The sequence below is a fragment of the Cherax quadricarinatus genome, chromosome 61, assembly GCF_038502225.1.
Source record: "Cherax quadricarinatus isolate ZL_2023a chromosome 61, ASM3850222v1, whole genome shotgun sequence".
NCBI lineage: Eukaryota > Metazoa > Arthropoda > Malacostraca > Decapoda > Parastacidae > Cherax > Cherax quadricarinatus.
The window spans coordinates 2,463,278-2,530,777 of NC_091352.1; the positions used below are offsets into that span (position 1 = coordinate 2,463,278).

Sequence of the window (67,500 nt, forward strand, 5' to 3'; positions counted from 1 at the left end):
GTGGTAGTCGTGGTGGTAGTAGTTGTGGTGGTAGTAGTTGTGGTGGTGGTAGTCGTGGTGGTAGTAGTTGTGGTGGTGGTAGTCGTGGTGGTAGTAGTTGTGATGGTGGTAGTTGTGGTAGTGGTAGTTGTGGTGGTAGTAGTTGTGATGGTGGTAGTTGTGGTGGTGGTAGTCGTGGTGGTAGTAGTTGTGGTGGTGGTAGTCGTGGTGGTAGTAGTTGTGGTGGTAGTATTTGTGGTGCTGCAGGTATTACTACACTGTTTTATATGATAATTACACTGTGGTAACTGTAGCATATATTAGATTATTCTATATAACACATGGTGGGAACAACAGCTACACAGCAGACACACTAACTTCTGTGGGAAATTGTGTGTTTAATGTATACAATGTGGTGCTGTTGTGGCTCCAGCACCTCTGTGCTCACACAACCATTGCATGCATGCTACGGTCTGTAACATGCATTATAAACATCCTGAGTAAAGTTTATTCTTACCCTGTACTCCATCGCACAGGATGTGTTACATGAAGTACTGGAACGTGTCGGCCTGAGCTGGAAGATTCTTGTTGGCAGACATTGTCAAGTATTCCACTCTATGTTCGGCTGGAACTGCGACTGTAGAGGTTTCCTTCCAGCACAGCTGAAGTTACTATTACCTGGGGAATAACTTCGGGATAGACATGAGACACAGAAACATTATGAGACTTTTGCTAATTAGCGGCGTCTCGTTCCTCCAGAACTTAGTCAAGTTAACAGACGATGGAGGAACTGGAAGCGGATACATATGAGAATCAGTGACGTGAAGACGAGTTTCTGTGATTCCAATTCTGGTGGAGGAAGTAATGTGCCAGAGATTTACTTAAAAAAGCCGAGGTTGTGGAAGACAGTGTCAGGGGTGGCAATCAGGTCAGATTTTCAGCACATTCTTCTGGGTAGATAAATGGTTCGGAGAACCCACAAGTTGATAAATTAGACACGTGCAACACTTGGGTATCTTTATTGAGGAAACGTTTCGCCACACAGTGACTTCATTAGTCCATACAAAGCAGAATGGTAGAAAACAAGAGGAGTTTGACGTAATCAGTCCCTCAGCCTTGAGTCGACATAATCCATCAATCTTTTCAAGATTGATGGACTGATTGATGGATTGTTTATCCCTTTCGTAATCAAATTATTCCCTTCACTGTTGAGGACTGTCACGGTGGATGATTTGAGTTTCATAAATGTTCTGTGTCTGTGTGTTTCACACAAGTATAGGTGTTCTTCATCCGTGTTCTGTGTGTCAGACATGGAACACTGGTGCTCCACGTACAGTGGGCGGGGCTGTCAAAATAGGTGAGCTTAGAGCCAGCAGAATTTCCTCTCTGTAAAGTTGGTCAGTAAACGATAACTAGTCGAAGTTGATGTTAGGCTGAATAAGATCAAGGAAAACACTGGGAGGAAAGTGCAAGGTCAAGATTATCAGTGACCTTTCTTCGTAGGGGAGAGAGAGAGAGAGAGAGAGAGAGAGAGAGAGAGAGAGCTGATGTAGTTAACAGCTCATAGCTTATAATTAAAGTTAAGAATCTCTAGCCTAACCCTGTAAAACCTTGTGTAAAAAAGAGAAAGAGAGAAAGAGAAAGAGAGAGAGAATGTGAGTGTGTAAGAGAAAGGCCTAAGGGTGGGAAACTATGTTATTTGTGCTGGTAGCCTCCACAATACTTGTGCTCCCTGCCAGATAGACTTGCCCAGCTGTCAGTCTATAAGATAACAAACACTGATAACGATAAAGTCTGTATCTCGCCCTGACCAGACCAGTGACTCACCTACACATCCGTTCACTGCTGATAAAATACGTTAATATACCAAGCCACTTAGTTAATTACGATTATTTTAACATGTTTACAACTCACAGCTTGAAAGGGGAACCTTAGACGATGTTTCGGTCCACCCTGGACCATTTTTTTCTGGACGGGCCATGATAATGGTCCAAGACGGACCAAAATATCATCTCAACTGTTACATTATTTTCACTTCTCGGAGTATACATTCCCGGGGAAGAGCTTAACCCGTAAGGGTAATGAGGAGTGCGTGAGGTCTGATTCGAGGAAAAGGGGGATCGGGGAAGCTCTAGTTCCTTGGAACAAACACCCTAACAAACACCTCTTCATAACTCAGCTAATCTTCCTCTTAAAAATCGTTGTCATATTCACGACGTCATATTCTTTGTCATCATATTCACGACGTCATATTCTTTGCCATCATATTCACGATGTGTCACTGTCCTCGTTACAGTCATTTTCTTGATCTTAATTATTTAGGCCTAGTCATTTCCATTACTTGTTTATATGCTCATTTCAACCCTCATTCCCCCCCCCCCCGAGTCATTTTCTCGGCCTGCCTCATTCATTTTCACCATTATCCTATTTAAGCCGCAGCCACAGCATCATCACCACATTATCTACCACTTTCTTCCCATTAAAACGTTCAGCTTTCATCACTGGCATCATCACGTTCAGTTTCCATGGTTACCTCTCAGTTATGACAACAACAGGTGACATAGATATTGTTGCCAGTCATGTTCTGAAGAGAGAGAAAGAGAGAATTCACTTTCACTTACAGTCAGGCTCATTTTCACTATCATATTCAGCAGTCATGATTGGTTATCTTTGCTAGTGATGGTGACTAGTGACACTATCACTCACGTGATAACTGTTGTCATGACCCAGGTGATATCAGGTGATATGGAGAGAGAGAGAGGGAGAGAGAGAGAGAGAGAGAGAGAGAGAGAGAAAGAGAGAGAGAGAGAGAGAGAACCCGTCATAATCAAGACATTGACAAACACAACCAATACACCGCACATTATAACCACTCGCTACAAACATCCTGTTTGACTCGCTGTTCTCTGTCCTAGACGACACAGTTGCTTCCTTCCCCACCATCTTCTCCCTGTTGACACCATTTGCAATGTGTAGAGTCTGTGTACACTGCTCAACAGGAGGCGGTCACAACAGGCAGGCTATGTAAGCAGAACGGAAAGGAAGCAAGTCTACCCGGGTAGTCTTATAAACCGGATGTGAGAAGAGATAATAGCCTATTAATTTCATTATCTCCGCTATCACTAAGCTTCATTGAATCATGTAATGTTCTGAGCGTCCCTCACCTGCCCCAGAAGACAGGTATTATACCACAAGGCGGGCAGCCACTCGCTGCTGGCTCCTGCTTCACCTTATATTGATGTTTTTCAATACTTAATAAAATATACTCGCCTTAATTAATTTATTATAAATGTAAATGTTGAGGTACCAACGCTCGTAAAATATATGTAAAAAACCATAGTCTTCCTTCTGTAAAACCTGTCATTATTATTATTATTATTATTATTATTATTATTATTATTATTATTATTATTATTATTATTATTATTATTATTATTATTATTATTATTATTCGCAAGGGAACGCCGAATCCGTAGGGGTCATACAACACATGGGGGATGGTGAGGTAATAAGAACATAAGAAAGGAGGAACACTGCAACAGACCTACTGGCCCATGCGAGGCAGGTCCATGTCTCCTGCCGACTTAAGTCAATGCCCCAACTTAGTTAGGTTAGGTCACATTCACTTAAGGAGCACATCCACAACTCTATTACCAAACCAGTGCTTTCCTATATCCTTCCTGAATCTGAACTTTTCCAACTCAAAACCATTGCTGCGAGTCCTGTCTTGGCTAGATATTTTTTTAGTATGCTATTTACATCCCCTTTATTTATTACTGTCTTCCATTTATAAACCTCAATCATATCCCCGCTAATTCTACGCCTTTCTAGAGAGTGCAGATTCAGGGCTTCAGTCTATCCTCATAGGGAAGATTTCTGATACATGGGATCAACTTTGTCATTCTCCTCTGTACGTTTTCCAGAGCATTTATATCCATTCTGTAATACGGTGACCAGAACTGAGCAGCATAATCTAAATGAGGCCTAACCAAGGATATATAGAGCTGAAGAACAACCTGAGGACTCCTATTATTTATGCTTCTTGATATAAAGCAAAGGATTCTATTCGCTTTATTGCGAACACTTATGCACTGTTGTCTTGGTTTTAGATTACTGCTAACCAGAACTCCCAAATCCTTTGCACAATCCATAATATTAAGATCTACATTATTTAGTTTATATGTGGCACTGTTATTGTCCTGTCCAACATTCAGAACTTTGCATTTGTCTATATTAAACTGCATCTGCCACTTCTCCGACCACTGCATCAGTCTATTCAAATCTTCCTGGAGTGATCTAATGTCCTCGTCAGAAAGAATTCGACGGCCTATTTTGGTGTCATCGGCAAACTTGCCGATGTCGCTCTTTATGCCCTCATCTATGTCGTTTATGTAGATTGTGAACAGCAGGGGGCCCAACACTGACCCCTGTGGAACACCACTTGTGACGCTTCCCCACTCTGATTTCTCCACATTTATGCAAACTCTCTGCTGCCTATCTGTCAACCATGCCTCTATCCAGGAAAAAATTTCTCCTCCTATTCCATGTGGTTTAAGTTTCCTCAATAGTCTCTGATGTGGAACTCTATCAAAAGCCTTACTGAAGTCCATATATACAATATCATATTCATTACTATGATCTACCTCCTCAAATACCTTAGTGAAGAAAGTCAGTAATCAGGAAGAGAAAGAGCAGCTTCAATTCCTCGGATCAAGAGCCCTTCACCAGGGTCAAGTCACCTACCCTTTCTCAATGACACAAGTGTTGAGGCGAGAGATGGGCATCATTATGGCCGCTACTTCTGGTGGAATAATGTCACTTCACCCACATCTTCCTGCCTAGTGTAGGCCAGTGCCTGCCTAGTGTAGGTAAGTACCTACCTAGTGTAGGCCAGTACCTGCCTAGTGTAGGCCAGTATCTACCTAGTGTAGGCCAGTACCTGCCTAGTGTAGGCCAGTACCTACCTAGTGTAGGCCAGTACCTGCCTAGTGTAGGCCAGTACCTGCCTAGTGTAAGCCATTACCTATCTAGTGTAGGCCAGTACCTGCCTAGTGTAGGCCAGTACCTACGTAGTGTAGGTCAGTACCTGCCTAGTGTAGGCCAGTACCTGCCTAGTGTAGGCCAGTACGTGCCTAGTGTAGGCCAGTACCTACCTAGTGTAGGCCAGTACCTACCTAATGTAGGCCAGTACCTGCCTAGTATAGGCCAGTACCTGCCTAGTGTATGCCAGTACTTGCCTAGTATAGGCCAGTAGGCCTGCTGCAGTGTTCGTCCTTTCTTAATGATGTCTTAGTCCAGACTGAGACACAATTCTTTAGTTTGTCTTTACATTGCATCCTATGTGATGGAGTGTCGTAGCGAAACAGCTGTTCTTCCCACAGTGTAATGATCACATACAATAGTCTTACACTATGGGCCTTTCCACGGTGTGACTGTAGTTTACAACAGTCTCACACTCTGCATGATGATCTGAATCACGTGCGCTTCCAATTGCTTAAATGAGTACACCCTTTGTGCGGCTACCCTATCTTGTACAGTAGTTACATTATGGGAACACCCGCAGTGTGTGACTAACGTATTCGATACAGTAGTTACACTGTGTGAACTCCGGCAGGTACTTCATGATAGTTACACTGTGGGAACTCCGGCAGGTACTTCATGATAGTTACACTGTGGGAACTCCGGCAGGTACTGCATGATAGTTACACTGTGTGAACTCCGGCAGGTACTGCATGATAGTTACACTGTGGGAACTCCGGCAGGTACTGCATGATAGTTACACTGTGGGAACTCCGGCAGGTACTTCATGATAGTTACACTGTGGGAACTCCGGCAGGTACTGCATGATAGTTACACTGTGTGAACTCCGGCAGGTACTGCATGATAGTTACACTGTGGGAACTCCGGCAGGTACTTCATGATAGTTACACTGTGGGAACTCCGGCAGGTACTGCATGATAGTTACACTGTGGGAACTCCGGCAGGTACTGCATGATAGTTACACTGTGTGAACTCCGGCAGGTACTGCATGATAGTTACACTGTGGGAACTCCTGCAGGTACTGCATGATAGTTACACTGTGGGAAGACCACAGTGTCCGGCTACACTACAGAGCTTCCACGTGTATTAAATAATCCACAGGACGTCAGCTCTAATAATTTTCCACGAATATTCCACTGATATTTGTCCATCTTAATCTTAATAATTTCCACACCCTTTACCATGGTTCAGGACGAGCTAAAACACAGGAAAATGTGTCTGATGAGTCAGTCAACACTCGTTGCTTCAGTACTGATAAAATCAAGGAAAAAAAATCTTATCTCAGAACACAAACTCGAAAAAAACAGGAATTTTTGCCAGTTTTTTTTCTCTTGCTGTATCAAGAAATGTTTAATTTGGTCCTGGAGGACATGAGATTTTGGAAAAGTGGCATTTAAAAGTGGAAAATTTCCAATTGAAATACTCTGGGTTTTACCAGGTAAAGCTTTATGTTAACTTAGGTTAAAATAAGTTATTCAGTTTCTGGCAAGACAGCTATTGAACGAGTGATGGTGAATGTGTTTCTCTTTATACGGGTCATCCCACCTCGGTGAGAGACGGCCAATGTATTAAAAAAAAAAACGTATTTTGTCTTTCTCAAAGATCAGTTCCTACTAATTAAATATAATATTATTATGCCAGACACTGAGGTGATAAGTCGCGTCTCAACAACACTCATCTCGCGTCATTTCCTGTATATGAATTGCCTTAAAAGTTCCCATTTCCTTATGCAATGTTGCAGGAATTCGGAAATGTTAGGTAGAAATATTGTATTTATCGTTGTTAGGTAAGACACATATGCAACAGTTAGGTATCTTTATTTCGAAATGTTTCGCCTACACAGTAGGCTTCTTCAGTCAAGTACAGAAAAGTTGATAGAAGCAGAAGAGACTTGAAGACGATGTAATCAGTCCATCACCCTTAAAGTTTTGAGGTGGTCAGTCCCTCAGTCTGGAGTCGATGTGTTCAGTCCATCAATCTTGTAGAATGTACGAATTATACATTCTACAAGATTGATGGACTGAACACATCGACTCCAGGCTGAGGGACTGATTACCTCAAACTCCTCCTCTCCTTACGCCTTCCTCTTTGTATTGGACTGGTGAAGCCACTGTGTGGCGAAACGTTTCCTGAATAAAGATTCCCATATGCTGCATAAGTGTCTCAATCTTCAATATTGTATTTATCGCTGGACTCCGGTTCAACCATGTAGTGTCACTGCTGTAACTGTTAGTTACTACTACTGCTACCACCATCACTACTACCACAACCACTATCACAAATACCGCCACAACCACTTCTACTACTACTACTACTACTACCACTACAGCAACCACTACGACAACTACTACAACTATACACATGTGTGAGCCTCGTGGCTGACAGTTGCAGAGGAAATAACTTCACGTCTCGGTACGTCGACATTCTCCCTGGAATTAATCACCTCATACAGCTCAAACTGGTATTTATGTTAGTGTATGACCCGTACGGGTTTAAGAACATAAGAATGTAGGAACACTGCAGAAGGCCTACTGGCCCATACGAGGCAGGTCCTTATCAAAACGACATCTGTGGAAAAAGACACTTATGTACAGTTCAGGACATTTATTAAAGGAAACGTTTCGCCACGAGTGGCTTCTTCAGTCCTAATACAGAGAAAACTAAGAAAACATTTATATATATAGTGGCAGGAGTCAGGTGAGGTGACGCGTGGGGGGAGGTGGTAGTAGTCGTAGTAGTAGTAGTAATGGAACTAAGGAGGTGAGGCAAGAGAGGGACCTGCTGGCATCAAGTAACACCAGTTCCCAGGATGGGTAATATCCTCTTGCTTAGTAATTTTGAAATACTGTAACTACCGGATTTTTGCTTTATAGTGTTACTGACAGAAATTAGTGCAGCTTCAATGCATTTTCTCCGTCTTAAGTCGTCTTCTTTAATAACTAGTTTAGCTTCATTGAATTTCATGAGGTGTCCAACATCGTCTCTATGTTGAACACATGCGTTTTTGCGGTCATCATTTCTGCAAGCATTTTTGTGTTCTGCTATTCTAATGTCCAGAGTTCTGGCTGTTTCCCCTACATATACTTTGTCATACCCCCCACATGGTATAGTGTAGATTCCTGCACTTGTGCCAGAATCATGCTTGGGTTTTTGTATCAGGTTCCTAATAGTAGTTGACGAGCTGGTAGATATTTTAGCCAGTTTTCTGTCAAACATTTTTGAAACATTAGTGGCAACGTTGCTGACCGGTAAAACGATGTACCTTGGAGGCTTTTCTTCAATTTGATAGGTGTTGGTCTTGCTGAGGATACGTGTTGCACGTTTCCTGCAGTCACGTATGAAGTGTAGGGGAAAGTGTAGTGAACTAAAAGAGTTGGTGATGTATGTACATTCTTCTTCGAGGAACTGCGGACTGGAAATTCTGTAGGCTCTCAGAAAGAAGCCAATAACTACCCCTCTTTTAGTTCTTGTGTCATGGTGAGAGAAGAAATGTAGAAGATCATTCTTGTAGGTAGGCTTCCGGTAGACTTTAAAAGAAAGTTTATTTTCCCCTGTGCATAAGAGAACGTCGAGAAAAGGTAACTGGTTGTCCTTCTCCTCCTCTAGAGTAAATTTAATAGTAGGTTCCAGAGTGTTGATGGTGTTGAGGATGCCCTGTACGTCAAGATTTTTGGGTACAATGACCAAAATATCATCTACGTACCGCATCCAAGTAACTGAACGAGGGATGTTACTGAGGATCCTTCTTGATTCCAGGTCCTCCATATATAAATTGGCAAGAACTGCACTAAGGGGGGATCCCATGGCTAGTCCGAAGAGTTGTTTGTACTTCTTGTCCTCGAACCTAAAACAGTTATAACGAACACAAAGTTCGACAAGGCTCACAAAATCTTGGCGGGGTACAGGTAACTCTGTATCATCTTTAATCACCCTGCGAAGAAGATCAATGGCTTGATCAACTGGGACATTGGTGAATAAGGCAGTCACGTCAAAACTTGCAAGCTTCTTATCACTCATGTCGAGATCCCTGATACGGTTAAGGAGGTCACCCGAATGCTTTAGATGAGCCTGACTGATTGTACCCAGGAGCTTTGACAAATATTTCGCCAAAACTCCTGCTAGACTGTGAGGGGCAAAAATCCGGTAGTTACAGTATTTCAAAATTACTAAGCAAGAGGATATTACCCATCCTGGGAACTGGTGTTACTTGATGCCAGCAGGTCCCTCTCTTGCCTCACCTCCTTAGTTCCATTACTACTACTACTACTACTACTACTACTACTACTACTACTACTACCACCTCTACCCACGCATCACCTCACCTGACTCCTGCCACTATATATACGTGCGTTTTCTTAGTTTTCTCTGTATTAGGACTGAAGAAGCCACTCGTGGCGAAACGTTTCCTTTAATAAATGTCCTGAACTGTACATAAGTGTCTTTTTCCACATCTTGTCGGTATCACCATACCATTTCCTCAAAACGACATCTACCTAAAGCTACTCAAGAAATAACTCCCGTACCCCATGACACCAATCAAACCCAGCCCCTCCCACTCATATATTTGTCCAGTCTTTTCTTAAAGCTACCCAAGGTCCTAGCCTCTATCACCCCACTGGGAAGACTGTTCCACGCATCTACAACTCTGTTAGAAAACCAGTATTTACCTATGTCCTTTCTAAATCTAAATTTATCCAACTTAAATCCATTATTCCTGGTTCTTACCTGGTTCGACACCCTCAGTACTTTATTAATGTCTCCCTTGTTTATGCCCGTCATCCACTTATACACTTCAATGATATCTCCCCTCATTCTACGCCTCTCCAGAGAGTGGAGATTTAAGGCTTTAAGTCTATCTTCATACGGGAGGTTCCTTACACAGTAAATCATTTTAGTCATTCTTCTCTGTATGTTCTCTAATGAGTCTATGTCCATCCTGTAGTAAGGGGACCAAAACTGAGCAGCATAATCTAAATGAGGCCTCACTAGTGATGTATAGAGCTGTAAAATAACTTTTGGACTTCTCACAACCACTCCGTGTGTCTTTCAATATGATAATAATAATGATAATCTGTAGTGTAACCCTTATGCCTTAGAAAATGAGTAAATATTTACATATATATGCTCTTCCCACGAGCCCCCCTGGGATGGGGAAGATGGCAGACCAGAGGACTAGCTTCTCCCTATGAGCCCCGTGAGGGTAGAGAATGGGGCTAGGCCTGGGGATAGTTGGTCCCAGAAGATGAGGAGGTACTTGTACCTCCTCCCACAGCAGATATAGGTCTCAGACACTCCCAGGACAGGGAGCCAAGGCCGGGTCACAATCTGGAAAAGACCCGGACTGGGAGAGTGCCAGGGAATCAAGAAGAAGAAGAATTACATGACAGAATTTAATATATTTCAACAAAAACGACTGACTGGAATTTTCCTGAGGTTACTAACCTGAGATAAGAAACGAGCAAGAGGAAGACTGTTGTGTGCCAAGTGTGAGCAGTCTTGTAGAATGTGGAGCACCGTCAGAGCTGCGAGGGATCCCACACTCCGCCATCTGGCCTACCTCCTCCCAATCATAGTCTGGAAAACACGGAGAATTTGTTCTTGTCACATCCTTGAATTTGCAGACTAAGAACTTTTATACTTGATATTCTACCTTGGATCATTTCCGGGTCCAATGCTAGCTATGATATGCTAGCCTCTCGCCCTTCAGCATATCCTGGGGAGGGTGAGATCCTAGTTATGGTAAACTAGCATCTCATCCCCCAGGATCAGTTGGTTAACTCCAAGGTACCTGTTAACACCAAGGTACCTGTTTTCTGCTAGGTGAAAGGGGACAACAAGTGTACGGAGACTTACTCATACGTTTGTAGATGAATGGTTCAGAGAACCGACATGTTGATAAATTAGACACATGTGCAACTCTTGGGTATCTTTATTGAGGAAACGTTTCGCCACACAGTGGCTTCATCAGTCCATACAAAGGAGAATCTTGAAGAACAGGAGGAGAATGAGGTAATCAGTCCCTCAACCTTGAGTCGATGTGGTCAGTCCATCAATCTTGAATAGAAAAAAAAGACACTTCTGTATATTTATTACCAGAAATGTTTGACCATGAGTACCTTACTGAGATAACTTGTTATCCTGTGATCACGTGCTTATGAATGTTATCTTTACGTTATCACGAGCACCTTAGAACTGATTACTTCTTCCCCTCACCTACTCTCTCTCTCTCTCTCTTCTTGCCCTCTTTACGTCATTTATTTCTAGTAATTTCTTTCAGTCGTATTTGTTTGTGAAAACAAATAAATACTTCTTTTTATACCATCACTCTGAAGTATTTACCTCTCTAGTAGACATTTCTAACCTCACACAAGTCTGTCTAATGTAAGTAGTTAGTTCTCTCCTAAGCTAGATTCACTGAGGTTGAATACAACATCTATCCGTGCTGGTTCATCATTTGCTCGCATCCTTGTTGTTTATTTTACGTTTTGCCTGGGGAAATTCTCCCAGGTAGTCTCTAACCATATTTTTTTATATTTCTAGATGCCAAATTTCCCATTATATGTTTCTGATGAAATCCAGGCTACCCTAAACTTTTGCACTGGTCCTCTGCGCATTCTCTTCCTGTATCTTAGAAATGTGTGTGTGTGTGTGTGTGTGTGTGTGTGTGTGTGTGTGTGTGTGTGTGTGTGTGTGTGTGTGTGTGTGTGTGTGTGTGTGTGTGTGTGTGTGTGTGTGTATGTGTGTGTGTGTATGTGTGTGCGAGAGGAGAAATAGTGAGCTATACTTGGCTGTGTGTGCGAGTGTACACTTCGGGGAGGAAGCCGGTGGGACTGCTACACCAAGCCAGGAATACTCTGCTCCATCCTCTGCTTACATCCACTACCACCACACTACCACCACCACACTACCACTACCACCACACTACCACCACCACACTACCACTACCACCACACTACCACCACCACACTACCACTACCACCACACTACCACCACCACACTACCACTACCACTACCACCACACTACCGCACTTCCACCACCCCACTATACTACTACCACACTATTAACCCACTACCCCCACACTACATCAATCAAGCCGAGAGAAAAAAAAACACTAGCTAAGAACTGGAAGAAAAGTAACAAGAAACTAGCAAAAATTAGGCAAGAATTATGAAAAAAACCAAGGTGAATGTTAGATAGGAACTAACATATATAATTAGTTACCTATGTGAGCTTACGAGGGATGAGTTGTCTCTTTGGATTCTGTTAGTTAAGTATTATTCCCCCTGCTATACCTCGTACAACTCTGCGTACCCAGTATATTTGTACTCAGGGACGGACTTACTGTGAAACTAATGAATCTTAAGCTACAGGGCCCCTAATTCCGGAGGGGCCCAGACTCTATAATACATCCAACAAGATAAGCCGACTCTTGGATGTCACTACCGCCCGGCTCCGGCTGGGTTACAAGTATCTTTGGCAGGTTAAATCACCACCACCAGATGTAGACCAAACGAAATGTAAACTTTGTCTGATGGACTATTGTCACACCCTGCGTCATTATGTACTGGAGTGCGTCACACCCTGCGTCATTATGTACTGGAGTGCGTCACACCCTGCGTCATTATGTACTGGAGTGCGATAAAATTAATGAATTTAGAGACAACTCACTCAGAAATGTTCAAGATATGTCTGGGTATTTTATCCACAGTGGTGATGCAGTTCAGAGTCTCACACAGTGGCATACTACAAACTATTCTGGAAATATACCCTGACTTTGCTCGCTGTAAATAAAGCATTGTCACTTTTGTGTGTGTGTGCTCAGGTGACGTTATCGTCACCATTAAGAAAGCACACCCCCACACACCCACAACACACACACCCCCACACACCCACAACACACACACCCCCACACACCCACAACACACACACCCCCACACACCCACAACACACACACCCCCACACGCCCACAACACACACACACACACAAACACACCCACGACACACACACCCCCACACGCCCACAACACACACACACACACACCCACACACCCACAACACACACACCCCCACACACCCACAACACACACACCCCCACACGCCCACAACACACACACACACACCCACACACCCACGACACACACCCCCACACGCCCACAACACACACACACACACACCCACACACCCACAACACACACACACCCACACACCCACAACACACACGCACACCCACACACCCACGACACACACACCCCCACACACCCACAACACACACACACACACACACACACACACACACACACACACACACACACACACACACACACACACACACACATACACACACACACACACACACACATATGAAGCAAGAAAACAAGGGGAAAAAAAGCAATTGAAAGCATCATGAAAGTTATAGGAGAAGACGACATGGCCCAGCTGGAAAATTTTCGGAGAATAGGGGGGTTTGTAAAAAAAAGAACCCGACCAGTGAAAGTGACCTTCAAGGCAGAATCGACTCGGAACAGGATACTGCAGGAGAAAGCACGATTAAGGGACATGCCAGCATACAGGAAGGTGTATCTCGACCGCGACAGAACACAAGAAGAAAGGCAGCAACTAAGAAAGATGGTACAAAGGCGAAAGGAGGAAAGAGAGGGGATGGAGAAGACAGACAGGAGATCCCAGACACAGGAAGAAGATCATATACAACCTCCCTCACAGCTTCCTATAGAAGCCTCCCAACCAGGTCAACCCCAGTGCGCCAAACACTCTAAACCAAAACACCCATGCCACATCCAATGCCCCCACCCACTACATTACAAACTCCACCCCCACAGCAACCACCCATAGTTCCTTATCAGGTCTCCCACTTCCCCAACCCCAATACACCTCCCAGACCACAGTCTTAGAAAAGAAGTTGAAGGTGTGGTATACAAATGCAGATGGAATAACAAATAAGTATGAGGAGTGGCACGAAAGAATCAAGGAGACATCCCCAGAGATAATAGCACTCACAGAAACAAAACTCACCAGAATAATAAAAGATTCAATCTTTCCACCCGGATATCAAATCCTCAGGTAAGACAGAGGGAGGAGAGGGGGAGGAGGAGTTGCACTGCTCATTAAAAACCAGTGGGGTTTTGAGAAAATGGAAGGAATGGATGGCACGGGTGAAAGGGAATACTTAGTAGGAACAATCCAGTCTGAGGGACATAAGGTGATAATTGCAGTAATGTACAACCCACCACAGAACTGCAGGAGACCAAGAGAAGAATACGATGAGAGCAACAGAGCCATGGTCGACACACTAGCCGAGGTGACCAGGAGAGCACACATGGGGGGAGCAAAGTTGCTAGTTATGGGTGATTTCAATCACAAGGAGATTGACTGGGAAAACCTGGAGCCCCATGGGGGTCCCGAAACATGGAGAGCCAAGATGATGGATGTAGTACTGGAAAACCTCATGCATCAACATGTTAGAGACACTACCAGAGAGAGAGGAGAAGATGAACCAGCAAGACTGGACCTTGTATTCACCTTGAGTAGTTCAGACATCGAGGATATCTTGTATGAAAGACCCCTGGGAGCTAGTGATCATGTGGTTCTGTGCTTCGACTACATAGTTGAGCTCCAAGTGGAGAGAGTAGCAGGAATAGGGTGGGAAAAACCAAACTACAAAAGGGGGAACTACTCAGGCATGAGGAACTTCCTTCAAAACATTCAGTGGGAGAGGGAACTGACAGGAAAACTATGTGGCAACAAAATGCAAGGAGGCAGAGGAGAAGTTTGTTCCCAAGGGAAACAGAAATAATGGGAAGAACAGAACGAGTCCTTGGTTCACCCAAAGGTGTAGGGAGGCAAAAACTAGGTGTACTAGAGAATGGAAAAGGTACAGAAGACAGAGAACTCAGGAAAATAAAGAGATTAGCCGAAGAGCCAGAAACGAATATGCACAGATAAGAAGGGAGGCTCAGAGGCAATATGAAAATGACAGCATCGAAAGTCAAGACTGACCCGAAGCTGTTGTACAGCCACATCAGGAGGAAAACAACAGTCAAGGACCAGGTCATCAGACTGAGGATGGGTGATGGGGAATTCACAAGAAACGACCGAGAGGTATGTCAGGAGCTCAACACGATATTTAAAGAAGTATTTACAGTGGAAACCAGTAGGACTCCAGGAAATCAGAACAGGGGGGTACACCAGCAAGTGCTGGATGAGGTACATATAACCAAGGAGGAAGTGAAGAAGCTGCTATGCGAACTTGACACCTCAAAGGCGGTGGGACCAGACAACATCTCTCCATGGGTCCTTAAAGAGTGAGCCGAGATATTGTGTGTGCCATTAACAAAGATCTTCAACACATCATTTGAAACTGGGCAACTCCCTGAGGTATGGAAGATGGCAAATGTAGTCCCAAGTTTTAAAAAGGGAGACAGACATGAGGCACTAATCTACAGACTTGTATCACTAACGTGTATTGTATGCAAGGTCATGGAGAAGATCATCAGGAGGAGAGTGGTGGAGCACCTGGAAAGAAACAAGTGTATAATTGACAACCAGCACGGTTTCAGGGAAGGAAAATCCTGTGTCACAAACCTACTAGAGTTTTATGACAAGGTGACAGAAGTAAGACAAGAGAGAGAGGGGTGGATCGACTGCATTTTTTTGGACTGCAAGAAGGCCTTCGACACAGTTCCTCACAAGAGGTTACTGCAAAAGCTAGAGGATCAGGCATACATAACAGGAAAGGCACTGCAATGGATCAGAGAATACCTGACAGGGAGGCAACAGCGAGTCATGGTACGTGACGAGGTGTCAGAGTGGGTGCTTGTGACAAGCGGGGTTCCACAGGGGTCAGTCCTAGGACCTGTGCTGTTCTTGGTATATGTGAACGACATAACGGAAGGGATAGACTCAGAAGTGTCCTTGTTTGCAGATGATGTGAAGTTAATGAGAAGAATCAAATCGGATGAGGATCAGGCAGGACTACAAAGAGACCTGGACAGGCTACAAGCCTGGTCCAGCAACTGGCTCCTTGAGTTTAACACTGCCAAATGCAAGGTCATGAAGATTGGGGAAGGGCAAAGAAGACCGCAGACACAATACAGTTTAGATGGCCAAAGACTGCAAACCTCACTCAAGGAAAAAGATCTGGGGGTGAGTATAACACCGAGCATATCTCCTGAGGCGCACATCAATCAGATAACTGCTGCAGCATACGGGCGCCTGGCAAACCTACGGATAGCGTTCCGATACCTCAGTAAGGATTCGTTCAAGACTCTGTATACCATTTACGTCAGGTCCATACTGGAGTATGCAGCACCAGTTTGGAATCCTCACCTAGTCAAGCACGTCAAGAAATTAGAGAAAGTGCAAAGGTTTGCAACAGGGCTAGTCCCAGAGCTACGGGGATTGTCCTACGAAGAAAGGTTGAGGGAAATCGGCCTGACGACACTGGAGGACAGGAGGATCAGGGGAGACATGATAACGACATATAAAATACTGCGCGGAATAAACAAGGTGGACAAAGACGGGATGTTCCAGAGATGGGACACAGGCACAAGAGGTCACAATTGGAAGTTGAAGACTCAGATGAATCAAAGGGATGTTAGGAAGTATTTCTTCAATCATAGAGTAGTCAGACCGTGGAACAGCCTAGAAAGTGACGTAGTGGAGGCGGGAACCATACATAGTTTTAAGGAGAGGTATGATAAAGCTCATGGGGCAGGGAGAGAGAGGACCTAGTAGAAATCAGCGAAGAGGCGGGGCCAGAAGCTATGAATCGACCCCTGCAACCACAAATAGGTGAGTACAAATAGGTGAGTACGCACACAACCACTTCAAGCACGTCAAGAACTTAGAGAAAGTACAAAGGTTTGCAACAAGACTAGTTCAAGAGCTAAGGGAAATGTCCTACGAAGAAAAGTTAAGGGAAATCGGCCTGACGACACTGGAGGACAGGAGGGCTAGGGAGACATGAAAACGACATACAAAATACTGAGTGGAATACACAGTGGACAGAGACAGGATGCTCTAGAGGTGGGACACAGACACAAGAGGTCACAATTGGAAGTCGAAGACTCAGATGAGTCAAAGGGATGTTAGGAAGTATTTCTTCAGCCACAGAGTAGTCAGGAAGTGGAATAGTTTGGCAAGTGATGTAGTGGAGGCAGGAACCATACACAGTTTTAAGACGAGGTACGATATAGCTCATGGAGCAGGGAGAGAGAGAACCCAGAAGCGGTCAGTGAAGAGGCGGGGCCAGGAGCTGAGTCTCGACCCCTGCAACCACAAATAGGTAAGTACACACACACACACACTGTCCAAAAATGCTTCTAAATTTATAGTCAACTATGACCTGAATTTCCCTGGGGCTCCTGTGCCTTCAGGCTGACAGGCAGACAGACAGACAGATGTCTTTCTGTCTGTCTGAAGGTTGAGGTTAGAATCCACTGCCATTCTCATTGTTGATCCAAGAGCTCATATTGACGTGGAAAGCCTACATATAAATTCCAGCTCACCCTCTCCCTGCTCCATGAGCTTTATCATACCTCATCTTAAAGTTATGTATATTGATCCTGCCTCCACTACACCACTCTCCAGATTGTTCCACTTCCGGACAACTCTATGACTGAAGAGATACTTCCTAACATCCCTGTGAGTCGTCTGAGTCTTCAACTTCCAGTTGTGACCCCTTGTTGCTGTGTCCCCTCTCTGAAATATTTTGTGTTAATGTTCTCGTGTTCTTCATGTGTTCTTTCGATGTTATGATGTTTTTGCCCTGTCACCTGTGTTATTCTGGTCTCCTTTATTCACAGCTGACGTTCTTGTCCTCATAAATATTGGAGGTTGAACTCCAGCAACCATTTCTTTAAAAGGTCTTGCATCATGTCCACAGAGAAAGAGAGAGAGAGAGAGAGAGAGAGAGAGAGAGAGAGAGAGAGAGAGAGAGAGAGAGAGAGAGAGAGAGAGAGAGAGAGAGAGAGAGAGAGAGAGAGAAAGAGAGAGATGTATTAAAGCTGGGTTTTCCCATACTCTGGCACAGTGCCACCCTCTCTCTCTCTTCCCTCACTCTAGCTCTCTCTCTGGAACACCTACACCCACATAAACCAGGTTTATTCTGGCATATACCTGACAACACTATACTATTTGGTCACCATATCTGCTTCGTATATACAGTGTTTGTTGAATTAATTAATGCTGATATCTGCTCCTCACTTTCTGTCAATATGACATCCAGTGTTGCTTCACTCCCTGTTATGTTGCGTCAATCCCTGTTATGTTGCGTCACTCCCTGTTATGCTGCGTCACTCCCTGTTATGCTGCGTCACTCCCTGTTATGTTGCGTCACTCCCTGTTATGTTGCGTCACTCCCTGTTATGTTGCGTCACCCCCTGTTATGTTGCGTCACTCCCTGTTATGCTGCGTCACTCCCTGTTATGCTGCGTCACCCCCTGTTATGTTGCGTCACCCCCTGTTATGTTGCGTCACTCCCTGTTATGCTGCGTCACCCCCTGTTATGTTGCGTCACTCCCTGTTATGTTGCGTCACTCCCTGTTATGTTGCGTCACTCCCTGTTATGCTGCGTCACTCCCTGTTATGTTGCGTCACTCCCTGTTATGTTGCGTCACTCCCTGTTATGTTGCGTCACTCCCTGTTATGCTGCGTCAATCCCTGTTATGTCGCGTCACTCCCTGTTATGCTGCGTCACTCCCTGTTATGTTGCGTCACTCCCTGTTATGTTGCGTCACTCCCTGTTATGCTGCGTCACTCCCTGTTATGTTGCGTCACTCCTTGTTATGTTGCGTCACTCCCTGTTATGTTGCGTCGCTCCCTGTTATGCTGCGTCACTCCCTGTTATGTTGCGTCACTCCCTGTTATGTTGCGTCACTCCCTGTTATGCTGCGTCACTCCCTGTTATGTTGCGTCACTCCCTGTTATGCTGCGTCATTCCCTATTATGTTGCGTCACTCCCTGTTATGTTGCGTCACTCCTTGTTATGTTGCGTCACTCTCTGTTATGCTGCGTCACTCCCTGTTATGTTGCGTCACCCCCTGTTATGTTGCGTCACTCCCTGTTATGTTGCGTCACTCCCTGTTATGCTGCGTCAATCCCTGTTATGTCGCGTCACTCCCTGTTATGCTGCGTCACTCCCTGTTATGTTGCGTCACTCCCTGTTATGTTGCGTCACTCCCTGTTATGCTGCGTCACTCCCTGTTATGTTGCGTCACTCCTTGTTATGTTGCGTCACTCCCTGTTATGTTGCGTCGCTCCCTGTTATGCTGCGTCACTCCCTGTTATGTTGCGTCACTCCCTGTTATGTTGCGTCACTCCCTGTTATGCTGCGTCACTCCCTGTTATGTTGCGTCACTCCCTGTTATGCTGCGTCATTCCCTATTATGTTGCGTCACTCCCTGTTATGTTGCGTCACTCCTTGTTATGTTGCGTCACTCTCTGTTATGCTGCGTCACTCCCTGTTATGTTGCGTCACCCCCTGTTATGTTGCGTCACTCCCTGTTATGTTGCGTCACCCCCTGTTATGTTGCGTCACTCCCTGTTATGTTGCGTCACTCCCTGACACTAGAGTCAGAAGCGAGAGGTGATGTGAAAAATGTGCCTCTGTACCAGGCAGGTCACATGGTAGGATACATGACAGGACACATGACAGGACACATGACAGGACACAAGGCAGGACACATTACAGAATACATAGCAGGACACACGACAAACGTCAAATTTATTTTTTAAGCTGGTAGAAGACACATTTGCAGATGATGGTAAAAGGCACATAAGCAGATGTTGACAGAAGACACGTGGACACTTACTGAGGACACAGCAGCTCCTCAACTGGAGAGTGGTGATTCACACTGTGTGGGGCAGGAAAAACAATGTGTGGACCAGGTCAAGGACCACCTCTGTACCTCAGAGCTGGCGGTACAGCAGGTGATGCTGGACCATCTGTATCAGTGATGGTACAGCATCACTGATACGGGTGATGCTTACAGGCCTGTATCAGTGAGGGTACAGCAGGTGATACTGGATAACTTCATCAATGTTCTGGATTGAAAGGTGACCTTAGATGACCTTATATGACCTTAGATGGCCTTATATGACCTTAGATGACCTTAAAATACAATACAAATCATCATATGTTAAGACAACCATAGAATGGCAATATTGCCTAACTTGGAACGTATGATATACAGATTATACCTTCCCCGTGTATGATATACAGATTATACCTTCCCCGTGTATGATATACAGATTATACCTTCCCCGTGTATGATATACAGATTATACCTTCCCCGTGTATGATATACAGATTATACCTTCCCCGTGTATGATATACAGATTATACCTTCCCCGTGTATGATATACAGATTATACCTTCCCCGTGTATGATATACAGATTATACCTTCCCCGTGTATGATATACAGATTATACCTTCCCCGTGTATGATATACAGATCATACCTTCCCCGTGTATGATATACAGATTATACCTTCCCCGTGTATGATATACAGATTATACCTTCCCCGTGTATGATATACAGATTATACCTTCCCCGTGTATGATATACAGATTATACCTTCCCCGTGTATGATATACAGATTATACCTTCCCCGTGTATGATATACAGATTATACCTTCCCCGTGTATGATATACAGATTATACCTTCCCCGTGTATGATATACAGATTATACCTTCCCCGTGTATGATATACAGATTATACCTTCCCCGTGTATGATATACAGATTATACCTTCCCCGTGTATGATATACAGATTATACCTTCCCCGTGTATGATATACAGATTATACCTTCCCCGTGTATGATATACAGATTATACCTTCCCCGTGTATGATATACAGATCATACCTTCCCCGTGTATGATATACTGATCATACCTTCCCCGTGTATGATATACAGATCATACCTTCCCCGTGTATGATATACTGATCATACCTTCCCCGTGTATGATATACAGATCATACCTTCCCCGTGTATGATATACAGATCATACCTTCCCCGTGTATGATATACAGATCATACCTTCCCCGTGTATGATATACTGATCATACCTTCCCCGTGTATGATATACAGATCATACCTTCCCCGTGTATGATATACAGATCATACCTTCCCCGTGTATGATATACTGATCATACCTTCCCCGTGTATGATATACTGATCATACCTTCCCCGTGTATGATATACTGATCATACCTTCCCCGTGTATGATATACTGATCATACCTTCCCCGTGTATGATATACTGATCATGCCTTCCCCGTGTATGATATACTGATCATACCTTCCCCGTGTATGATATACTGATCATACCTTCCCCGTGTATGATATACTGATCATACCTTCCCCGTGTATGATATACTGATCATACCTTCCCCGTGTATGATATACTGATCATACCTTCCCCGTGTATGATATACTGCTCATACCTTCCCCGTGTATGATATACAGATCATACCTTCCCCGTGTATGATATACTGATCATACCTTCCCCGTGTATGATATACTGATCATACCTTCCCCGTGTATGATTTCTCTTAGCACCACACAGATATATTCTTGTATAACCTTCTTTATGAACATACATATACAACAGTATACTTTAGCGTATACTCAAGAGGGTTTTAAGTATATCCATCACGCCTCTGTTACCAAAAGATATAGGCCTATAGGTATGGATGTGGGACAGTGTAAGACAGTGCAGGACAGTGTGGGACAGTGCAGGATAGTGTGGGACAGTGTAGAAACAGTGTGGACTTCATATACATAGGAATATGTAACGCAAAACTCACGTGGAGACAAAGAGAGTTTGACCTCTAACAGCAACTTTCTTCAGCATGTCCACTGAAGAGGACCTCAGAGAGCGAAATACATAGCCCATTTTAAATCCGTCACTTCAGATTCATCTGTATGTAAGTTTTAATTTACACTAAGTGTCTCAGGCAACATAAACGGGACGAACAGGAACCAACAGTAAGATAAACAGGAGCAAACAGGTGTCAAAAGAGAGAAACAACAGCAAGAGAAACAAAGGTAAACAGGTGTAAGCCAACAGGGAGAAATCTAACAGAACAGCAAGAGAAACAGAGGCAAACAGGTGTAAACGAACAGGGAGAAATCAAACAGAAGAGTAAGATCAAGAAACAGGTGTAAACGGTAAGACCAGTGAGAATATTGGAACTATGAGAAGACAACCTCATCCTGGGCTCTACTGCACCTCACAGAATTATTTATAAGATCTAGGTCAACACACATATTAGGCGTGCCCATTGACGTGTGGCACCATTCTGTGGTACTGAGTGGCCATGATGTGGCCCTCTTAGTGGCCAGGATGTGGCCCTCTTAGTGACCAGGATGTAGCTCTCACAGTGGCCACGTTGTGGTGTTACTAGTGGCCATGGCGTGTACCAGTACTGGCCATATATATGGACTAGTTATTAACCACATTATGGACAATGTAGTGATCAGAATGTGACTTCTTAGAAGACATTTTAATGGTCAGTTAGTGAATATATCCTGGAGGATTTATTGGACATATTATGGTGTTGGAAGATCCAGCATACCAAGAATATTTTAACACAAGTCAAAGGTACTTACTAGAAAGTATAAGTTTTTGGAGTAAGGGGCAAGCTTGGCCAACTCATACTTTCAACTAAGACGTAAGTTGAAGGCGCCTTCTGCACCCTTCGTCACACGTCAAAGAGACTAAAGATTCAGATTTTACCTTCAAGGTGGCTAGTTTATTGTGCGCCTCATCCTGTGGACGGTAGCGCAAGTACTGTCTCTGGAGTTTGTCGTTACACGAGCAGAACCATGCTTGTGGTGTGTCGTCTGCAGTGTTTGTAGTTACAGAAGCAGAGTTATGCTTGTGGTGTGTCGTCTGCAGTGTTTGTAGTTACAGATGCAGAATTATGCTTGTGGTGTGTCGTCTGCAGTGTTTGTCGTTACAGAAGCAGAGTTATGCTTGTGGTGTGTCGTCTGCAGTGTTTGTAGTTACAGATGCAGAACTATGCTTGTGGTGTGTCGTCTGCAGTGTTTGTCGTTACAGAAGCAGAGCTATGCTTGCGGTGTGTCGTCTGCAGTGTTTGTAGTTACAGAAGCAGAACTATGCTTGTGGTGTGTCTTCTGCAGTGTTTGTAGTTACAGAAGCAGAACTATGCTTGTGGTGTGTCGTCTGCAGTGTTTGTAGTTACAGAAGCAGAACTATGCTTGTAGTGTGTCGTCTGCAGTGTTTGTAGTTACAGAAGCAGAACTATGCTTGTGGTGTGTCGTCTGCAGTGTTTGTAGTTACAGAAGCAGAACTATGCTTGTAGTGTGTCGTCTGCAGTGTTTGTAGTTTCAGAAGCAGAACTATGCTTGTGATGTGTCGTCTGCAGTGTTTGTAGTTACAGAAGCAGAACTATGCTTGTAGTGTGTCGTCTGCAGTGTTTGTAGTTACAGATGCAGAACTATGCTTGTGGTGTGTCGTCTGCAGTGTTTGTAGTTACAGATGCAGAACTATGCTTGCGGTGTTCTGTGCAACAAACTACCGCCACATGGCTGCAAACCCACTGAAAGACACAACCGCCTCGTCCAAGGGTCAAGATGACAGTCTCCATGATGGCGTTGTTTTGAAATGTAAATAAGTTAGAAGCCATTATTTATATAATGACTCACGGGTCTTTAAGTACATAACAACGGTAATGTCACGTTTAGTGACGCCATGCATAGTAACTCTACAAGATTTTAGTTGTTAGTGACGGTTGTCAATAAAATATATTAATATTCAAGCAAGAAAATGCTGCCAGGACAGCGGTTTCATTACTGAGGTACCCAAGGACAGCCAGAGACACCCAAGGACACCTAGGGACACCCAGGGATACCTACTGACACCCAGGGTGTTTGTAAATTAAAGGCACTTACTATATAAATGTCCGGACTAAAGACAGTTATAATAAGACAAATGGACTGCTAGTGTAGACGATGTGACGATCAGAATGTAATGCTGAGCCGAAAATTAATAGAAACAATGAAGACAATGATCCGAGTGACTATAGTGACAATGGACGTCGTATTGGAAGACAAATAGTTAACAATGTCATCGTCAGTATTATCATCAGGATCACCTTCATTCACCACCATATCAGTTATTTCACCATCGGTCGTTGAATAAAAAACTGGAGCCTTATTGTCGATGTTAAGAATCTCATTGATATTCCTTTCTTCAGGTTACTGACGAACTCCAAGATATACATAAGTATACACGAAGGATACAAAGGAGGAACAAGTAAGTTTTATTGTCTGGTGTTCGACGTTCAGGGAAGGACGAGGTTACGAACTCTCTGAGGAAGAGCTTCCTGGAGTGTTAACAAGTGGACTGAGTAACAGATAACAGGTAGACTAATATTTTAATCAATGTAACGTGGAAAAACTTGCAATGTTGAATACAACGGCTAGGAAAAATTGTTCTAACTTCATAAATAATTACTGTTTTCACTTTTCCTGATTCCTGATAAAGCTTACCTAGCCTTTCCACCAGCCAGGGAGACCAGAGTCAACAGTCGTGACGAGGGAGAGCGATGGTACAGGACTCGACGACACAGTTTGAAACTGAAGGATAAGTGCAGAGTTATGCTGTGTCTCTACAACTGTGGTATAGGAGAATCTCACGTGTACCATCTTCAGTGTTTGTTGTTACAGTAGCAGAGCTATGATGATGATGATGTCACTCTTTCAGTGTTCTTAGATACAGACACAGCTATGTTCATGGTACATGCAGAACAAGCCACATAGAGATAGAAATCTTTATCTCTAGATGTCTTCTTCCTTGCCTCAGAGAATTTCCCCTCCTATCTGTTGCTGTCTTGCAACACTACATAGCTCCTGACGACGCAACAGCCTGAAAGACCAAAAGCTAAATATTTGTAGCCCTATGTGGCTCGTTCGACATTGTTAAGATCGCCTGTCTGCGATTCTGCAATATATATATATATATATATATATATATATATATATATATATATATATATATATATATATATATATATATATATATATATATATATATATATATATATATTCACAGCAGCAGGTATGAGGATACAGGTGTCACAACAACAGCAGGTGTCGAGGACTCAGAACTTACACACGCCAAGAAGGCTTCCAAATGAAAGGAAGAACAAGGACATCTGTGTTATGTCTTACTTTACTGTTCAGTTATTGGTAATTGTGGTGACGCTGGTAGATGGTGACACTGTCAAGTGATGGTGGTGACACCATCAGGCGTCAACACTCTCAGGTGGTGGTGGTGACACTGCCAGGTGGTAGTGGTGACATAGTGTCGGCAGGTGGTGGCTGGAGGCCAGGGCTACGAGACTTGCTTAACCCACTACACTTTCTGCCTCAAGAGGCCTCTGATGCATAGTAATTTCCCTCCATCTGCTCCTCCAGCAGGGCCTTCTGGGCGCCTCACCGTCCCTGTGGCAGACCAAGAAGGACGTAAGAGGGCGCATATATAAATATACCGACGATTGAAGTTGTGGTACTGTCTTGATACCCTGAAACACCAGCGTATTTAGTCACGAGTACCAGTGTCTCTCCTTAAAGGTCTTTCTCCACCTGGTATATATAACCTCGCCCTCGAAGTGAGTGTTGAGGGTCATGCTCCTGGCTACCCTGTGTACTAGATGTGTGGAGGATGACCTCACGTGTCGTGGTTAGGAGGGGGGGGGTTAGCAGCTCTGAGGTCAGCTACGTGAGGTGAGAATCTACCTCAGCTACAGCCCAGTTGGCTGGCTAGCAGATCTTACTCACAAGCCGTTTTCCTTCGTCCCGTAAACTTTCTAATGCTGAATGATCCAGGCACAAACATGGCTTATGAACCAGGTACTGTGGCTGGTACCAGCCTGGTACACCAGGCACTGTAGCTGGTACCAGCCTGGTGAGCCAGGTACTGTGGCTGGTACCAGCCTGGTGAGCCAGGTACTGTAGCTGGCTGGTACCAGCCTGGTACACCAGGTACTGTAGCTGGTACCAGCCTGGTACACCAGGTACTGTAGCTGGTACCAGCCTGGTACACCAGGTACTGTAGCTGGTACCAGCCTGGTGAGCCAGGTACTGTGGCTGGTACCAGCCTGGTGAGCCAGGTACTGTAGCTGGCTGGTACCAGCCTGGTACACCAGGTACTGTAGCTGGTACCAGCCTGGTGAGCCAGGTACTGTAGCTGGCTGGTACCAGCCTGGTACACCAGGTACTGTAGCTGGTACCAGCCTGGTGAGCCAGGTACTGTAGCTGGCTGGTACCGGTACTAGCCTGGTGAGCCAGGTACTGTAGCTGGTACCAGCCTGGTGAGCCAGGTACTGTGGCTGGTACCAGCCTGGTACACCAGGCACTGTAGCTGGTACCAGCCTGGTGAGCCAGGTACTGTGGCTGGTACCAGCCTGGTACACCAGGTACTGTAGCTGGCTGGTACCAGCCTGGTGAGCCAGGTACTGTGGCTGGTACCAGCCTGGTACACCAGGCACTGTAGCTGGTACCAGCCTGGTGAGCCAGGTACTGTGGCTGGTACCAGCCTGGTGAACCAGGTACAGTAGCTGGTACCAGCCTGGTGAGCCAGGTACTGTGGCTGGTACCAGCCTGGTGAGCCCGGTACTGTGGCTGGTACCAGCCTGGTGAACCAGGGGCTGTCGCTGATACCAGCCTGGTAAACCAGTCACTGCCGCTGGTAGCAGCCTGGTGAACCAGGTACTGTCGTCGATACCAGCCTGGTGAGATATTTACCATCCTTGTATATACATAAGAACATAAGAAAGAAGGAACACTGCAGCAGGCCTACTGGCCCATGCGAGGCAGGTCCAAGTCTCCTACCGGCTCAAGCCAATGCCCCAACCTAGTCGGGTCAGGTCACATTCACTTAAGGAAGGAACACAGCAACTGACCTAGTAGCACAAGCTAGTCAGGTCCAACTCACACCCACCCACACCCACTCATGTATTTATCTAACCTGTTTTTGAAACTACACAACGTTTTAGCCTCTATAACTGTACTCGGGAGTTTGTTCCACTCATCCACAACTCTATTACCAAACCAGTGCTTTCCTATATCCTTCCTGAATCTGAATTTTTCCAACTTAAAACCATTGCTGCGAGTCCTGTCTAGGCTAGATATTTTCAGCACGTTATTTACATCCCCTTTATTTATTACTGTCTTCCATTTATACACCTCAATCATATCCCCCCTAATTCTACGTCTTTCTAGAGAGTGCAGATTCAGGGCCCTCAGTCTATCCTCATAGGGAAGATTTCTGATACATGGGATCAACTTTGTCATTCTCCTCTGTACGTTTTCCAGAGCATTTATATCCATTCTGTAATACGGTGACCAAAACTGAGCAGCATAATCTAGATGAGGCCTAACCAAGGATATATAGAGCTGAAGAACAACCTGAGGACTCCTATTATTTATGCTTCTTGATATAAAGCAAAGGATTCTATTCGCTTTATTGCGAACACTTATGCACTGTTGTCTTGGTTTTAGATTACTGCTAACCAGAACTCCCAAATCCTTTGCACAATCAGTAATATTAAGATCTACATTATTTAGTTTATATGTGGCATGGTTATTGTCCTGTCCAACATTTAGAACTTTGCATTTGTCTATATTAAACTGCATCTGCCACTTCTCCGACCACTGCATCAGTCTATTCAAATCTTCCTGGAGTGCTCTAATGTCCTCATCAGAAGGAATTCGTGTATATATGTTATGCCGAATAGGTAAAAACGTACAATTTTGGCTTAAATAGCAACGCTCTTCTTACCGAATAAGACAAGCGAAAATTTGTGTATGCAATAATTTCGCAAAAATCATTCTGAACCTATCAAAAAAAATATATTTCATTGTGTTTGTTTATTATTAAATTATTGTAAACTTATCTAAAATATATTTAGATGGATTAGGCTAAATTATATTGCGCTTGTTATAATAAGGTTAGGTAAGTTTTCTAATGTTCTTTTGGTACAAAATTATTAAATTTTTTACATTAGCATAATTGAAAAAATATATCTTTAAACGTATAAGAAAACATTTTAGAAAGGACTTAATTTTAAATAAGTTCTTGCTAATTGACCAGTTTTACCTATTCGACACAACATATATATATATATATATATATATATATATATATATATATATATATATATATATATATATATATATATATATATATATTATATATATATATATATATATATATATATATATATATATATATATATATATATATATATATATATATATATATATATATATATATATATATATATATATATATATATATATATATATATATATATATATATATATATATATATATATATATATATAAAGTAAAAGGACACAAGTGCAACTAATGCAACATTTATTGTGGCAACGTTTCGCTCTCCAGAGTTGAAACCCAGTTAACTAATCAACCATTCTTATGGCGTGGGCGTGGGCGTGGGCTATTTCTCTCCTGTTAAGTCACCCACGTTCCGTACCTGCGTCATGGGCGTGTGTGGGCGTGGTAAGATGATGTAGTGGGACCTATTTTGATGAATATATGGGTGGTGAGGACCTACTGTAGCCCCCATATAGCTTCCACGCCCCTTAACCCACGTCTCAACACCCACGCCTTAACACCCACGCCTCTACACCCACACCTTCCTTTTAATACCAAACATTCAAAAACAAACTGGCGTGTAATGAATTTTTCTCCAGGTGTGGGCGTGTATGAGAGGGTGTGGTGGGCGTGTATGAGAGGGTGTGGGCGTGTATGAGAGGGTGTGGGCGTGTATGAGAGAGTGTGGGCGTGTATGAGAGGGTGTGGGCGTGTATGAGAGGGTGTGGGCGTGTATGAGAGGGTGTGGGCGTGTATGAGAGGGTGTGGGCGTGTATGAGAGGGTGTGGGCGTGTATGAGAGGGTGTGGGCGTGTATGAGAGGGTGTGGGCGTGTATGAGAGGGTGTGGGCGTGTATGAGAGAGCGTGGGCGTGTATGAGAGGGTGTGGGCGTGTATGAGAGGGTGTGGGCGTGTATGAGAGGGTGTGGGCGTGTATGAGAGGGTGTGGGCGTGTAAGAGAGGGTGTGGGCGTGTATGAGAGGGTGTGGGCGTGTATGAGAGGGTGTGGGCGTGTATGAGAGGGTGTGGGCGTGCATGAAAGAGTGTGGGCGTGTATGAGAGGGTGTGGGTGTGTATGAGAGGGTGTGGGCGTGTATGAGAGGGTGTGGGTGTGTATGAGAGGGTGTGGGCGTGTATGAGAGGGTGTGGGCGTGTATGAGAGAGTGTGGGCGTGTATGAGAGGGTGTGGGCGTGTATGAAAGGGTGTGGACGTGTATGAGAGGGTGTGGGCGTGTATGAGAGAGTGTGGGCGTGTATGAGAGGGTGTGGGCGTGTATGAGAGGGTGTGGACGTGTATGAGAGGGTGTGGCGTGTATGAGAGGGTGTGGGCGTGTATGAGAGGGTGTGGGCGTGTATGAGAGGGTGTGGGCGTGTATGAGAGGGTGTGGGCGTGTATGAGAGGGTGTGGGCGTGTATGAGAGGGTGTGGGCATGTATGAGAGGGTGTGGGCGTGTATGAGAGGGTGTGGGCGTGTATGAGAGGGTGTGGGCGTGTATGAGAGGGTGTGGGCGTGTATGAGAGGGTGTGGGTGTGTATGAGAGGGTGTGGGCGAGTATGAGAGGGTGTGGGTGTGTATGAGAGGGTGTGGGCGAGTATGAGAGGGTGTGGGCGTGTATGAGAGGGTGTGGGCGTGTATGAGAGGGTGTGGGCGTGTATGAGAGGGTGTGGGCGTGTATGAGAGGGTGTGGGCGTGTATGAGGGTGTGGGCCTTTATGAGAGGGTGTATGAGAGGGTGTGGGCGTGTATGAGAGGGTGTGGGCCTTTATGAGAGGGTGTGGGCGTGTATGAGAGGGTGTGGATGTGTATGAGAGGGTGTGGGTGTGTATGAGAGGGTGTGGGCATTTATGAGAGGGTGTGGGCGTGTATGAGAGGGTGTGGGCGTGTATGAGAGGGTGTGGGCGTGTATGAGAGGGTGTGGGCGTGTATGAGAGGGTGTGGGCGTGTATGAGAGGGTGTGGGCTTGTATGAGGGTGTGGGAGCTCACAGGGTGTGGGCGTGCACGGGAGGGTGTTAGCGTGCACTGGAGGGCGTGGGCGTGCACATGAGGGCGTTGGCGTGTACGGGAGGGCGTGGGCGTGCGGGCGTTGTGCTCCACCCGGCCAGTGCTCCCACCACCACCCACGGAAATAGTTTTAAAGTGACTGCCAAGTTTGGCACTACCAGCATTACCACAACTACCAGCACTACCACAACTACCAGCACTACCACAACTACCAGCACTACCATAACTACCAGCACTACCACAACTACCAGCACTGCCACAACTACCAGCACTACCACAACTACCACCACTACCACAACTACCACCACTACCACAACTACCAGCACTGCCACAACTACCAGCACTACCACAACTACCACCACTACCACAACTACCACCACTACCACAACTACCACCACTACCACAACTACCATTGCAATTATTCTCACAATCTAATGAGTCTCATGACTTCCTAAATACATATATATATATATATATATATATATATATATATATATATATGATATAAGATGGGGTGGTAGGGGAAGTGGAATATTCAAATGGCTTCAGGAAGAAATCCAAATATTCTTCCTTGAAGCCTTTTTATCCACTTCTCCGAGGCTATGGGTCCCACAATTTACACCAGAGGTGGACCCCATCCTATTTATATATATATATATATATATATATATATATATATATATATATATATATATGTCGTGCCGAATATGTAAAACTGGTCAATTAGCAAGAACTCATTTAAAATTAAGTCCTTTCTAAAATTTCCTCTTATACGTTTAAAGATATATTTTTTTTCATTAATGTTAATGTAAAATTTATAATTTTGCACCAAAAGAATCTTAGAAAACTTACCTAACCTTATTATAACAAGAACAATTTATTTTAGCCTAACCCAACTAAATATATTTAAGATTTGTTTACAATAATTTAATACTAAACAAACACAGTGAAATATATTTTTTTCGTTAGGTTCAGAATGATTTTGGCGAAATTATTGCATACACAAATTTTCACTTGTCCTATATGGCAAGATGAGCGTTGCCATTTAAGCCAAGATCGCAAGTTTTGCCTATTCGGCACGACATATATATATATATATATATATATATATATATATATATATATATATATATATATATATATATATATATATATAAGCTAATTACCTGAGCTATGATTACTTTACTCACTTCACTCACCTCGCTCACCTTACTCACCTGACTCACCTTACTCATGTCACTCACCTGACTCACCTGACTCACCTCGCTCACCTTACTCGCCTGACTCACCTCACTCACCTCGCTCACCTTACCTGACTCACCTTACTCACCTGGCTCACCTCACCCACCTGACTCATCTTACTCATCTCACTCACCTGACTCACCTCGCTTACCTTACTCACCTGACTCACCTCACTCACCTGACTCACCTTCATGAGTATACAAACTAAGGTTAAGATAAGCACTGACAGTATTCAAACTTTCATCTGATTATCAATCATCTTGATCCAAGTTCTCCGCAGAATTTATTCAAGCTTGCCAAAGAACTGGCTCTTCCTAATCTGTTTGTTCGTCTAAGTTCAACTTTCACTTCTGAACATGTTTACTGAGAGAGAGAGAGAGAGAGAGAGAGAGAGAGAGAGAGAGAGAGAGAGAGAGAGAGAGAGAGAGAGAGAGAGAGAGAGAGAGAGAGAGAGAGAGAGAGAGAGAGAGAGAGAGAGAGAGAGATTCATTAAACTTTCTAAGAAATCATTTACTTATGGTCAGAGGCCGGCAGACCAGTGTGACAGCTTCATGCATAAACACCAGACCTGTCAAGGTAAAACAGGTCCTGGGTGGCTATCAAGACAGTAGTAGTTGTTTACAATCACAAGAGAAAGGTCGCGGGTTCGATCCCCGGCCTGGGAAGGAGTCAGAGTATGGTCCCCCATCCCCCCGGTGCACTTACTCTCCTCCACCTCTCTCACCTAGCAGTAAGTCTTGTAGTGTACCACAGTGTAGTGTACCACAGTGTAGTGTACCACAGTGTAGTGTACCACAGTGTAGTGTACCACAGTGTAGTGTACCACCGTGTAGTGTACCACAGTGTAGTGTACCACAGTGTAGTGTACCACAGTGTAGTGTACGACAGTGTAGTGTACCACAGTGTAGTGTACCACAGTGTAGTGTGCCACAGTGTAGTGTACCACAGTGTAGTGTACCACAGTGTAGTGTACCACAGTGTAGTGTACCACAGTGTAGTGTACCACAGTGTAGTGTACCACAGTGTAGTGTGCCACAGTGTAGTGTACCACAGTGTAGTGTACCACAGTGTAGTGTACCACAGTGTAGTGTACCACAGTGTAGTGTACCACAGTGTAGTGTACCACAGTGTAGTGTGCCACAGTGTAGTGTACCACAGTGTAGTGTACCACAGTGTAGTGTACCACAGTGTAGTGTACCACAGTGTAGTGTACCACCGTGTAGTGTACCATAGTGTAGTGTACCACAGTGTAGTGTACCACAGTGTAGTGTACCACAGTGTAGTGTACCACAGTGTAGTGTACCACAGTGTAGTGTACCACAGTGTAGTGTACCACAGTGTAGTGTGCCACAGTGTAGTGTACCACAGTGTAGTGTACCACAGTGTAGTGTACCACCGTGTAGTGTACCACAGTGTAGTGTACCACAGTGTAGTGTACCACCGTGTAGTGTACCACAGTGGAGTGTACCACAGTGTAGTGTACCACAGTGTAGTGTACCACCGTGTAGTGTACCATAGTGTAGTGTACCACAGTGTAGTGTACCACAGTGTAGTGTACCACAGTGTAGTGTACCACCGTGTAGTGTACCACAGTGTAGTGTGCCACAGTGTAGTGTACCACAGTGTAGTGTACCACAGTGTAGTGTACCACAGTGTAGTGTACCACAGTGTAGTGTACCACAGTGTAGTGTACCACAGTGTAGTGTACCACCGTGTAGTGTGCCACAGTGTAGTGTACCACAGTGTAGTGTACCACAGTGTAGTGTACCACAGTGTAGTGTACCACAGTGTAGTGTACCACAGTGTAGTGTACCACAGTGTAGTGTGCCACAGTGTAGTGTACCACAGTGTAGTGTACCACAGTGTAGTGTACCACAGTGTAGTGTACCACCGTGTAGTGTACCATAGTGTAGTGTACCACAGTGTAGTGTACAGTTTAGTGTACCACAGTGTAGTGTACCACAGTTTAGTGTACCACAGTGTAGTGTACCACAGTGTAGTGTACCACAGTGTAGTGTACCACAGTGTAGTGTACCACAGTGTAGTGTACCACAGTGTAGTGTACCACAGTGTAGTGTACCACAGTGTAGTGTACCACAGTGTAGTGTACCACAGTGTAGTGTACCACAGTGTAGTGTACCACAGTGTAGTGTACCACAGTGTAGTGTACCACAGTGTAGTGTACCACAGTGTAGTGTACCACAGTGTAGTGTACCACAGTGTAGTGTACCACAGTGTAGTGTACCACAGTGTAGTGTACCACAGTGTAGTGTACCACAGTGTAGTGTACCACAGTGTAGTGTACCACAGTGTAGTGTACCACAGTGTAGTGTACCACAGTGTAGTGTACCACAGTGTAGTGTAGTGTACCACAGTGTAGTGTACCACAGTGTAGTGTACCACAGTGTAGTGTACCACAGTGTAGTGTACCACAGTGTAGTGTACCACAGTGTAGTGTACCACAGTGTAGTGTGCCACAGTGTAGTGTACCACAGTGTAGTGTACCACAGTGTAGTGTACCACAGTGTAGTGTACCACAGTGTAGTGTACCACCGTGTAGTGTGCCACAGTGTAGTGTACCACAGTGTAGTGTACCACAGTGTAGTGTACCACAGTGTAGTGTACCACAGTGTAGTGTACCACAGTGTAGTGTACCACAGTGTAGTGTACCACAGTGTAGTGTACCACAGTGTAGTGTACCACCGTGTAGTGTACCACAGTGTAGTGTACCACAGTGTAGTGTGCCACAGTGTAGTGTGCCACCGTGTAGTGTACCACAGTGTAGTGTACCACAGTGTAGTGTGCCACAGTGTAGTGTGCTACAGTGTAGTGTGCCACCGTGTAGTGTACCACAGTGTAGTGTACCACAGTGTAGTGTGCCACAGTGTAGTGTGCCACAGTGTAGTGTGCCACCGTGTAGTGTACCACCGTGTAGTGTACCACAGTGTAGTGTACCACCGTGTAGTGTACCACAGTGTAGTGTGCCACAGTGTAGTGTACCACAGTGTAGTGTACCACAGTGTAGTGTACCACCGTGTAGTGTACCACCGTGTAGTGCACCACAGTGTAGTGTGCCACAGTGTAGTGTGCCACAGTGTAGTGTACCACCGTGTAGTGTACCACAGTGTAGTGTGCCACAGTGTAGTGTACCACAGTGTAGTGTACCACAGTGTAGTGTACCACAGTGTAGTGTACCACAGTGTAGTGTACCACCGTGTAGTGTACCACCGTGTAGTGTACCACAGTGTAGTGTACCACAGTGTAGTGTACCACAGTGTAGTGTACCACAGTGTAGTGTGCCACAGTGTAGTGTACCACAGTGTAGTGTACCACAGTGTAGTGTACCACAGTGTAGTGTACCACAGTGTAGTGTACCACCGTGTAGTGTACCACAGTGTAGTGTGCCACAGTGTAGTGTACCACAGTGTAGTGTACCACAGTGTAGTGTACCACAGTGTAGTGTACCACAGTGTAGTGTACCACAGTGTAGTGTACCACCGTGTAGTGTACCACCGTGTAGTGTACCACAGTGTAGTGTACCACAGTGTAGTGTACCACAGTGTAGTGTACCACAGTGTAGTGTACCACAGTGTAGTGTACCACAGTGTAGTGTACCACAGTGTAGTGTACCACCGTGTAGTGTACCACAGTGTAGTGTACCACCGTGTAGTGTACCACAGTGTAGTGTGCCACAGTGTAGTGTACCACAGTGTAGTGTACCACAGTGTAGTGTACCACAGTGTAGTGTACCACAGTGTAGTGTACCACAGTGTAGTGTGCCACAGTGTAGTGTACCACAGTGTAGTGTACCACAGTGTAGTGTACCACAGTGTAGTGTACCACAGTGTAGTGTACCACAGTGTAGTGTACCACAGTGTAGTGTACCACAGTGTAGTGTACCACCGTGTAGTGTACCACAGTGTAGTGTGCCACAGTGTAGTGTACCACAGTGTAGTGTACCACAGTGTAGTGTACCACAGTGTAGTGTGCCACCGTGTAATGTACCACAGTGTAGTGTACCACAGTGTAGTGTACCACAGTGTAGTGTACCACAGTGTAGTGTGCCACAGTGTAGTGTACCACAGTGTAGTGTGCCACCGTGTAGTGTACCACAGTGTAGTGTACCACAGTGTAGTGTACCACAGTGTAGTGTACCACAGTGTAGTGTACCACAGTGTAGTGTGCCACAGTGTAGTGTACCACAGTGTAGTGTACCACAGTGTAGTGTACCACCGTGTAGTGTACCATAGTGTAGTGTACCACAGTGTAGTGTACCACAGTGTAGTGTACCATAGTGTAGTGTACCACCGTGTAGTGTACCATAGTGTAGTGTACCACAGTGTAGTGTACCACAGTGTAGTGTACCACCGTGTAGTGTACCATAGTGTAGTGTACCACAGTGTAGTGTACCACCGTGTAGTGTACCATAGTGTAGTGTACCACAGTGTAGTGTACCACAGTGTAGTGTGCCACCGTGTAGTGTACCACAGTGTAGTGTACCACAGTGTAGTGTACCACAGTGTAGTGTGCCACCGTGTAGTGTACCACCGTGTAGTGTACCACAGTGTAGTGTGCCACCGTGTAGTGTACCACAGTGTAGTGTACCACAGTGTAGTGTACCACAGTGTAGTGTGCCACCGTGTAGTGTACCACAGTGTAGTGTACCACAGTGTAGTGTACCACAGTGTAGTGTGCCACCGTGTAGTGTACCACCGTGTAGTGTACCACAGTGTAGTGTACCACAGTGTAGTGTACCACAGTGTAGTGTACCACAGTGTAGTGTACCACAGTGTAGTGTACCACAGTGTAGTGTACCACAGTGTAGTGTGCCACAGTGTAGTGTACCACAGTGTAGTGTACCACAGTGTAGTGTGCCACCGTGTAGTATACTAAGCAAGGAACTTTTCAGTGTACTTTGTAGCAACATTATTGCCAGCTGCTGTGTGAGGGGACTTTCTCTTGGCTGGTGCCAGCTGGCTCATGGTCAGGAAAGCCAGCTGGATCAAGCTGGGACACAGCAGCCAGTTAGCTTCATCTGAGACATAGCAGCCACCTGGCTCCAGCTGAAACACAGCAGCCAGCAGACTCCCGTTGAGAACAAGTAAATCTTCAAACACTGTATAATCAAACCCTACATCACCCAGCTCATAAGAACCAGGGTTACTTTTATACCCACGGATTACAACTACAACTTTTCCACCACGAACACTTCCTTATGGGAGGACCACGATATTGGTATCTTGTCCAAAACTTCCTGACATTCACTGGTATCCTCCTCAGAATCTATTTATTCCACCAGGTTTTGTGTCATCTAACTCACGTCACTTTTCATTCCCCAGTTTAGCTCACAGATATAATAATTATATATCGCATAACAATGGGGTTTCAGAATACTCTAAAGTGTCACCCATTTCTGATTAAACGATGCATCATGCAATATATCTGTTTGTATTGTACAGGGGATCTGATAGTCTGTGGCAGTTTTCAGTCTTACACACCGCTGTACCGTACACAGAGTGGACTCATTATGTGTACTAGGTATGTAAACAGTGACCCTACCTGCTGGCGTATACGGGGAGCGCTAAACCCGTAGGATTAGGCAGCGCCTGTGGGGGGATGTGGAAGGTATTCACGTTTAATTCAGGGAACTGGAGCACAGATCCAGTTCCCTAGATCAAGAGCCCCTCACCAGCATCAAGGTACCTTCCTTGAGGGGGTAACTAATGTAGATATGTTTGATATATCTTTAAACGACGTTTCCATCCGTCACGGACTAAATAATAGTCCAGGCAGGACCGAAACGTCAAATTAACATTTACCTCTAAATAGAATGAGCTATTTCGTTATTATGACCTCTGTTCGTTACACACAGTAATAACTAGTTTTGTATTATCTACTCTAAGAGAGGCCGTATAAATCACATTCCAGTTACAACTTCCAACCAAGGAAACAATAGAGCGTTTAACGAGTAGTGTGTAATGTGTATCCGTCGGGGAGAGTGAATCTTCCCTACTATCCCTGCTATATGATACCACTCAGGAGGCAGTGTGAGAAAACTATCTGATACCCCGCCTCTGTTGGAAGGGCAAGAAATGTTGAGTGTGTGGAGAATGTGTCTAGCTTGCTGGTAAATATAGAGACTGCGAAGTCGGCTACCAGGGCGGCACTTGTGTTTCCTTAAGTCGAGAGGCATCCAACATGCGGTCCACGGGCCCAGTACGGTCCACGGGCCCAGTGCGGTCCACGGGCCCAGTACGGTCCACGGGCCCAGTACGGTCCACGGGCCCAGTACGGTCCACGGGCCCAGTACGGTCCACGGGCCCAGTACGGTCCACCTGACTGTGAAGTGCGGACAGCACTTGACAGTCAGGTGGACTATTTTCTTTGTTCAAATTAGCTAGCACATGTACCTAGGCCGTATAGAACCTAATTATCTGGGTGACACTAAATTAGTATACCTGGCTAACACCACTACACATAGGTCATTGCAATTAGGTAATCACCATCATTGTGGCTCATGATTGGCTGACGTCTTATTATGAATGACGTCACTATTATGCTGGTTCATGACTGGTTGAATACACCGGAGCATTAATGACGTCACCCTCATGCTGACTCAGGATTGGCTGAATAAAACGAAAGAAAACGGGCGAAGTGATTTTCTTATACGGTCAGAGGAATGACTCCAAGTGTCTATATATAATACCAACTGCACTAACCCAGAGAGAGAGAGAGAGAGAGAGAGAGAGAGAGAGAGAGAGAGAGAGAGAGAGAGAGAGAGAGAGAGAGAGAGAGAGAGAGAGAGAGAGCAACTCAGTGAAACAAATTGGTTTCCCCTTAACAGTATTAACAGACATTGAGACCATTAAAAAATAATAATGAGCAGCTGGAGCGGGTCGAAACGTTTACCTGGAGAGGGTTTCGGGGGTCAACGTTTCCCCATACCTGCTGCCCCTGTTTCCCCTCCCCTAGCAGTAAGTAGGTTACCTGGAGGTTACCTGGAGGTTATTCCGGGGATCAACGCCCCCGCGGCCCGGTCCACGACCAGGCCTCCCGATGGATCAGGGCCTGATCAACTAGGCTGTTACTGCTGGCCGCACGCAGTCCGACGTACGAGCCACAGCCCGGCTGATCCGGCACTGACTTTAGGTATCTGTCCAGCTCTCTTGGGTGACTGTTGTGGGTGGCATCCTGGGGGAGAGGGTCTCAGTACCCCAGTGGAAATAAGCCTCACGATTTGACTTGGTTGGTTTATTCTGGGTCAGTGATTCGAATAAAGTCTTTTGTTATTATTATTATTGACTTCTTCCTCCACTTATAATATTACGTTTAATCTGTGTTGTTCAATGCACCAGGGAGAGTTTAACGTTCATTATAACGTTCATCTGTTCTTCCAAATCAAGACAGAAGTAACACTTGACTTTATTGCCTACACATTTCGCCCTCATTAACAGGCTTCTTCAGTCACACTATTAATGATATGACAGAAGGGTTCGTTATACGTCGTTGACCATGAACGAAGAATGAGGATTTGATATCCACGTGTTGTTCAATGGGGGAAATGCCGAGCACAGAACTGTCTTTCATACAATCCGTATCGTATTTCAGCAATAATGGAACAACAACAAACACCGGAGTCTAAGCGACCAAGGAACAAGAAATATACGCGCATCTTTTTATTCTCTTGTTTTCCCCGCCAAAACTAAAAATGAAGATAAAAATATTAGTTCCTCTTCCCTTGCTTTCAAAACTTTTGGGCCCGGTCCCTTGACCCATTATATACCTCTATAATATTTTGACTACCGTTCACATATTAATAAAATATAAGGACCCATTGGAAATAAATAATTTTTATTTTATCGGGGGTGGGGTTAGTAAGTAAATAAGCTTATTAAATACAATTATCATACATAGATTAACATATATGTAAATTACCAAGGATAACCCAAAAGTGACTTATTTCCACTGGGTTCCTTGTAATTTACATGTTAGTAGGTATGATAATTGTACGTATGTGTTCGTGAACCTAAATTAACTTACATAATAAAGATACTACACTAGACTTCTCTGCATTCCTCTCACTCTTCTCACCTCTCGCTAATTTCTCCCTCATTGCTGTGGAGACTGGGAGTCATGGATGGGGTGGGGTAGGGGGGGTAGAGGATCATGGGCACGGGCTGGGAGAGCTACGGGAACCAAAGATTGCTGGTGATTGAGCCAAGGGCAGGACCTGTGACTCATACCAAGTCTTTCAAATACACCACAGCCAGCCTGCTCACCTCGCTGCCTTCCCCCTCCCCATCCCCCTTAACCCTTACATCCCCCTCCTGTAGACCCCCTCTTCCCTTTTCCTACCCCTTCACATACAGATGTCGAAATTTATCGCCGCTAGGGGCTTACTCCACTGATAAAGCCAGGTTACAGTCGCCATTTCCCGTAATGACTTCGTCCTGGATATGCAACTCAGCTCATTGTTATTCAGTATTCCCCATAATCCTTCGGATATAACTGGAGGTTACCTGGAGGTTATTCCGGGGATCAACGCCCCCGCGGCCCGGTCCATGACCAGGCCTCCCGATGGATCAGGGCCTGATCAACTAGGCTGTTACTGCTGGCCGCACGCAGTCCAACGTACGAGCCACAGCCCGGCTAATCCGGCACTGACTTTAGGTATCTGTCCAGCTCTCTCTTGAAGGCAGCCAGGGGTTTATTGGCAATTCCCCTAATGCTTGATGGGAGGCTGTTGAACAGTTTTGGGCCCCGGACACTTATGGTGTTTTCCCTTAGTGTACCAATGGCGCCCCTACTTTTTATTGGGGGCATTTTGCATCGCCTGCCCAGTCTTTTACTTTCGTAGGGAGTGATTTCTGTGTGCAGATGTGGGACCATTCCTTCCAAGATTTTCCAAGTGTAGATTATGATATATCTCTCCCTCCTGCGTTCCAACGAGTACAAGTCAAGTGCTTCCAAGCGTTCCCAGTAGTTAAGGTGCTTGACAGAACTTATACGTGCAGTAAAGGATCTCTGTACACTCTAGATCTGCGATTTCACCTGCTTTGAATGGAGATGTTAATGTACAGCAGTATTCCAGCCTAGAGAGAACAAGTGATTTGAAAAGGATCATCATGGGCTTGGCATCTCTCGTTTTGAAAGTTCTCATTATCCATCCTATCATTTTCTTTGCACGTGCGATCGTGGCACTGTTGTGATCCTTGAAAGTGAGATCCTCAGACATTACTACTCCCAGGTCCCTTACATTAGTTTTCCGCTCTATTGTATGGCCGGAGTCAGTAGTATACTCTGTTCTAGTTATTATCTCCTCCAGTTTTCCATAACGGAGTAGTTGGAACTGCTGCCACTTGAAGTGCTAATCATACTTAAAGTTCTCAGAGACAAGCATATAGTATTATAACTAATTTTTAAAGAGGTGGAGGGGTAGGCCAGTGGAAGGTCTCGGTCAGATGACCAAAAGCTCCAGCTGTGGGTCATCATATGACTAAGACCCCCTGTTAGGAAACACCTGTCCTGTTTCCTGACAAACCTTACTTAACCTATACTGAAGACAAGGCATGTGTTGCAGAGCAAGCTTCCTCTGGCGTAACGTTTCGCTCTGTGTAGAGCTTTAAAATGAAAAGGCTCTAGGAGAGCGAAACATGTCCTCTCTTCAACACTGTCCCCATTCTGATTCGCACTGTTTTTGCAAACTTTGTAGCAAAAATAACAAGATAATCAGTAGATATCATATCTGTTAGTTCTCTCCATCCTCTTCAATTTGTTGCCCTACGTTGCACAATATACAGAGAGTTTGGAGCATATCAGGTGGGTATGTTGATGCTTGGCTAACACCCAGGCTACCTACTTACTGCTATGAGTTCCGCCTACAGTCATATATGTATTTTATTTAAGTTTTCAGTGGTTGCTGTATATATTCCTTCTTAAATCCCACTCTAGTAGTTATACCCACTCGCTTTGTGAGGAAATATTTCTTAGTATCCCTTGGGCACCTATTTTTTCACGATTTTTAATGTTGTTCTCTTATTCTCTCAAATAACGAAGTTACACTAGCCTCTGTTGTTCTCATATTCTCTCAAATAACGAAGCTCCACTAGCCTCTGTTGTTCTCTTATTCTCTCAAATAACGAAGCTACACTAGCCTCTGTTGTTCTCTTATTCTCTCAAATGACGAAGCTCCACTAGCCTCTGTTGTTCTCTTATTCTCTCAAATGACGAAGCTACACTAGCCTCTGTTGTTCTCTTATTCTCTCAAATAACGAAGCTACACTAGCCTCTGTTGTTCTCTTATTCTCTCAAATAACGAAGTTACACTAGCCTCTGTTGTTCTCTTATTCTCTCAAATAACGAAGCTACACTAGCCTCTGTTGTTCTCTTATTCTCTCAAATAACGAAGCTACACTAGCCTCTGTTGTTCTCTTATTCTCTCAAATAACAAAGTTACACTAGCCTCTGTTGTTCTCTTATTCTCTCAAATAACGAAGCTCCACTAGCCTCTGTTGTTCTCTTATTCTCTCAAATAACAAAGTTACACTAGCCTCTGTTGTTCTCTTATTCTCTCAAATAACGAAGCTACACTAGCCTCTGTTGTTCTCTTATTCTCTCAGATGAGAATACACTAGTTAACACTAGTCTGCGTAGCGTTTCTTCAATTATTTATTCCCTGCTATCAAGAGCGAGGCTCTACAGTGTGTCTCATCTGCTTGGATATGGTGAACATTTTGTTGCTTCTGAGTTTATTAATTTGAACTTTAACGTTTTGTTGGTGTTTGGTCAAATTACCGTTGCATCTTATAGTCTGACCTAGTAGCTGGTCACCACTGGCAGATGGCCACTACTAACAGATGGTCAGTGCTAACAGATGGTCACTACTAACAGGTGGTCATCACTAACAGATGATCACTACTAGCAGATAGTCGCTACTAACAGACGGTCAGCACTAAAAGATGGTCACTTCTAACAGCTGGTCACTGCTAACGCCTGATGGCTGCTAACAGCTGGTCATTACTAACAGATGGTCGCCTCTCTGGTTGCTTCCTTTACGTGCTGGATCGTAAACTTAACACTGTTGCCTCTTTCCATTTGCTCACCACGTTTCTTGCCTTCCATACCTGTGTGTGAGAGGAAAGAGGTTACAGGGGTCGAGTCACAGCTCCAGGCCCCGCTTCTTGGCTGGTCGCTACTAGCTCCACTCTCTCCCGGCTTCAAGAGACTTTTCGTACCTCTTCTTAAACCTATGCATAGATCTCGTCTCTACCACTTCTCTCTCACACATACTGTGCATTATTGTTATTTATTATTATTATTATTTATTAATTTCACAATTGCAGGTGTGAAACTACCAGTGTATATTGCAGGTGAGTCAGCGGACTGACCTTTGACCCCCCGGGTCATGGCGCCCAGAGTCAGGTGGCACTAGTATGGCCCCCCCGTCACCCCCTCCTCCATCTACACGCTTTTCTCACCTCAAAAATGGTAGTCGCCAGGTAATAGTAATTCCAGTCCTGCTGGAAGAAAAACTGAAACAAGCGCTGTGCTGGACCTATTGAGTATTTTTTTTATTCGCCGGTATTCTCCCGGCCCGGGTCTTTTCCAATAGTGGTGGCCCGGCCTTGGCTCCCTATCTGGGGAGTATCTCGAGACCTAAGTCTTCCATGGGAGGAGGTACAAGTACCCCCTCATCTGTTGTGTAATTAATATTTGACGATATTATTACCCCTACTGATGTCTCCCGGCTCAGAATGACTTACTTCAATATTTCTTATGTGAAACCCATCCTGTGTGATGGAATGTGACAGATGTTGTGTGTCCCGTGGCCTGGTGGCAAAAGCTCTGGCTTCACACGGTGAGGGGTCCGAGTTCGATTCCCGGCAAGGGGTGGAAACATCGGACGTATTGCCTTACACCGGTTGTCCATATTCACCCATCAGTAAAATGGGTACCTGGGTGTTAGTGGACTGGTGTGGGTCGCATCCTGGGACAAAATTGACCTAATTTGCGGGAAATGCTCAGCATAACAAGCGGCTTTCTATATAGTAGTATGTCACTGATGTCAGCTATGGTCTGTATACCTTGTACATGTACTTGTAGTAAATATATTTGGATTATGAATCATCCCGTGTGATGGTACATGAAGATAAATCATCCTATAAGATGGAATGTCCCAACTAACCCATCATATATAATAAGCTATGACAAGAGACATATAGCTAGCTTTTATTCCTACAAAGGAACTCCTGATGCAGACTCGGATAGTATTTATACACCGTGTTAGTTGTTGCGTTGCATGGAGGGTGAAGTGGAAGGGAGAAGGGATGCTGGTGAGATTGCATCATATCAATCAGCTGTTGCTTATATACGCTTTCATCTTCATTCCCCTGCTCCTTCATTTGTATTTTCACTTAAGCCTTCTCCTCTCGAGTTATGGTCGAAGCTGTAGCAGAAATAAAGCCCAACGGCATGTCTACGTCTCACAGGTTGTTAACAACAGCAGCAGCAGAGATGCCCAGGTCACTTTTTTTCGCTATTGCTGATCTGAGGATGAAAGTTTGACTGCGATATTAACCTTGGTTGTCATCTGGTTGTTTTGCGAGCTTGGTGGAGGCCTTCCCTGGCTACCCATGCCTCCACCACACCCTCAACCTGACACACACGGGTAAAATGACCAGAAGTGTACCGAAGGAGAGATGAAGACTGAAAAATGAGAAGATAGAGGAATGAAAACGGGAAGTCAGAGAGGATGGGAGACTGACCTTGGCCTAGTCAATGGCTGCTGCTGCAGGCACCAGCTTACTAATTTTTTTTACCTGTAACTGAGGGGAAGGTCTCATTAAACATGTAAAATAAAGGGAACTAACGAAACGAATAAAGGAGAAGCTAACAGGTAAGAGAGAGAACACTAAAAGAAAGAAAGAATTGCAAGAGGAATGAAAATATAGATTGAAGGAAACAGAAGAGATAGAAAAAGAACAGAAGAGGAAGATGAAGCTACATATAAAATAAGAATGATGAACAAAATGGAAAATGGAACAAGTATGACTAGAAAAATGCTTATAACTAGAGAATTTTAAATACAACTATCTATCTGAGCTCTTTACGACAGGTGACTCATGAAGTTTATGGAAGAATAACAAAAAAAAGAGAAAGGAAGTATAAGCAATACAAAATATACAAAGAGACAGAGTTAAATTCAAGAATAAATAGCAGAAGTGAAAGGAAATCCTTGATACCTAACAGTTACCAATTAGTGTGTTATGACCTTATGACTCGTAAACATGTATGGTGAGGTGTGCAGCACATATAATTAGTTATAATGATAACCCAAACTATACAATGGTTTTAAGATCACTTATTGCATATATAAATTTATTAGCGATGTCGAGGGCACACAGGTGTTCTGGTTGTGTTTATTTTGTACAAAATTGAGCTTTAACCCAATAAACTTACAGACGGTGACTCATTCTGGTATGGTAAGTCTAATATACAATTGTAGATTTATCTTAAGATAACCTAATGTAAGCATGACTTATTTCCACTGGAAAGATGCATATAATTTAAATTTTATGTACATTATGCATATAAATAACAAAACTGGTCATAAGGGTAGAATTACCGACAAAATGTCAGGTTAAAAAAACACAGTTAACAACTAATGTGGCATTTTAATGTGGCAACGTTTAACTCTCCTGGACCTTTGTTAAGCTGTTACAAACAATACAAGGTCACCCAGGGTATATGTAGGTACCAGGTGAAGTGAAAGAATAGGTCTACTGACCCATATGGTAGGACAGACAGTGGTAGTTACTGTAGCAGTAGTTACAGTAGTAGTACTTACAGTAGCAGTAGTTACAGTAGTAATACTTACAGTAGCAGTAGTTACAGTAGTAGTACTTACAGTAGCAGTAGTTACAGTAGTAGTACTTACAGTAGCAGTAGTTACAGTAGTAGTACCTACAGTAGCAGTAGTTACAGTAGTAGTACTTACAGTAGCAGTAGTTACAGTAGTAGTACCTACAGTAGCAGTAGTTACAGTAGTAGTACTTACAGTAGCAGTAGTTACAATAGTGGTACTTACAGTAGCAGTAGTTACAGTAGTAGTACCTACAGTAGCAGTAGTTACAGTAGTAGTAGTAGTTACAGCAGTAGCAGTAGTTACAGAAGTAGTAGTAGTAGTTACAGTAGTATGAATGGAAGTAACTCTACGTTGCTATGTGAAGGCAGAGTAGAATTTTAGCTAATACATCCGAAATGACGAAGGTTATACAGTATACAGCGTGAAGTGTATGACTTAGTGTGTATATGTTGAGAATATACTTTAATCCTTCCTTTAGGTATCACGGTATTCTTAACTGGGGTGAATAGGTGACATGTCCTTTGTGTGGTCGATAGGCGCTATGCTAGGTCAAGTTAGTTAAGGTTCGTCAGGAAACAGGACAAGTTTCCTGACGCCGGGTCTTAGTCATATGAAGACCCGCAGCTGTAGTTTTTGGTCATCTGACCAAGGCCTTCCACTGGCTTACACCTCCACCTCTCTAAAAATTTAGGTTATAATTAAGATAGGTTAGGCCCTATTAACCGACAAAAAAAAAAAAAAAGGTAATGCCGACAAGCTGACAAAGAGAAAAGGCAATATAGTAAAAGAAAGCCTTTATTGAAGGCTTGTTGACCTATTCCATGTCAACAGAGTACATGGCAAACATAGGTGTGTATAATGGAGAACAGATGACGAGGAGACGTGAGATGTGACTATGTCAGGGTGCTGTGTGCTGAATATGAGAGTCAGCGATCCCACCAACTGAAATTTCTCTGGTTCTGGGAGACGATGTGTGTGAGAGCCGATTCCTGGTATTTCTTGTGTTCCTGCCTTTTTCACTGATAATCATTCTAGCCGTAGGCCACTCCATGTGGCGTGAAGCCGGAATATGATGTAAAACAATCTGTGTTGATGTTATTGGTGTGTGGGAAGTAATCTGTGTTCATTGAAGTGTTTAAATAAAGTGTTTAAATAAATCCCCAGCCGTCTCCCCCATGTATACCTTATAACAACTACTACCAGAATGGTGTTGGTATCTGCGGTTTACTCGGGGCTGGTGTTTACGAGGGGTGTAAAGGGTTAACACCAGCCCTGAATACAATATAGGAAAATACACTATCCCTTAAGTAAACACTAGGACATACTAGTGTTTGCTTACGTGTTTTTCTAAATCACTTGTCTGTAGCTATTACCAAGGTTTATACCACTGTCCCTTGTATTAGTAATTCCCATCCTCCTATTAACTGCCTGGTAACAGGGTAACAGATGTAAGGTGACTTACCTATACGTCCCGCCCGGTATGGGTAATGTGAATTATTATGTGAGCAATTACTTGCATGAGGTTTACAGGGTATTACCTGACTTATTACTTACAAGTAATTTGGGTGAGGTAAGTGGGACTTTGTCACAGTAGGTCGCAGAACTGTCACTCCCTCGATGCCCACTCCATTACTACTCTCACAAAAAGCTAGACCTGACATTGGGCTTGCTGGGTACACAAAATGTAATTATTGTACATGAATTAAAATGATGTAATTAGAAAAGAAATTCGTATTACCACTTATTGTTTAATTACTGGATCACAATTTTTATTTGTAACACACCCTAACGCTACCCCAATAGCTAGAGCTTACGATGGCCAACACAAAACTACTATACATCATGGGTGTCACTTAGCTAAGGTGTGCTTCTGGGAAGGAATGGAGTGTATTTTTCCATTCTTGTAACCAAATTGTAATGGTTTCCCACACTATTTATCCCAATTCTTCAGCGGGAACATGTTAGCAATTTCTAAATTACGGATTGAGTTCGAAATACACCAAGTGAACTTCAATGACGCCTGATTATACTGCACAATTTCCCACAACAACCAGTGCTCGCAATTACAAATGGCGTCCTTCTCGTCCGCGTTACTCTGTTTTACACCCCCCCCCCACTCGAAATTTCTCTAAGGGTCCTATCACTATCACACTCTAGCACATAATCATTACATTATTCAAACTTACATACCTTGAATTCTGGAAAATTAAAAATTTTCCACAGGGAAGTCACAGTATACATTTATAATAGCTACAGCATCTTTATAGTAACTATTTATACGGTTACTTGCAGTTACTATTGTTTGTACATGATGTCACAGTGATCCTGGCTTGGTAAGTAAGTAAGTACGTAAGTAAATTTATTCAGGTATACACAAATACAGTTACATAGAATTATCATACATAGCAGCATATGTGTAGAGAACCTGGGATAACCCAAAAAAGTCAGACATAGTGACTTATTTCCATTGGGGTAGCGCCATCAGCTCACATGCTGAGAGTCTGGTATCGATCCCCGGCACAGATGAAGCTTTAGGCATGTTTCCTTACACTTGCTGTCCCGGTTCACCTAACAGTAAGTAGGTACCTGGGTGTTAGTGGACTGGTGTGGGTGGCATCCTGGGACAAAATTAAAGGACCACAATGAAATAAGACACAGTCCTTGATGATAAATTGACTTTACTGGGTTATCCTGGGTGGCTAAATCCCAACAAAATCTTAGTTTAACTTTCACTGGGCCGGACAGAGCAGAGTTTATCTGAAGGATTTAAGTCTGGGAACTAAGCCGGGATTATTATTATAATCAAAAAGAAGCGCTAAGCCACAAGGGCTATACAGCAACTACGCCGGGAAATAAGTCACTTTGTCGACATTTTTGGTTTATCCTGGTGGGTAATTTACTATATATGATAATTGTTCTTACGTGTACCTGTATCCTAATAAACTTACTAGTGACTTGAAAATCATAAAACCCTGAAAAAATAAAATAAAATAATTAAAAAATGGAAATAACACAGTCCCTAATGAAACATTTACTTTATTGGTTTATCCAGGACACCATTCCCACGAGCCCCTCTGGGGCGAGGAACATGGCAGACCAGAGGTCTAGCTTCTCCCTACGAGCCCCGTGAGGGCAGGGAATGTGGCTAGGCCTGGGGACAGTTGGTCCCAGAAGATGAGGAGGTACTTGTACCTCCTTTCATGGGAGACGTAGGTCTCAGACACTACCAAGACAGGGAGCCAAGACCGGGTCACCATCTGGACAAGACCCGGGTCGGGAGAGTACCGGCGAATAATAATAAAAAAATAACCTCTCGGGTTAAAAATCCGAACAAAATCTAATGTTAATCATAACTTACCTTGACATTTGATTTTCAGTATGAGTGGAATTTCTGTCGTGATTTTGTGTTCACTATACGGGAGGCCTGGTCATGGACCGGGCCGCGGGGGCGTTGATCCCCGGAATAACCTCCAGATAACCTCCAGGTAACTATCAATGTAATATAATGAAAATTGGCCATTAAAATAAAAATTAAAAAGTATTTGCATCTCTAATTTATATCCCCCATAATACCATCACTGGAGGGCCAGGAACTGTGACTCGGCCTCTGCAACCACAAGTAGGTGAGTACCGGAATCACCACGTTATTCTCACGCTGCCGAGGGAAACATCACCAGCAAATTTTATATTAGTGACCGTAAGAATATTACATTTTCTAAAAGTTGTTATCAAAGAAAATTGATCTTGCTCAGCATTATAGGGGTAACTTTGATATGTTGCAGTTTTCTAATTACTCTGGTAAGTAAGTAAGTAAATTTATTCAGGTATACACAATACAGTTACATAGAATTATCATACATAGCAGCATATGTGTAGAGAACCTAGGATAACCCAAAAAAGTCAGTCAGAGTGACTTATTTCCATTGGGGTCCTTTTACCTTATTATTATAATATAAAGGTTATAATATTTTCCTATTATTCTATAATGAAGATAACATCTTATTATCATACTAAAAAGACTATCTACTACACGAGGGTCATTAAGACTATCTACAATACGAGGGTCATTAAGACTATCTACTACCCGAGGGTCATTACGACTATCTACAATACGAGGGTCATTACTAGGGATAAGGTAAAATTTACACGTATTTTAGCTAAAAAATAGAAAATCATTCCCCTCCCTTTCTGTTGCTTCATTCATCAGACACTTTTTGGCAGTCTTCTTGAACTGGTTCAAGCTATGACTGGCCTTGACATTTGTGGGTAGTCTGTTCCATTCCTTTATTGCTGTACAATAAAAGGTGTTTGAAGCCTGGCCACTGACTGTGGGTACTACAAAGTTGTGCTCTCTCCCCCTAGTACTATGATTGCTTTGGTTCCCAACCTTGACAAAATTGACAGCAAGATATTCTGGACACTGTTCGTGAGCAATTTTATAAACATGATTTAGCTTCAGTTGTTTTACTCTGTCTTCAACATTCAGCATATCCAACTGCTGTAATTCATCCTGGCCTACATGTTCTCTTGGTCCCAGCCCCAGGATGAATCTTACGATTTTGTTCTGGGTGATTTGCAGTCTATCTTTCAGTTTTTTTGTCAAGGCAGAGTACCAAGAAGAGCAAGCGTAATCCATATGGCATTGTATAAGGGCTAGACATAGGGTCCTGCGAGCCTCAGTAGGTAGACACTGTGCTTGTCTATACAGGAACTTCAGCCTGGCATTCGCTTTCTTTACTACACTGTTCCCTATCAATTCTCCTGACATGCATGGGTCAAAGGGGATTCCCAGATATTCCCAGTGATGGAATGAATGTGATGGAGTGAATGGAGTGGATGGAGTGATGGAGTGAATGATGATGGCAGTGTTTCTGTTTTCGGGCCACCCTACCTTGGTGGGAAGAGCCTGATGTATTAATAATAAAAATATAATAATAATAATCTTTATTTCTACAAGTACATGTACAAGGTATACAGACCATAGCTGACATCAATGACATACTACTACACAGACGGTCCCTTGTTATGCTGAATATTTCAGGCAAATTAGGTCAATTTTTCTATCCAGGAAAGGGAAGAAGGCCTGAGCTTGCTACCACCTGCAGCTCAAAAGACTACCATTCACACGAGCCCCTTTGGGGCGGGGCAGATGGCAGACCAGAGGCCTAGCTTCTCCCTACGAGCCCCGTGTAAGTAAGTTAGTTTATTTAAGCATACACAAATGCAGTTACATAGAATTATCATACATAGCAGCATATGTGTAGAGAACCTAGGATAACCCAAAAAAGTCAGTCAGAGTGACTTATTTCCATTGGGGTCCTTTTACCTTATTATTATAATATAAAGGTTATAATATTTTCTTATTATTCTATAATGAAGATAACATCTTATTATCATACTAAAAAGACTATCTACTACACGAGGGTCATTAAGACTATCTACAATACGAGGGTCATTACTAGGAATAAGGTAAAATTTACACGTATGTTAGCTAAAAAATAGAAAATCATTCCCCTCCCTTTCTGTAGCTACATTCATCAGGCACCTTTTGACACTCTTCTTGAACTGGTTCATGTTATGACTGGCTTTGACATGTGCGGGTAGTCTGTTCCGTTTCTTTATTGCTGTACAATAAAAGGTGTTTGAAGCCTGGCCAATGACTGTGGGTACTACAAAGTTGTGCTCTCTCCCCCTAGTACTATGATTGCTTTGGTTCCCAACCTTGACAAAATTGACAGCAAGATATTCTGGACACTGTTTGTGAGCAATTTTATAAACATGATTTAGCTTCAGTTGTTTTACTCTGTCTTCAACATTCAGCATATCCAACTGCTGTAATTCATTCTGGCCTACATGTTCTCTTGGTCCCAGCCCCAGGATGAATCTTACGTTTTTGTTCTGGGTGATTTGCAGTCTATTTTTCAGTTTTTTTTTGTCAAGGCAGAGTACCATGAAGAGCAAGCGTAATCCATATGGCATTGTATAAGGGCTAGACATAGGGTCCTGCGAGCCTCAGTAGGTAGACACTGTGCTTGTCTATACAGGAACTTCAGTCTGGCATTCGCTTTCTTTACTACACTGTTCCCTATCAATTCTCCTGACATGCATGGGTCAAAGGGGATTCCCCGATATTTTACTGATGAAACCAAAGTGATGGGCTTCCCATTGCACTGGACATTAAAATTATTTACCCTTCTCAGTTTATGTTTCGTGCCAAAGAGAATGGCTTCAGTTTTCCCGAGGCGTAATGATAGTTTGTTGTCTACTAACCATTTGCTGCAGGACTCCAGTTCCTGTGTTAAAACATTAGCTATATCTTGTGGGTCTTTACCTGACACTAACAGGGCACTGTCATCTGCATACAGTAGGAGTTTGCACTTGACACTGATAGGCATGTCATTGCCATAACATAAGAATAATAAGGGATCCAGAATACTACCTTGGGGAACTCCACATGTTATCGGCAGGGGTTCTGATTCTGTTTTGTTGATTTTGACTATTTGTCTCCTGTTGCTAAGGTAGGACTTAAACCAGTCTACAGAACCTATACCGATAGCTTGAAGTTTCTTACATAATATATTGTGGTTGACAGTATCGAAGGCCTCTTGCAGGTCTAAGGTTACCATACCTATGAGGTTCCCTTTTGACATTTCAGTTCTCAGGTAATCCATCAGATTAATTAGGGAGGTGTCGGTTGAGTAAGATCTTCTAAAGCCCTATTGATAGCTATGGAGAATGAGGGCGGGGACTGTGGCTAGGCCTGGGTACAGTTGGTCCCAAAGATGAGGGGGTACTTGTACCTCCTCCCATGGGAGACTTAGGTCTCGAGATACTCCCCAGACAGGGAGCCAAGGCCGGGTCACCACTCTTGGAAAAGACCCGGGCCGGGAGAGTACCGGAGAATAAAAAAAAAAAAAATCTATCCAGGATGCGACCCACACCAGTCCACTAACACCCAGGTACCTATTTTACTGCTAGGTGAACATAGACAGCAAGTGTCTTAAGGAAACACGTCCCATAATGTTTCCACCCGTACCGGGAATCGACCCCCGTACCTCAGTGTGTGAGCTGAGTGAGCTACCAATAAACAAATTTTATGTTGTTAATCTGAGTGTACCGAGTACAGTTGATAATAGCAGCACACGAAATTACTGAATAATTCCCGTAGAATAACGATGAACAATTATTTGTTTTACAATTTATGTACTCCATTTTTTTAAGATTAAGAGAAGGTAAACAAAGTACTATTTTTCCAGTTTTAATTTGGAAATGGTACAGCAGTATTTTCCATTAAACATCTGGAGTGTGCGGTTTATGAATGTCTTCAGCCTTAAGCGGCTGATTTGTTACGAAATGGATGAATCTTTTTGGGGGTTAGAATATTACAAAAATCCTAATGGAAATAAGTCACTGGGTAGCTAACCCTCCAGGGTTAAAAATCCGAACAAAATCTTATCTGACTTTACGTGGTTATCCCAGGTAATTTACACATATGTTGATATATATGATAATTTGTGTGTACCTGTATCTGAATTACCTGGAGTATATCTGGAGACGGTTTCGGGGGTCAACGCCCCCGCGTCCGGTCTGAGACCAGGCCTCATGGTGGATCAGGGCCTGATCAATCAGGCTGTTACTGTTATCCGCACGCAACCCAATGTACGAATCACAGCCCGGCTGGTCAGGCACTGACCTTAGGTGCCTGTCCAGAGCCTTCTTGAAGGCAGCCAGGGGGTCTGTTGGGATTATCAATACAGGATAACTTTCCTGGCTCACTGAGGTAAGGAGACTAGAGTTATCAATACAGGGATACCTTTCTGGTATCACTGGAATACAGTGGACTGGGACTATCAATACAGGGATACCTTTCTGGTATCACTGGAATACAGTGGACTGGGACTATCAACACAGGGATACCTTTCTGGTATCACTGGAATACAGTGGACTGGGACTATCAACACAGGGATACCTTTCTGGTATCACTGGAATACAGTGGACTGGGACTATCAACACAGGGATACCTTTCTGGTATCACTGGAATACAGTGGACTGGGACTATCAACACAGGGATACCTTTCTGGTATCTTGCAGCGACGGAAATTCGTCTAATTAATACACTTTTTGTTGTTTTATAGGTATAATGTATTTATAGGATTATTAATTGATAGTCAAGGAATTTTTTTTTATTTATTTAAAAAAATACACATACTGTATTTTTGGTTAAATATATGAATGTATACGGTTCTAAATTAAGATTTTTCTGTATAAAAAACGTCATAAACTACGTTTATACGTATAAACAGGATATATACAACGAGAGGTGCATGTCTCTCAGCGAATATATATATATATATATATATATATATATATATATATATATATATATATATATATATATATATATATATATATATATATATATATATATATATATATATATATATATATATATATATATATATATATATATATATATATATATTATATATATATACTAGGATTTTTTCTTACTTTAATCCCTATTTTAGGTTTAAGAGTATTTTTGTCTGGTGGTGAGAATGGTATGTACAGCCTTAATGATCCTAGTGTAGTTGATAGGCTTTAATCCCCATTAACCAACCTTATATCATTACCGCTGTGCCAACATTATGTACATTATACCGAGGTTGAGTTCGATGTGGTTCGTGGTATGGTCTCGACCCGGGCCATTGTACTGAGAGCTGTTTTGGGGGACTCCTCTTACATACCACACACCAGATTCCATGCACAACTTCGAGAGCAGGTATGATACAGGCCGTAATGTGAGCATCAGCATGTGACCGTCAAGAACCGAGATTCGACCCCCTCGCAGTTACAAAGTGAATACATCAGTATATGGCAGCTTGACTTGGGGAATCCTTTCTTATTGTTTGTGGGTAGGTAATTTTGTCTTCCCTAAGCTGTCGTTAGCTCTCAAATTAGAAAGCTCAGTCCCTAAGGATTTAAAATTAATATCGGTTGCTTGTTGTACACTGTCCTGAGGTGGCCTGTTTGTCATTCTGTAATTCTTGTTGGTTCATAAGGTCGAATGATTTATCGTCTTGTATGCTAGTAAGGTCGAGTGATTTGTCTTGTTTGCTAGTAAGGTCGAGTGATTTGTCTCGTTTGCTAGTAAGGTCGAGAGATTTGTCTTGTGTGCTAGTAAGGTTGAGTGATGTCTTGTGTGCTATTAAGGTTGAGTGATTTGTCTTGTGTGCTAGTAAGGTCGAGAGATTTGATTTGCTTGCTAGTAAGGTCGATTGATTTGTCTTGTTTGGTAGTAAGATCGAGAGATTTGTCTTGCTTGCTAGTAAGGTCGATTGATTTGTCTTGTTTGGCAGTAAGATCGATTGATTTTTCTTGTTTGCTAATAAGATCGAGTGATTTGTCTTGCTTGCTAGTAAAGTCGAGTGATCTGTCTTGTTTGCTAGTAAGATCGAGTGATTTGTCTTGTTTGCTAGTAAGATCGAGTGATTTGTCTTGTTTACTATTAAGGTCAAGTGATGTGTCGTATTGCAGAGGCTCGTTGTATCTCGGGGATCCTCGTCGTAACCATGGAACTGCAATGATCACAGATTTCAGTTAATACTGAGTGTTCTTACCACACGAACTGTTAGTAGTTCAGCAGTACCCAATTTTGGATTTATAAGTTTAAAAAATATGAAGTAAACTCGCCAGAATCTAATTACGTAAACACACTTCCGAGTAACTGTATTATATTTGCGACTGGTTGTACACAATCAGTGGCACAGTCTACTGTATCAGGCTGTAAACACCATGATTTACCCTAGGAGGGTGGGGAGAGTAAAAATTATCTGTGCGGGATACCTTTCTGGGATCTTTGGTTGTTGGTTCTCGCCAATATATAATTGTTGCATTCCAGTTATTAACATACACGACAGTTACTAAGTTAAAGTAACTTAATCATAAATTAATTTTTTATTAAATATATTTGTTCAGTGCGGCCAGCAGTAACATCTTGGTTGATCAGGACCTAATCCACCGAGTCCTGGTGATGGACTGGACCGTGGGGGCGTTGACCCCCGGAACGTCTGGGCTTTATTTCTAGTAATGTAATTATACTGAAGGAGAGAACTAAACCTGTTAGGGGGGGAGAAAACTATTTGCAAGACAATGTAGTACATGTCTGCAGCATGTTATCACTAACAGTGTGACTGGTCAGAAAGAGCGGGTCGAGGTTAACGGGCGATCGAGCCTTCACTATTCCTTGCTCTACATTACCCACACGGTTTTAATAATTAATGAAATGCTATCTACAATATGCAGCAAGTTATATTTTCTATTTGGTTTTTCAGACTGAGGATGTGTGAGATCTTAACCTACTGGAAATACTCACCATGTATGCTATCAATGGGGATCCATACGTCCAGTGGCTCCCCATTCACCCCATACCTCATGTTCTCCATCAGCCTGACGTGACTCTCAGAAACCTTGGATTCCTGGCCGTTCAGAGGTTCGGGAAGAGGCTGCGATACCTCGTGCATCGGCCGGAAGTCCTTCTCGATCTCGTTACCCGACGGGAAACGAACGCCTCTGATGGTTGGCTCCTGAGGGATGGGTGTGTACTCTGCAAGAGGTTCCTGGAGGGAAGGTGTGTACTCTGCATGAGTTTCCTGGAGGGAAGGTGTGTGCTCTGCATGAGGTTCCTGGAGCTGTGAGAATATGTGCTCTGCAGTAGGGAAGCTGGTCAAGGAAGGATCGTTAGGGCCGCCACTCTCTGGGACATTAAAAGGAATGGCAGTATGGTGAAGATGGTTTTTCAGGACGCTCGGAGGAGGTCTAAGGTAGTTTTCGCGGAGTGGTGAAAGGTGTAAAGGTCTTTGGCTGCGAATTTGGTTCGGATGAAGTAAGATGATGTTGGATGCAGCAGGAGGTAAGAAAGGGGGCGGGATCCTCTCATGGGAGAGGCGGTGAGGGTGGCGCTGAAGACGTGGACGGCCAGGATTAATGATCCCTGATGAATGGAAATTAGGTGGAGGATAAGGAGCTGGTTGATGTGGAGGAAAAAAAGGAGATGGTGGATGTTGAGGAAAAGGAGGTGGCGGATGTGGAGGAAGGGTAGGTGGTGGATGTGGAGGAAGAGTAGGTGGTGGAGGTGGAGGAAGGGTAGGCGGTGGATTTGGAGGAAGGGTAGGTGGTGGATGTGGAGGAAAAGAAGATGACGGATGCGGAAAAAGGGAAGGCGGGGGTGTATGTGGAGAAAGAGAAAGAGGTTGGGGAGAGGACCCTTCGTGACGTCCTGGATCAGAGGGGTGAGGGGAAAACCTGTGCGGAAGCAGATTGAAATGTTGGAAGTTCTGAGGTGGTGTGTTGTCTGGAGAGTGCTGATGGCCTCTCAAGGAACCGGCGCTGGATGCAGACTGCAGGAAATTTCCATTTTCTCTCGTATTAACATGAGACATGGCCAGATTGAGACGTTGAGCACCGGAGTCATAATGATCAACAGGTCGAACTCTCGTATCTGCCTGAAGAGACTGATCATTTCCATTTCCATGCTGTTGTATTCTTAGAGGTTCATCATTTTCGAATTTGATAACCTTAAATGCTGGTGCTTTAGTGTGTTCACGAGGTGTCAGGAAGCGCTGCGGAGGACGTGGCTGTTCATGCTGTTTTCTTTGATCTTTCGGTGACTGGGGAAGATTGCTTTGGAGATTTTTTGGGCTTTGACCATCATGGTATTCAGGAAATTCAAAAGGTCTGATTTCCTGGAAGGATGGCGTATTACTCAGTGTGAAATGTGGTATGTTGTCATTGCCGCCTTCTTGAGGTCTTCTGTTATCACTTACAAATCGAGCTTCTCTGCTTCCCGGAAGAGAAAGAGGATTAACTTTTCGTCCAGCATGTTGCTTTTTTCCAGGAAACTTTATGGAAGCATTGCTTTCACTAGCTGGGTCTCTGTGAAATATGTTTACCGGAGAAAACACCGTCACTTCCCTACTGGGAGTGTTGATGTGCACCTGTGAGTGTCCGCCACTGATTTGGGCAGTGACAAAGGGTGTGGCGTTGGTCAGAGCCTGTCGGACCGGAACCTGTGTTTGATTTATTCTTTGAGCAGCAATAACGGTTGGGAACTGAGGCGGCTCGGGTATGTAAGGTTGCAGATTTGGAATTTCAGAAGGAAAGAAGAACGAAACAGGTGATACCAAAGGCTGAGATGTTGGGTGAAAATTAGGTACTCGGAGAGGAAGTGCAATATTTGGCAGTGAAGTTGTAACAGAGTCTGAGGTTGCCTGGTGGGGTTTTCCCTCCGCCAGAATTATACCACTGACTGGTAGCAGCTCATTCGTTTTTTCTTGATGTTTGTAAGTTGTGAGAGCCTGGAAGCTATTGTGGCCCACGAAGGGAAGTTCATCTCTCACTCTCGCAGAGTCTTGATTCTGTGGATCAAATATTCCCTTGTGTGGTTGTAACAGGGAGCTGGGACCTGACTCATCAAAGGAAGGAAGACTCTCACTTATGTTATCACCATCTAAACTCTCCTTTGGGGAATTTTCTTGCGCGAGTAGAGTGAATGAAACAAGAGGAGCGGTGAGCCTATCAGGCAAAAACAAAGAACCACTTGTCACATCACCTTCCTGGGGCGACTCTCTTGAATTTTGATGCAAAGGGTCAGGAAGTAGAAGGTTTTGAAACAGATCAGGTTCTTTAGAAGATGATGAACCGGACGATAACAGAGCTGGAGGAGGTGGAGAGGTATTGTGTGTTGGCGTCTCATGATGAACGTCTAGCAATGGAGAATTAAAGAAAGCGTTTGGGAAATCGTCCTGTGTTCTTTCTTTGCTAAAACTTGAGAGTGAAGGTGGAGGAGGTCGGTCGGGACTGATTAAGGATTCGTTAATCGCTCGTACCTGCAGGTCCTCGTGATCACTGCGAGGATCTTCTCTTTGATCTGTGTGAGCAACATATTCTTCCAGGTTTGTTCTTACTTGAGAAACTTCAGCTGGAATTATTTGCGCGTCAAAACTGTTTTCTGGTCTTTTCAAATGTTGCCCTTTATTCAAGTGAGTAATTTTCAATGGTTCTTGATTCTGACTTATACCAATCGGTGGACCTTGATTCTGACGTATATCTCTCGGTGGACCTTGATTCTGACGTATATCTCTCGGTGGACCTTGCTTATGATGTATATCTCTAGATGGGCCTTGATTCTGACGTATATCTCTTGGTTGACCTTGATTCTGACGTATGCCTCTCGGTGGACCTTGATTATGACGTATAATTTGCACTGGGAGTTGGTTAAACTGCAAATTTTGTGGAGGGCCATGATTTACGCCTATGCTGGCAGGTGATCCATGATTCACGCCTATACTGGTAGGTGATTCATGATTAGGTCGTGTATTCAGCGTGTGTGCTTGATGAGTAAGAGTGACTGGTGGTCGTCTTTGTGTTGGCTGACCGTTAGGCAGTGATCTTTGGTCCGATTGTAAATACTGTACAGGGCGCCCTGCTGTAAACCTATGATGCTGCAGTCTACCTTTTGGATGGATTTCCTGTTCAGCTGGCCTCCTCGAATTATTTTGTTGTTGATATCGCTGCCTCTGTTGGCTATGCTGCTGAGATAATCGAACTGATTGATTCTCGTGCTGTCTTGGATTCGCCTGACTTTCGTGGTGTAGCTGATGATTCGCCTGACTTTCCTGTCGCTGATGATGATTCGTCTGACTCTCCTGTCGGAGATGATGATTCGTCTGACTCTCTTGTTGCAGCTGATGATTCGCCTGACTCTCCTGTCGCAGCTGATGATTCGCCTGACTTTCGTGATGTAGCTGATGATTCGCCTGACTCTCTTGTTGCAGCTGATGATTCGACTGACTCTCCTGTCGCAGATGATGATCCGCCTGACTACCTTGTTGCAGCTGACGATTCGTCTGTCCGTCTTGCTGGAGCCGGTGATTCGCCTGATCATCTTGCTGGAACCGATGATTCATCTGACTCAGGTGATTCCCATCATCACGATGCTTCAAAAACTTTGTTTCCTGAGAGGGAGGGTTGATTCTCTGAGTGCCAAAACTTCTGCTCTGCTCGGTGATTGTCTGGCGGTTTTCTGCGTTGTAGTAGCTATCAGGACTTCTTTCTCCTTCCTGCTCGTGTCCTTGCTTGCCCAAAGTCTCGTGCGTTATGTTGTGCTCAGAGAGGAACTCACTGAAAGAGCCAAAGAAAGGCTGGCCCCTGTTGCTCACAGCTTGTACCTTTGCAACCTTCTTGTCTGAGGGAGCATTACTTTGTTCTCTACGAGGCTCTTTTAGACCTACAACAGGTTGGTGCTGTTGCGATGCAGTTTTTGAATTTGCTGTCGAGTAACTTGGATTTACGCGATCTAAGAGATACTGTCTATTTTGAGGATTTGTCTCATTTCCGGAAGTATGTAAGTTGTCCTTCAGCACCTTCACAGGATCCTGATGTCCCTCGGTGTCCTTCGGAATGACAGAGTGTTGGCGTGCCTCAGCGTCCCTATGGATGGCGCTAGAGGAGTGAGATTCGAGGGCCTGGGCGTCGAAAAGGACAGGCTGCACATAAAGTTGTGGTTCGATATCGTCTTGAGCGTCTGTAAAAGAAAATTTAATTATAGAAGAGACGACAGAAGTGTAGTGAAGAATGCGACTGACATCATGACATACTATTATATAGAAAGTCCCTTGTTATGCTGAGAATTAGGTTAATTTTTGTCCTCAGGATGCAACCTACACCAGTCGACTAACACACAAGTACCTATTTTACTGCTAGGCGAACATGGACAGTAGGTGTCTTTAGGAAACACGTCCTAATGTTTCCAGCCGTACCGGGGATCGAAACCTGGACTTCAAATGTGTGAGCTGAGTGCGCTTGCAATCGATCTACAGCACTCTTGGCTCTCAAAATGTCAAGAAAATAATATTAATATATTCACGGGGAAGTGCCATGCCTTTGAAAGGTAGGGGATCATAGTCATACCTCGCTCAGAGAATGAGAGGTGATCAGGACTGATCCGAGGAAAGGGAGAGTATCTTGTTTTTTGGATCCAGATATCCACACTCACATTCAAATATTTTATTCAGATATTACAAAACTAAAGTTTGAATCTGAAAAATGTAAATGTACAAGGTGTACATACATAAAGAGGTATGTGTGTGTGTCTAGTCTTTTGGAATTAAATATTTTTGATGTTAATGGACAGTCGAAATAGGATCTTAATGACCCACAGACAATTGAGTGATTTTAAATGAAAGAACTAAAGGTGATGATTTATAAATAAATAGTGAGAAATTTTACAATAATGTTTTTTATACTAGGAAAGCCTGGTCATGCTTGAAGGTAATAAATAAATTAACTCAGCAAATTAATAATCAATGAAGATTTTTATTTAGGCTTCGTATATACCTTGAAACTTGTATAGTAGTTGTATATCATAATTTATATAGGCTTGAAGGTAACATGTTACTTACTTCCCTGTTCTTCCTCCAGCGATGACTTCTTTATTATGGCCTTCGCAGATTCGAAGATGTGTTGATGTGTAGCTTCATCTTTCAGGCTCCTACTGTATGGATTTCGAATAATTTTGCGGTTCTGTAGGAAGTCTGTGAGGCGTGAGACCTGAGTGTAACCCTCGACAACATCAACACCTCTGTCTTTCACATGTTTATTTTCCTTTTCTTCAACGATTTTTTGGTTTGGTTGGAGCGGTAGAGTCGGTGGTGCATTGACTGCCTTATTTACCTCTGCACTTTCACTTGTTGGTGCAGATGGCAAGGTAAATGCTTCATAAAAAGTAACTTCTTTATTGTCCAGACCACTACCGGCTGATGTATTTACTATCCAGCTTTCAATTCTATGGGAGGCTAATGGTTCTATGGTGGTTTCGAATTTACTGGTGTCGATTTGTATCTGGTATGGTTCCTGGGTGTCTTCTCTGGTAATGGTAGTGCTGGTGAGAGTCACTACCTCAGGCTCCCGCACGGCTGCCTCCTTCAGGGTCAATAACGGTGCACCAACTGAAACTATATTTTTCACTCCAATTATTGCACTTTTTCTCCTGTTGTCTCCAGTTATAACTTTCGGATAAAAAGCTGTTGATATTTCATGCCCGTCTTGGGTGATAGGATCTCCAGGACCCTTGTGAGGCGGAGGACTTTGTTGTTTCGTTATAAATTTGTTAATTAAAGGGAATTCATATTTGGCCGAGCTTCTGGATACAGGGCTAATGTTTGTAGATGCAGCGTCGTGTGTTCGATCCTGCACGTTATGTCTGCTTTCATGCCTTGCTGAATTTTCAAGAACAAAATGTTTATTATTACTGTGTGTGTGAGCGTGTGTAATGCTGGTGACATGGTGGTTTTCTGTGCTGTTGAGACTAGAGTTCTCCAGTCCTCGTTCTTTCACGCTTTCACTAATCAAGTCTTCAGAGTTTGTTGATGCACTTGTTGAGCTCCCTTCTGTAGCTCTTGAGTTAAACTGATGTTTAACCTTGTAGTTAGCCTGGTGTTCAACGCTCTTGATGTGGTCGGCGATAGTTCTAAAGTGTTTAGTGTGTTCTTCCAAAGGAACAGCGCTCTTAGTGATGTTAATTACTACCGGGGTTGTCTGCAAGGTAGCACCATAGCGACGGTGGACATCCTGCGTGACAGAACTCTGTTCCTTGGATGAATTTGAGCTTTGAATGACGAGGCTTTCATTCCTCCGAGATAGTGGAGGGAGGTCTCGTCTCTTGCCCCATTTAGAAGCTCGAACCGCAGTTTGCTGTCGTCTGTCTAACCTCGAGGACGAATATACTGACTTGCTACCTTGAGGCGATCGAGTGGTCACTGACAAGGGTGTTTTGAGACCTTTATGATCACCTTCACCGCCTGCCACTGAAGGCAAAACTCTTCCACTGCCCCACGAGCTTGTGCCGTCACTTGAATCATTTGTTGGGAGTGAAATCTTTTTTCCTGGGTATATATGCAAGCCCCGCTGTACTTTCCTAATTTCCTTAGGCTCATTTAAAACACCATTAACTTCAGTTTCCCTGTGTTCCTTCAGGCTAACATTCACCCTATCTCTCGTAATCTCCTTCAGGTCACTCCTCGTAGGGTCCGTGTGCTGGATGGTTACACCACCGGTGTTGACCTGGTCCTTGACACTTGCTGTGGCTCGGACACCCTCTTGGGAGATCCGGTCGCCGAAATTTGCTGTAGATGCCACAGCAAGCACCTGCAGCATCAAGATACCTCTCATCCACACCTGCTTAAATAAATGCAAGTGATAAACAAGATCGACATTGAATGATACGTCAGAGTAACCTGGCTGAGACAATTCACAAATATGTACAAAAGTGACACTCGTGCAACGTTAATAAAACAATCTTTATGGTATATATTATTTATGGTTTTGATATATTATCAAAGTCTCATATATTTTGATAATTATGTAACAGTTTTAATATACATGCAAAAACATCAATGACAAGCCTCGTGCAGTAGCAACAATATGTACACCCAGAGTTTTATACTTCTTAACAAGACATATTCACCAAGAGATTTAGATTTATCGGTGTATATGCAATGTGACATATATTTCTGTATTATACACTGAGAGGTATATATATTAAATACACTGGGAAGTGTCTCCTAGTTTATATACAGTGAAAGTGTTTACTGTCAGTACACAGGTGATTAACATCCTTCATGACCCACGTTAAGTCGATAGAATTTAAACTAACCTACTTGCACATAAAAAAAATATGGTAAACGTACATTATACGGGGTTTATGTATTAAACGTTTAGAATAACACAGAAACAGAGAAAAGAGAGGTGAGGTAAGAAGAGAGAGTGAGAGAGAGAGAGAGAGAGAGAGAGAGAGAGAGAGAGAGAGAGAGAGAGAGAGAGAGAGAGAGAGAGAGAGAGAGAGAGAGAGAGAGAGTGAGATATTCTTGGTTATCTTCGTGGTCACTCAGTCAGGATACATGAACAACTTATAATTAATGTTATTGTGATTAATGAGCATAACTCAAAATGTATACACCGAGAGAAGTGTATTTTTCAGTGTATATAATATATATAATGAGTGGTGGGGGGAAGGTTACGTAGTGTTAATAACACTAGTGTACTTGATAAGCTACGATAAATTATGAAAGATCCCACAAATAAGACAAAAATAAAAAAAATCAATTAACTAGGTTAATGTTAAATTGGCAGCGCTGGACCTGAACACTGAGGTACTGCTTCTGTGGTAACGTTATATTTTTTAACCGTGGTAAATTGACGCTGTTCTGATCCGTCACTAGAAAGCTAATTTGTATACACAAAAATCCAAGTCATGGGTTGGGAAAAATATATATTTTATAAGCTTTCTTCAAGCAGCAGAAGAGGTTAATTAAAACTGAAGTGTAGAGAACTTTTGAAGAGGCTGTGATGGCTGTGACCAGCTCTTGGGTCAAGGAAACTGAGCTACCTTCTCCTTCCTTGGATCAAACCAGGTACTGAATGATCCTTACTTTGGCTTCTCAGTAATACTTACATACTTGTATTGAGGCTTAAGAATATTTGGAGATTTTTTTTTAAGTGTAAGAATATTTTAGTTACTAAAAAAACTCGTATATATGAGTCCTTCATGGGCAAAAATATTATTTTATAAAATAGATTAATTTGCATTATTTTCGAAGTAGAGAACGTTCAGAAACTGACGTTGTGGGATGAGTTGGAAGACTGTGTAAACTGAACTGTGTAGCTCAGAGTATACACACCTGTATGTGTATATACACTGAAATATACAGGAGTGGGTGCATACACAAGTGGTGGGGGGGAGGACTATGGTAGCTGCCTGGAGTCGGTCAATGGAGAAAGTGGTTGACAATCTCTCCTTTGGTCTACGTCTACGTGACTGACCGCTGTTTCTCATGGCTTGCATATCTCTCTCTCTCTCTCTCTCTCTCTCTCTCTCTCTCTCTCTCTCTCTCTCTCTCTCTTTGATGATAGCCTTTTCGAAATTAAGGTACATGAAGGCCTTTACAACAGTAGTTATGGAACACAGGGACACAGCGGGCCCAAGGACTGGGCCTCAACATTTCTTTAATCTAAGCAAATAACACTTACTGAGCTATTTACAATAACTGATTCAATTACGGAAATAAAGAAAGCTACACAATGAGATCAGTGACTGAGTTAATAAACTGGAATAGTCTATATATCACAGACAAGCCCAAGGAGACTTATTTTTTTGTTATGCTCGAAAATCAGTGTAAACATCATGAAATTAATATACGCACTGCATTATATTATTGATAATAACTAAATTTAGGCTGATTTTAGGTAAGTTGGATATGATTAAGCTTCAGGATGGTTAACTTTGGTTGCTCTATCAGTTTTACCTCAAAATAAGAAAAAATAATGGGACATAAATACCAAACGCTTAATATACTACTCACTGTCAGTGGGGAAAAAAAGGGGAATTTTGGCATCTGTGCGTATAAACTGCGTATAAACCCATTATGTGTCTATTTTATATATTTAAGATCTTGGGTAACCAAAAGATGTCGATAACAAATATTTATTTATTTAGGCTGGGGTGTGTGGAATGTTGACGGGCATGTAAGTTCCCTGTCTTCTAATAACTTGTTCATTTTTCCACTATAATCTACCGTGTCTATAATTACTATCACATTTGCTTTGTCTGTTTCGTAAGGTGAAGTCCAGGATCTTTACTTAATTCTTGGTATAACTTAACAATTGTGTTGCTTAGACCTTTACAGCAACAATTGTCATCAAAGATTTGTTAAGTTACACCATGAATTAAGTAAAGATCCTGGACTTCACCTTACCAGCACAGGACAAAAATATTTTATCCACTGACAACAGGGATTAAAGGTTAGGTTAGGTAAGAATTAGGTTAGGTTAGGTTAGGTAAGATTTAGGTTTGGTTAGGTTAGGTTAGGGAAGATTTAGGTTAAGTTAGGCTAGGTTAGGTTAGATTAGGTTAGGTAAGATTTAGGTTTGGTTAGGTTAGGTAAGATTTAGGTTAGGTTAGGGAAGATTTAGGTTAAGTTAGGCTAGGTTAGGTTAGATTAGGTTAGGTAAGATTTAGGTTTGGTTAGGTTAGGTAAGATTTAGGTTAGGTTAGGTAAGATTTAGGTTAGGTTAGGTAAGATTTAGGTTAGGTTAGGTTAGATTTAGGTTAGGTTGGGTTAGGTAAGATTTAGGTTTGGTTAGGTTAGGTAAGATTTAGGTTAGGTTAGGTAAGATTTAGGTTAGGTTAGGTTAGGTAAGATTTAGGTTAGGTTAGGTTAGGTAAGATTTAGGTTAGGTTAGGTTAGGTAAGATTTAGGTTAGGTTAGGTTAGGTAAGATTTAGGTTAGGTTAGGTTAGGTAAGATTTAGGTTAGGCTAGGTTAGGTTAGGTAAGATTTAGGTTAGGTTAGGTTAGGTTAGGTAAGATTTAGGTTAGGTTAGGTAAGATTTAGGTTAGGTAAGATTTAGGTTAGGTTAGGTTAGATTAGGTAAGATTTAGGTTAGGTTAGGTTAGGTAAGATTTAGGTTAGGTTAGGTTAAGCTAGGTTAGGTTAGGTAAGATTTAGGTTAGATTAGGTTAGGCTAGGTTAGGTAAGATTTAGATTAGGTTAGGTTAGGCAATATTTAGGTTAGGTTAGGTTAGGTAAGATTTAGGTTAGGTTAGGTTAGGTAAGATTTAGGTTAGGTTAGGTAAGACTTAGGTTAGGTTAGGTAAGATTTAGGTTAGGTAAGATTTAGGTTAGGTAAGATTTAGGTTAGGTTAGGTTAGGTTGGGTAAGATTTAGGTTAGCTTAGGTTAGGTAAGATTAAGGTTAGGTTAGGTAAGACCTAGGTTAGGTTAGGTAAGATTTAGGTTAGGTAAGATTTAGGTTAGGTTAGGTTAGGTTAGGTTAGGTTAGGTTAGATTTAGGTTAGGTTAGATTAGGTAAGATTTTTCGGGAAACAGGACAAGTGTTTCCTGACGCAGGTGTTAAGTCACATGACCCACAGCTGGAGCTTTTGCTCATCTGAAAGAGGCCTTCAGCTGGCCTACCCCTCCACACCTTTAAAAATTAGGGTAAAATATAGGTTAATAGGGATCAAAGTCCGTTCTCAATATACATTGGCTGAAAGAAATACAGTGGACCCCCGGTTAACGAACTTTTTTCATTCCAGTAGTATGTTCAGGTGCCAGTACTGACCGAATTTTTTCCCATAAGGAATATTGTGAAGTAGATTAGTCCATTTCAGACCCCAAACATACACGTACAAACGCACTTACATAAATACACTTACATAATTGGTCGCATTCGGAGGTAATCGTTATGCGGGGGTCCACTACACCTCTCAGTATATGAGTATATCTTGTGAGGTATACATCAGGTATACTTAGACTGGTGATGTACAGATTATGTAGTCATATATATACATACACACATGTATATATATATAGGAAAAACACTCGAGAGCTTTCATGTGCTTACACAGAAACTATCCTACACATATAAGGTATATATAAATATATATCTTACCTTGAGCCCAGCCATGTTGAGAACCTTCCTTCACCTTGACATGATACACACTGCGACCTTGATTTTCCTTCATGGGGATTTTATACCTGGGCTCGTCCATTGTGCTTTCTCGGGGGAGGAGCCTGTCTCTTGTATTATATATATTGTGTTGATGATAATGACTTTAGTTTCCTTCTTCCTTATCATCATCATCATCATCATCATCATCTTCTTCTTCTTCTTCTTCTTCTTCTTCTTCTTCTTCTTCTTCTTATTATTATTATTATTATTATTATTATTATTATTATTATTATTATTATTATTATTATTGCTTTTTATTTTCATGGAAATTACAAACAGTATTTTAATACTGACAACTTTCACTGTATTCTTCCCACAGTTTTTACACACACACATACACACACATATACACACACATACACACACACACACATACACACACACACACACACACACACACACACACACACACACACACACACACACACACACACACACACACACACACACACACACACACACACGCAATGGGGCCAGATAACATCTCTCCATGGGTCCTGAGAGAGGGAGCAGAGGCGCTATGTGTACCTCTAACAACAATATTGAACTCATCTATTGAAACAGGAAGAATACCTGAAGTATGGAAGACAGCAAATGTAGTCCCAATTTTTAAAAAAGGAGACAGACATGAAGCACTA

At 43.3% G+C, this 67,500-nt stretch overlaps 2 long non-coding RNA genes across 6 annotated transcripts; one reads left to right on the forward strand and one right to left on the reverse strand.

Annotated features, from left to right (window-relative positions):
- Window positions 1-502: 502 nt before the first annotated feature.
- On the reverse strand, window positions 503-25,376 carry LOC138854491 (uncharacterized). Of its 5 annotated transcripts, none has more exons than XR_011393686.1 (4): window positions 25,238-25,376; window positions 10,462-10,593; window positions 10,135-10,344; window positions 503-657 (listed from the first exon to the last, which is right to left on the reverse strand). It is a non-coding gene; the product is annotated as an uncharacterized lncRNA (long non-coding RNA). The 5 variants fall into 5 exon arrangements; XR_011393688.1 differs by lacking the exon at window positions 25,238-25,376 and adding an exon at window positions 24,557-24,696; XR_011393689.1 differs by lacking the exon at window positions 25,238-25,376 and adding an exon at window positions 12,689-12,795.
- Window positions 22,357-24,705, forward strand: LOC128699434 (uncharacterized). Its single transcript, XR_008408597.2, has 3 exons — window positions 22,357-22,643; window positions 24,262-24,428; window positions 24,573-24,705. It is a non-coding gene; the product is annotated as an uncharacterized lncRNA (long non-coding RNA).
- Window positions 25,377-67,500: the final 42,124 nt, after the last annotated feature.